The sequence below is a fragment of the Lissotriton helveticus genome, chromosome 2_2, assembly GCF_964261635.1.
Source record: "Lissotriton helveticus chromosome 2_2, aLisHel1.1, whole genome shotgun sequence".
NCBI classification, from domain to species: Eukaryota; Metazoa; Chordata; class Amphibia; order Caudata; family Salamandridae; genus Lissotriton; species Lissotriton helveticus.
In genome coordinates this window covers 447,868,242-447,940,330 of record NC_136060.1, presented here as the reverse complement: position 1 = coordinate 447,940,330, position 72,089 = coordinate 447,868,242, and positions in this window count along the sequence as shown.

Here is a 72,089-nt window from a genome sequence, read left to right as displayed (position 1 = left end):
AGAGTTTGATGTGCTCTCTCAACAATGTGGAGAGCAGATAGATAGCTACCAAACAGTTTGTGCAGCAAGTTTTTGATATAGTCTTTCATCCTGGAGATGGCTGGAGTTTCCGGAATACCAGTAATACGGATGTTATTTCTGCGAGAGCGTGATTCCAAGTCTTCATTTTTAGCCTTTATTATCTCCAGTACTTTGCCTATTTTTAAAAGTTTCTGTTTTTTCATCTGTTTGTTGATCATCTATGTCTGATTTTCCTGTTTCGATTTGTTTTATACATTTATCATGGGTATCAACCCATTGTTAAAACTGGTCCAGCCGAGCCTTGAGAATGTCTAACTTGTTATCAATAGTTTTTAGGCTTGTCTTAACATCCATAAATAGTGAGCGGATGTCTTCGTCAGGTGTTGTACCTGCTGCTTGCGTGTTCTGCCCCTCGACATCCTGAGAGGCCTCACCCAGCCATGCGTGGTGGCGTCCGTCGAATGGAAGTTTGAGCTGGTTAGTGTCAGGCTTGTCCATTTTTCCTCTTCTTGCATCTTGCACCCGCTACGTGTCCCTTTTTTGCCTTCTGTGTAAGTGCTGAACAAGGCAGTCACTGTGCCTCTAATGTTGTGAGTGGACTATCTCTGCATCCAGCTTGTTCGGGGGAGGAGGTTCCACCAGGTCATACAGCGTGCATCAGGCCTTTGCCCTAATAGCATCACCTGTGGGTCATGACGTCTTCACATTTAGTTGTTGTCACTGACCAGGATAGCCCAAGAGAGGGTCTAGGATGCTGTGAAGAAGTGGGGGGTGCCAGTTCTAGGTTGTCCTAGCCACCCTAGAACAGTCTTTTGCAGGGCACCAAGCACTCACAGAGCTCTCTTATCTTGCTGCATCGCAGGTGGGGTGGGGCAAGCAGGAAGTCCATCGCACTGCTGTGATAACTGGCTCCCTAAGCCCCTACATCTCAACAGCAGACCTCCTACCTTTGTGCAGATCTGTATCTGAGGCAGATACTAGTCTTCTCTATGCCACACTGTGCCGTCGCCTCCAGGTGTGGGATCACGGTGGCAGCAGCTCCTTCGCTTCACAGGTGTGCCTCATGCTCAGCCTAGTCTGGGGTCATTTGTCACTTGTATTGCTAGTAGCCTTATCTGGTGCAGGTAGGCTGTGCGAAGTTCTGGGTCCAAGTTTTGGGTCCCAGGCGCGCCTCAGTCCTCCGCCGATCTGCTCGACCCTCGGGCCTGCCCATAGGCATATTTTGTGCAGGCAGGGGGCCTCCTGTTTGGGACAAGCACCTGGCCTCCAACAGAGTGCCTCGTGGGTTGCCAAGTGCTCTTGGGGGATTTTCTTAGCTGCAATGGGGGGTGGGATGGGACCCAGGCAGAGTGTCACGGCGTGGGGCATCCACGTGCCGCTATAGTGTCTCACTTATCTCCCAGTATTAGCCTCCTCCACTTTCGTGCAATGCTGTCTATTCACCCACCTGTTTGGCCCCCTCTGTGCCATTCCACGCTGGCGCCATTGGATGTGTGGCCTCTTTTTCCCAGGCCGTGCCTTTTGCCTAGGCTGGTCTGTGGCCGCTTGCCCCTCTGGTCAATTTGCGGCCTTCTCTCTGCGTGGGCAGGTCTCTCAGAGTCTCAGCTCTCACTTGGACGGCTCTCACCCCTAGTGGTTCCATAGCCTATCTCGCTGTTTTTCTTCTTTTGATCAGGGCCGGACCGGCCGTAGCGGGCACCGGGAGTTTCCCCGGTGGGCCGCTAGGGTGGTGGCCGCTTTTGGGGCCCTGGGGGCAGTTTTTGTTACAGGGCCGTTTTTGCAGCATAGCTGCAAAATGGACCCGTTAAACAGCTCCCAGGGGGGCCATCTGAGCTCTTTGCCAGGGCCAGTTTTGGTTCCCAGTCCGGCCCAGCTTCAGATCCACTCGTCCCCTTGCAGCATCCTCCTTTCAGTCACGCGCTGTCCCCTGATCTGTTCATTTCTCAGGCAGGCCGCGTGGTAGGCTGCTTCTTCCCTTGGCCACAAGCAGCTTTGCCGCATATAGTGGCTCAAACCTTCAGCTCCAGCTTTGCACAGGAAGGGCTAATGTTCTTTATCAGCAAGTTTTGGTTGGTCAGACCACCGGATTATGTCAGATTTTGCTGCTCAGTACGCAGAAACCACTCAAGGTGCGGCCATCTTGCAGCCAGGCGAAGCCCGCCCCTCATAGCATTTTCCTTAACAAGATAGTCATCAATTAAAGATTACTGCCATTTAAACAGTTATGAAAGAACCATTTCTAATACATTCAATTTCGGTCGTATGAGAAAAAGTATAAAAACCGTTTCTTGACAGTAAATTCTGAAATTTAGAATCTCCACAATTTAAGTTCATGTATGTGGAAATGTAAGTATCCTTTGACGCCTTCCCTGTGATTTACAAAGGCCAGTTTTATTCTTTCTAGGAACCCCTTATTGTGTGTTGAAGAATTAAAATAATAAGTGCAAATGTGGAACTCCTTGAATTGGGGTACAAAGTGCAAGTGACTTGTGCAAACCAATGTTCTTAAGCCTAGTTCACTTTACTTTTCTTTCTCTGAGTGCAAAGTGATAGGAGTTTGTGAACACCAATCGCCATATAAAAAAAATAACCAGCAATATGCCAGAAGATATAGCCTGACATTTGACCTCTGTCTTTGAAATGCAGCAAATGTGACAAGATAAATGCAGAATTTAAAGACATCTTTATTTACTACCTGGATTTTTATGACCCGCCAAAAATGAGCTGCCCACTGACCCTGTAGTTTGGGAAACACTGGGTTTGACTATTGGGACTGCAATATTTCAAACCTTGCTTGAATCTCCTCCCTTATTTTTCACATGTTGCTAAAATGAAGTTAACTTCAAAATTCTATTACCATCTTAAGTTGCTGGAATGTAAGTGGAACAATTATTTTTGAGACATGTTCAGCTTCCTAGACTCACGTAAAGCTGACGGATACTTGCTGCACAGTTCCTTTCCTAGTATATTCTTTGGCACTGGAGGTAGGGGGACTGAGGTTCTATAGCTCATACTGTAGCATTTTTTAAAGAGACTTGACAAAATATAATTGCTGGAGAGAAGAAACTAACAGCACATGTTTTGGCATTGCCATTGTAGTCACAGTGGAACATTGTCAGAGAATATTCCACAGAGTGCTTCATTAACTGAGACATATCTTATGAGAGTGAGTATTAATGACTAAATCGCCTTCTTCACTTATTTTGATACATTTCCTTAACACTAACCCCTACATAAAGAAACTGGCTACTCGTTGGACTCGGTTGGGATAAATTATATCCTTTCCCAGGTTTCTCACAACTCTAATGCTGAGCAAAAAGTTTTGTATTATGTAATTACATAGTACTTCATATTTTATATAGTCCCTTCTGGTGCATGTGAGTTTGTGGCAACCCCACCTAATATGAATGGTTGTAAACATGTATATTCATAATGAGACCACTGCAGCAAACTGTTAGTGAAGGTGGTAGGAGTGCTCCAGTCCTAGTGCAGCAGAATGGGTGTATATTTAGCCATATCTGTGATGGAAAATATTACAAGGTTGGTAGGTTGCATATGTTGGTTCCTGGCCTACCAAAACTGATGGAAGTATGTGTATATGCGACCTGCGAGTTAAGCTTGAGTTTTGAGCATGAGGGCTGAGAGGTGCTCCCATTATTGGGCTCAGCCACTAGTAATTATTCTTGGAAGCATTCACACCCATTGTTTTTTACTCTCAGTGCCACTCCAGACAGGAACCAAAGTTGTCCAAATCAGCCATGGACCTGCCCTATAAGTAATAGCGTTGCATGAATTACTTGTCACTCTCTTGTAAATCCAAAAGTGCTAAAGTTATGCAAATCAGCCGTGGTTCTACCCTACATGGGACTAGAATACAGCACAGTCTCAATTACCTGGCAATGTCCCCTATGCAAGGAGCAAACAGCAACTCCAAGACTAGTTTCAGCCTTATTGGATGTCATCAGTGAGGAGCAACTTGAGCAATGCAGTAGTGGGTCGACTAGGCCAAGATTTAGGTATACCCTTCTTGCCCTCAGAAAAATAAAAAAGTAGTATGTGTGGCTCATGAATTACATTAAGCTACTGACAATTACTCTGACATGGATTTTGTTTTTGCTCAATGTGCCATTCCAGACAAGGAACAATATTATGCAAAACAGGCATGGTCCTCTTCATTAGGAATAGTTCAACACAAACTGCCAGTCTATGTCCTTTCTGAAACTGGACCAAAAAACCTGCCCCGTTTTACTGATTTTGGGCCTGGGGTTCTGGGTGATTCCTATTGTACAGCAAGTATTATATTTAGACAGGGCCACACCCTTCACACTTAAGGCATTTCACTTCAGCAAACAGAAAGTGGTGCCTAAAATGAGTTAATCTGAGCCACTGAAACTAATCCGGACTGTATGCCAGACTATTGCTTTATTGTTCAATGTGCTACTTTAGACAATGAGCAACCATACTGAAATAGCCAACAGGAACAGTGAATCTCCTTTGTTGTGAATTGCTGCTCTCACCATAGTGAATGTTAGAAATGGGGGTCTCTAATTGGCAGAGGTTTGTACCTTTGTCCAGGTAGGGAATCTTGCATCTAGTCAGGTAAGGGGGATACACACTTTATACAACCCCTGCTCACCTACTTGCTAGCTTGCATTAGCAGACAGGATCATCCCAAAGGCAATGTGTAGAGTATTTGAACTTAAAACAAGCAGTAATACTGTGAAAACACCACAAATATACACCACACCAGTTCAGAACATTAAAAAGTATCTTTATCTACGCGGCATTGGGCATGGAGTCACACTGACCACTAAACAACAGTACCTTGGAAAACAAATCTATGGACGATGCATGGCATCGGGGAAGTGAGGCATTGGTACCGAGGTCGAGGCCGGTTCCCTGGTTGCCACAAGAGAGGCAAGTCCTTGTGTCTGCGAGGAAACAATGTGTTGAGGCCAGGACAGGGGAAGACGGCGGGGTTTGGCGGTTAGGTGTTGGTTCTGGTGAGGCGGTACAAAGTTGAAGAGTTTGTGAAGTCACCCTCATCGGTTATCAGCTACACAATAACAGGATTCATGCGCTGTCGGTGATGGCGTAGGTACGAGCACCTGCATCATGGAGGCCGATAACTGCAGGTGGTGCAGGGCGTCGGAGCTGTGGTGCAGGCAGGGTGGTGCACCGCACACTTTAAGAGAGGTGCCCTTGGCCTCGGTGTAGGTTGCGGTGTCAATGGCGGCATAGCTGACGACGTCAGAGTTGTTTTTATTGCTTTCTTGAGGTTTCATCCAGCTCCCAACAGCAGGAACAACCTCCAGAGGCCTAAACATTGGAATAGGCACCTCCTGGCAAAGCAGAACTTCCAGCAATTGAGATCAGCGGAGCTGGTGGTGAAGTCTTTGTGTCCCTGAGACTTCAGAACAGGAGGTCAGCAGACACAAGTCCTTGGAGATTCTTCTTCAAACAAGTTCTCAGCAAAGTTCCAGTCTTTGTCCTCTTCCTTGGCAGAAGAAGCAACTGCAGGCCAACCCAGCAAAGCACACAGCAAATGAAGAGTAATCCTCCTTATAGCTCTCCAGCTCTTCTCCTTGGCAAAAGGTTCCTCTTGAGTCCAGAAGTGATCTAATTCTTTGGGGTTTAAGGTCCACTACTTATGCCCCATTTTGTTTCTGTTCTCTGTGGGGCAAGGGTCTCTGAGCCCAGTATAAACCAGTTTTGTACTCACTGGTGCATCATGACCACAGGGGATGGAAACAGCATTGTGCAAAGGAGACCGAGCCAGGTGCAAGGGAAACTCCTTTCACCACTCTAAATGCAGCCCAGCTCTAAGTCACCCGAAAAAGGCAGGAGGCACCTCAACACCCCCGGTAGCTGTCTACAGTGAATGTACATCCCCAGCCCCTGTCATTCCATAACCAGACAGTCAGTACACAAACCAGCAGAGGCACACAGAAAGGTAAAATAAGAAAATGCCTACTTACTTTCTAAAAGTGCAATTTTAAACACCTAAACTTAATTTCTCCAATAGAAAGTTATACTTATAAGATGTTACAAAGAAACTCCATGTTAGACTAATGGACAGATAGCCTTTCAATAGTGAAAAACGAAATTTACTGCATTTCACTATCAGGACATGTAAAACACACCAGGACATGTCCTACCTTTCACATACACTGCACCCTGCCCATGGGGGTACCGTGGGCCTACCATAGGAGTGACATACATGTAAGTAAAAGGAAGGTTCGGGCCTGGCAAGTGGGTGCACTTGCCAGGTCAACATGGCAGTTGACAAACTGTGTGCACTGGCACTGCAGTGGCAGGCCTTAGTTACATTTGGAAGGCTACTTGTGTGGGTGGCACAATCTTTGCAGTAGGCCCACTAGTAATATTTAATTTACAAGCCCTGGGCACACTCTGTGCATTTTACTAGGGAATTACCAGTACATCAAATATGCCAATCATGGATAACCAATCATGATAAAGATGTACACAGGGAGCACTTGCACTTTGACCCCGATCAGCAGGGGTAAAGGGCCCAAAGCATTTAAGCCAACAAAAACGAAATCCAGCACAGTATCAAAAATACAGGAGGCAGAGGCAAAACATCAGGGAAAACCATGCCAAGGATGCCAAGTCTAACAGTGAACAAGGAGTGTACAGCAAACTGATTATGCTGAGCCAACTCCAGGTAAGGAAAGTCTGGAAGTTATCACAAAATTTCAGGGACACTTGGTGAAAAGCTTCACAAGTCTGGAGGACACACTACGCGTTCAAGCACATACTGCATTCCCCATGACTAAAATTAAGTCTAAATTTGTTTGGAAATGGGGGCTACCTTTTTGAAAAGATGTGGTTATAGGTTTCTCGGTGGTTCATGGTGTCCCTTCTAGGCAATTGAGATACTTTGTTGTTCTTGTTGCTCCAGTTCTTGTAGATTCCTTAGAGACTTCTGTTTTTGTTCTTTGAAGAGAGTTCAAGAAAATAGATCCCGAGAGAAGTATTTCAAGGCTATATTTTTTTAGGAAACAATCTCTTGTAGTTTAAGATACTGACCTAGAACTAGAATTACTTGAAGAAGTAGAGAACTATATGAATGGATGAGCATTTTAAATTCTTTCACGGGAAGCAATGGAAGATAATAATCACAGCAGCAGAGAGCATGTACTCAAAAATAGAAGGATGTTGTCTAACTGCAGAAGGAGTTAATATTCAATCATGGAGATTATAAGATAGAATTAATTTTTAGAGATATTTTGAAAGTATTTAGCAGTTCTATAGGAAGTCATATGAGAATTTTTCTAAGGATTAAGTACTATGGGTTTGATTCACAAGGGGACTTATGACTCATAAAGTTACGAGTGTCGTGTCTCCACTCTACTGTTGGAGTCTCTGCATTCATGGCGAAATCACGACTATTGCAGAGATTCCGCCAAGAGTGTAGAGATTCCGCACTCATAACTTTACGAGTCGTAAGTCCCTTTGTGAATCAGGCCCTAATGTCCTTTTTGTCCTTAGCTATGCACTGTGATACCTAGACATAATATCCAGCAAAGTGACAATGCACAGTTACAATATTCAGTGTCTTTGTTTTCTTTCTTATCTCATTCCCTTTCACCTTGTCTACGATTAGCCTACCTATTTTAATTGGTTAGCTCTGAATTTGGGGAAGTGTAGAAACCTGCATCATTCCGTTTGGATCTGAACCCATGAACTTTCATCTCAAGTCTTATTTAACCAGAAGCCCAAGCAACCCCATATTGCTTTCAACCTTGGAGGGCCCCTCCAGTGATGTATGATGTATTCCAGAAGACAAGATCTTTTGATATGAGTAGTTTATTTGCAGGAGAACAGCTTGTACATCCACAAACATCAGAAGTCCAACTTCCAATGCCCAACTCCCACATACAGAACGTTAAACCCACAAGGTATCATAACAATTCTATTAGAACATTCCAAGTAGGAATACTACACACGTTCCCCCTTAAAAAATAAAAATAAAATAATGACTCAGAAAAAAAAAGAAAAAAAAATAGAAGCAAAAGAAGCAAACAACACAAAAAAATTGTAATGAACAAAGTCACACAATTTAACAGGAGTATGTTTAACATGAGAACTTTTCCTTAAAACAAACATCACTGGGTTGTATAACAACATTGCCTATATTTTCATTATCATTAGTTACACTAGGAACAGCATTTTGAATACTACTGTCACTTGTGGAAAGAGAAGTATCACCATTTGAACTTTGTAACTCACTCCCAAAAGTATCTAACATGGTGGAATAAGCTTCATCATTAGTCCTAATTGAACTTTGTAAATTGCTTCCAAAAGTGTATAACATGGCTGAATAAGCTGCATCATTGGACTCTGGTGATCTCAATTGTGAACTTACTTTTGAAAACACAGCTTTACATAGAGAAATTCTTCTAAAATTCCAAATCTTACCACCCTCCACTTTCACCGCCTTGCTAAAGACTTCTAACACCTTCCATGGATCAGACCATTTATTCCACCTATTACCACAAGACCTACCAAATTTGACTCGCACAAAATCACCTACCTTAATCTTCAAACCACTACTGCCCAATCGCAAAGAACTTCCTTTCATCTTCTCCTGATATTTTAAAACGTTGTCTCTAACCTTAGAAGAATCAAATGAAGACTCACAAGGAATTTTAGATTTCATCCACCAAGGTAAAAGTTTGGAACCTGGTTTCCTACCTCTCAGCATCTCAAACGGAGATAGAACAGTAACAGAATTTGGAGACGTGCGGTATGACAATAAAGATGCACGTAACGTTTTCCTCCAATCTAAATTACTTTTAACAGCCAGTTGAATAGATTCCTTAATAACTCTATTAAAGCGTTCTGTTTGACCATTTGCCTGGGGATTGTAATTAGACACTCTTTTATGTACAATACCACACCTTTCAAGAAATGAACCAAACTCATTGCTAATAAACTGAGGGCCATTGTCTGAATCAATCTCTGCAGGAATGCCCTCTCTGCAAAAAACTTCATCCAAAAATTCAACTACTTGTGTTGACCCAATCTTATCCACTACTTTCAACTCTGGCCATTTCGAAAAATAGTCAATCAACACCAAGACAAAGACAACCTTATTAGTAGATAAATCAAGAGGACCAATCATATCAATCCCTAGTTTCTTCCAAGGAGATGTAACAAACTCAATAGGAGAAATATCCACTGCTAAAGGCTTAACAGATTTGTCACTCTTTGAACAAGGGGAACATGAACTGACCCACTTATCAACCATTCTATCAACACCTGGCCACCAATAAAATTCACGAATACGCCTTTTAGTGCTAGACATTCCCATGTGACCTTCGTGAGCCATTGAAATACATTTTTTTCTCAACTCAAATGGAGGAACTATTTTATCTCCCCTGGTTATGAAACCATGATCAAACATGAGTTCATCTTTGATTTTACAAAAGGATAACATATCACCTGATAATTTCCTTTCTTCAAGCCACCCTTGTTGCATGCAGTTCATTACATTGGATAAGCTAGTATCTTTACACATTGCTGCTCTCCATTCAGTTTCTGAAATAACATCAGACAACTTTCCACATTTCCGCTATTAACATCATCAATCGTGAATGCCATGTAAAAATCACAACTAATATTGGCGATCCCTAGTGAGTCAACTAAAGGCAATCTAGACATGCAGTCGGCATGTACATTTAGATGACCAGGAACGTATTCAACTACACACTGGATTTCTTGCAATTTTGCAGCCAAACGTGCCAAATGCGCCGTTAAAGTTCTACCACCACCGGCTGCTAACATGTTAATCAAAGGCTTATGATCAGTTCGCAAACAAAATTTTGTCCCCCAAAGGAATTGTCTAAAATGTTCTACAGCCCAAGTGCAAGCTAATAATTCCTTCTCAATGGTGGAATAGTTGTATTCTGCACCATAAAGAGTTCTGGACGCATAAGAAACCACATATTCTTCACCCATTTTTTTTTTGCATTAGCACAGAGCCCAGACCAACATCACTCGCATCCACACACACTATACATTCTTTACCCATTTCAAAAGGTCTTAAAAAAGGAGCATAAACAATTTCCTTTTTGAGCAACTCGAAAGCCAACTGTTGTTCATTATTCCAAACATATTTGACATCTTTTTTTAAAAGCAATCTCAACGGATGTACTTTTGAAGAATAGTCTTGTACAAATTTACAGTAAAATTCAGTAAGTGCAAAAAATGACATAAGTTGTTATTTACTAGATGGTGCTGGTGCCTTGACTATGCTCTGAATATGATTAAACTTAAGTTTAATACCTTGAGAAGAAATCTCATGACCAAGATATTCCACCTTGCTCTGTCTGAATTTGCATTTTGTAAATTTCAAAGTCAAACCCTTTTCTTTTACACTTTTTAATACCCTATCAGGATTCCTATCATGGTCTTCAAAACTTCTCCCAAAAATTTAAATATCGTCCTGGAAGGCAATGGCTCCGTCACAACCCTCCAAAACCTCTTTCATAAGTCTCTGAAAGACAGATGCCGCACTAGCTAAACCAAATGGCATGCGTCGAAATTGGAACATGCCTTTTGGTGTTATAAAAGAAGTTACAAGTTTTGATTCTTCATGCAGGACTACTTGGTGATAGGCACTGGCTAGATCTATGGTAGTAAAAACACAAGCACCTGAGAGTGTGGAAATGAGTTTATGAATATGGGGTAAAGGATGTCTATCGGTTCAGTTTTCTTTATTCAAACTGCGGAGGTCCACACATGGACGAAGCTCGCCATTGCTCTTAAGAGATAAAACCACTGGCGAAACCCAGGGAGAAGATTCAGTAGGTTCTATAATTCTCCTAGCCACTAAATCTGACAAAATTTTTTTTAATTTGTCACGATACGCCAAAGGTACATTTCTGACCTTATGTCGAACAGGAGTTGCACCTTCCTTAAGAATAATCTTAAAATTTACAAACTCCCCTAGTTCATTAGTAAAAATAGCTGGAAATTTACTTTTTATTTGAACTGTAAACTTGTCATCCTCAGGAGATATTATGTACACAGATGGTGACGCATTAGGGTCAATTTGGATACCCAATTCTTGTTGGTGAGGCCAACCAAGAATTGATGCACCTTTAGTAGCAATGGAAACTTTTCCCATTATTCTCCTATCTTTAAACTTAATATCAGCCCACATAAAGCCATCAAGGTCAATCATATGACCTGAATATCCACCAGGTTGTACGTCTGGTGGTGATAATTTTGTGGAACTCAAATATTTGTTAAAAATACTCCTGCCTATTATGCTGTACCAGGCACATGAATCAATGAGCATAGACATTTCTTCACCATTTATCAAAATTGTATTACTGGGAAAACCTTTACACTTGGTGTCACTCACGCACAATAAACTATTGATTTCTGAAATTTCTTCTGGATTTTCACACTCTGTATATGTCATCAAGTTTACTTTATGTGAAGACCTGCACATTTTGCTAAAGTGACCCGGCCTTTTGCACTTTATACATATTTTATTCCATGCTGGACAGCCCTTGTAACTTCCTACATGATCATTGCCTGCACACCTGTAACAGATTACTTGAGTTTTCTTTCCCAAAAACGTATTATCTCTTCCCAAGTTTTCTTTTTTTGCATCAACAAAAGAGAACTTTTTTGAATTATGAACATCTTTTACTATTGCAACTTCAGGAATTACTACTCTGTTTTTAACTTCTTGACCTCTAATCTCACTCACAAATAGTTCAGATTGTTCAATCCCTTTAGCAATATTTAACACAGCATTAAGAGTAGACTCAGTTCCCATTCACAAACGTTCTTGAATTTTCTTGCTTTTCGTCTTCATCATAATTTGATCCCTTAAAACCTGTTCAAAATGTATTGTTTCAAAAGCACAAGAGCCAGCTAGGGTGCGTAATGCAGCCACATAGTTTTCAATGGATTCATCCTCTTTCTGTGCACAGGAATAACATGTAAATCTTTCCATTACAGTATTAATTTTTCTACCAAACCTAGTGCTCATTTGTTTGACAACCACTTCAAATACATTAAATTCACATGCACCCTCAATAGGAGGTACATTTTCTAATTCCTTAAGACCTGCGCCACCTAAACAGTTTTTTAAAAGTGCTAATTTCCTCTTGGGAGAACATCCATCTTCTTCTACTACATCTACGTAAGCTAAGAATGTTGGGTACCATAGATCCCATTCCATTTTGGGATCACCAGCTACTGGTAGGAAATGTGCAGGAGAAACAATATTGTTTGACATTTTAAACAATTTTGCAAAATGACTTTAATGATGTTATGACTTTTAAATAATAGTGAAACCCTCAAATGAAAAAGAACACACAAAATAAAAAAAACTAAGAAAATAAACGTTGTCACCGTAGTCTATTGCGTGTCAAATATTAATCTGCAATACAATTGATGTCCAGTCGAGATGCAGTTCTGTTCGTTGTTAAAGAAACACTGTGAAATTCGAAATAAAGAACAACATCTCGAAGAGAAAAAAAACAACAAAATGGCCGCTTCACGTAATGCGTCGTACTTTGACCTTTGCGTAGCGTGGAGACGCGATCTTACTGCATCATACAGAATTCTGGTAGCGAAGGAGTTCAGAGCTCGCTCTCAATGAAAGAAGACAATCTGAGCTCGTCATGGAACTTTGGTAAGTGTTTCAAAGATGAACCCAACTTTAGATGGTTCGTTGGTATATAAATATCTTCACTTTACTTTTCAAATCACTAAAACGTGAATTAAAATATTTCCTTGAAGATACAGCACACTTAGTTTCATTCGCATGTAGTAGAATTACTTCCATACGTAGAATTTCAATGTTCTGCTCATAATGTACGTAAAAATATGAGTTGGCTTAATAAATACTTTTTAATGAGAATATTAATAATCTGCCGCTGGTGCAATCAGGGCACATACTTTAAAACTGCCGCTGGTGCAATCAATATACACAAAGTCACATAAATACCTTTTGAAATGCGTGAACGCTGGCTCCAAAGTTCATTGAAGTAAAAAAAACGACTTCCCAAGATGAGTTCTTCTCCACAGATCCCGATTGTCGCCAAATCATGATGTATTCCAGAAGACAAAATCTTTTGATATGAGTAGTTTATTTGCAGGAGAACAGCTTGTACATCCACAAACATCAGAAGTCCAACTCCCAATGCCCAACTTCCACATACAAAACGTTAAACCCACAAGGTATCATAACAATTCTATTAGAACATTCCAAGTAGGAATACTACAATGTGCACCTGGAGTCATACAGAATTGCAATAAAGGGTGCTGCCCCACTTAGGATGTCTCTGTGAAAAAGCTAAACAAGCATTAAACAAGCATTGCCAGCACAAATACAACTATCTTGTAACAGAAAATGCAAGTAAGACCTGTCAGCTGTGCTGATGCTTGTTCCTAAAGATCACTCTAATCAGACATCAGTCCTTGTCAATGCAGGCTGCAGTACCTTAGGTAGTTACTAGAAGACCCTGGAGTCAGGCCGGCACAAACACGTTTCTATAGCAGGATGCAGTAGCTTCGGCCTTACAACTGAAGGTGTAAGGCCTATGCTGGAGTTAGAAACATGTTTGCTGAAGCAAGCTTTGCTTATAGGCCCATTGGAGTCAGATATAGGCCTTTGATATAATCAGGCTGCAGTACCTTAGGTCAATAAAAAGGTTCCAAGAGTCAGAAACAAATGCTTTTCAGAAGCAAGGTGCAGTACCTTAGGCTGCTTCTCATAATAATATTCTTATCTAACACCAGGCACTAGTATGAGCTCAATGCAGAGAAAGTAGGAAAGCAGAGTGCAAAGAATAAGGAAGTGGGATAGAACAATTATATACACTGACATCTAATATAAACAAAACAGGGTAGTAATTTGCAGTATAAGTAGTCAGCAGTAAAAGGATTTAGATCACCAAATCAAAACACTGTCCCTGTAGTCACATAAATCTTTGCTGGTGCAGGATAAAGTACTGTAAGTCATTACTAAAGGCCCCTGAGGCCAGAAACCGTTACTACCTTGAAGAATTTGAGGTCATCAATAGAGGTCCCTAGTGTCAGACATATGTCTTCACTTTAATTGGGCTGCAGTACCTTTGGCCATTATAAGAGGTCCCCTGAGTCAGAAACAAACATTTTTCTAGTAGGCTGCAGTATTTTAGGTAGCTCTTATAATCTGGATCCAGTGCCTATGTAATTCAATTTCTTGAGCTTCCACAGGTGGCCACTGCCACCCAATCAATCTTAGTGTACCTAAGAATTATGAATAGAGCAATGACCTTCAAAGTACTTTAATGAAAGAAACAATGGTAACAATTACTAGAGTTTTGTTTCCAGCAAGCCACATCACAGAGACGCCCTCTGTGATGTCGCCTGCTGGAAACAAAACTCTAGAATTTTGTGAATTCTAAATAAATGTGCATATTCCTCTTTCGAAATCTTTTTTAGTTTGGTTTCCTTTCTTACTAAATATGTAAGTGTTGGGTTTTGACTGTAATCGTAATCATGGCTTGTAATGCAATTGTGTGGGTTCTGGGAGAAGGATTAAACCCAGATCTTTTGACTGGGTGTGAGTGTTTGATTGGATCAGATGCTCTGTCCATCACCACCCCCTTTTGTACCGCTTTTGGCCGCCATAAGTGTGGCAGGGTATGCTCAGACGTGAGTCCCTTGCTCACTTTGCCACTGGATTCAAGCAAGCTGGGCTGAAGACGGCTGTAATGCCAGAAACCGGTCCTCGAAAGCTTGTTTCCGGTCCAAGGAAGGCATGGCTTGGCAGTTCGGGCTGGACTGTTCCCATGAGGCACAGGGTCAGACTGATTTGCATATAGCCATGTCTGAACTGGGGTGGCAGAGTGGGCTAAAGAACGGTGATGGATTAAACCCAGATCTTTTGACTGGGTGTGAGTCTTTGATCGGATCAGATGCTCCGTCCATCACCACCCCCTTTTGTACCGCTTTTGGCCGCCATAAGTGTGGCAGGGTATGCTCAGACGTGAGTCCCTTGCTCACTTTGCCACTGGATTCAAGCAAGCCGGGCTGAAGACGGCTGTAATGCCAGAAACCGGTCCTCGGAAACTTGTTTCCGGTCCAGGGAAGGCATGGCTTGGCATTTCGGGCTGGACTGTTCCCAGGAGGCACAGGGTCAGACTGATTTGCATATAGCCATGTCTGAACTGGGGTGGCAGAGTGGGCTAAAGAACGGTGATGGAATAAACCCAGATCTTTTGACTAGGTGTGAGTGTTTGATTGGATCAGATGCTCCGTCCATCACCACCCCCTTTTGTACCGCTTTTGGCAGCCATAAGTGTGGCAGAGTATGCTCAGACGTGAGTCCCTTGCTCACTTTGCCACTGGATTCAAGCAAGCCGGGCTGAAGACGGCTGTAATGCCAGAAACCGGTCCTCGGAAGCTTGTTTCCGGTCCAGGGAAGGCATGGCTTGGCAGTTCAGGCTGGACTGTTCCCATGAGGCACAGGGTCAGACTGATTTGCTTATAGCCATGTCTGAACTGGGGTGGCAGAGTGGGCTAAAGAACGGTGATGGATTAAACCCAGATCTTTTGACTGGGTGTGAGTGTTTGATTGGATCAGATGCTCCGTCCATCACCACCCCCTTTTGTACCCCCCAATACTCTAAGCAGCACAAAAACACTGTGGGCCTGATTCCCCAAAAAGTCATGAAAGTCAGCACAGGAGCCAAGAATGCTGCGCTGCGTTGTGTGACAGGAGGGAGAAGAAGATCACCATATCTACAGAGATATGACTCTCTCCTCCCCTCTTCCTAGCACCGGTGCTGATTTCAGCTGCCTTGCGGCAGTCATATGTCTTAGCACCATGGTGCTAGGGTGCGTGCCTGAGTCTACCATAGGTTTTGTAGTGGAAGGGTAGCTTTGCGTTACTTTACGGGAACTTTCCAGCGCAAATACAGTTTTGCACTGGAAAGTTCATTAGGAAAAAAACATTTTATGCAGGTTAGACTCACTTTTGTAACACTAGCCCAGCGCAAAATGTTAGTAAGTATACACATAAAAATGGTGAGAAGGTGATAGCGCAGAAAACTGGGTCGAAAACGAGTGTAATCAGTAACTAGTATTGTTCTCTTCCAAAAGCAAAATGATAAAGTCATTTGGGGAAAGAAAAATCGTTCTCTCATGTCAAGTTGAAGGAACATGTACATACATTGCTATCTTCTAAAAGTGAAACAAGGATTATTTGTGAAAAGAAAAACAAATGCTTAAATCAGGAAAAGGATATAATTCATCTAATCCAAATCCTGCCTTTGGAGAGATACACAGATATTTTTTGTTGCAAGTTGCAGTACCAGAGGTTGTTACAAAAGGTGCTTTGAGTCAGATATGAGTTACTCCTGTGATAGGATTTTAGTAGCATATGCACGTATTCAAAGTCCACCATTGCTCTTTCAATCTCAGGAAACTGGAGAATTCTGAAAAGAGCAGATGTTCTTGAATGTCTTTTGCTGAAAATAGGACGAACAAATGGCACTGAATTGACTGTGCTTTTTTTTCATTGGGATAGATCACATTTGCCAATGTGTGCTTATTTACTTCTGCAAGTCTATTGAGTTTATTCTTGCATTTCATGTCCTTACTAAAAAGGCAAATGCTGAGTTGTATTGATAATCTTTACCACTGTGACTCTAAATGCACTCCTTAATGTTGTGAAAAAAGTCACCCTACTATTTGAAGATAATTCCAGGCTCTTGTATGGCTGCAAAAGCAAATTATAAGTGAAAGGGCGATGAAAAACCCAGGCATTTCTATCTCCCGATAATAAAATGAAACAGTAATTTCCAAAACAAAAATAATTTTGGGATGTTAGTATCCGAAGCCAATCTAAACGTTGTCCTTGGAGTAACATCCAAATCGTTTTTCTGTAGCAGTTTTATCTTTTCTCTAAACGGGTTTCAGTAATTTTGCTGTTACTAAAAGTCCCTGGAGCCAGACATATATCCTTCCTGTAGTCAGGCTGCAGTACCATATGCAATTATTCAAGGTCACACAGGTGTCCACTAAGGCCCCTCAGGCTCAGGGTACCATAGAATTAAAAGCAGAGTAGATACTCTTGAACGCCTTTTCTTGAAAGTGGAAAAAAGTATGGTAAAACGTTGTGTCTACTTTTTTGTTCACTCGGCCAGATCAAGGAAGGATTGTTTGTGACTTTAATTTTTTTTAAATATACAGTTCCTTAATCTGTCGAATTTTCTCTTGCTTTTTCTTGGGCTAACTAAATATGTTAATAAGGTTTGTGATGATAATCATTGTAATCATGGCCTCACCTGCATTTCTATATGTTTTACAAGAAGTCACTCTGATATTGTAATGTATTTTAGGAACTTGATGTGCCCACAAATAAATTATGAATGGATAGAAAGTAAGAGAAGAAAACTGGAGGTATGAACTGTGAAGTAGCAAACCTGCATTGCTGCCTACTGAATGTACACTGGAATAGTAAAGTGAAAACCCAAAAAAATGGTTTCTAATTTCAGTAGTAGAAACTCATACAACCAAAATGTTGTTGCTGGAATCATACACAAATCCCTTTCCGTAGCAGGTTGTAGTATCTTAAGTCATATTTAGGGCTCTTGTAATCAGAATCAACTCTTTTTCTAGCAAGCTGTAGTGCACCTGCCCATTACCAGGAATCCCTATAGTCAGGCATATATTCGTTCTGTAATAACGCTGCCATACCTTGGATGAACTAGGGGACTCCAGATTGGGACATGCGATTCCTCTAATCATGCCACCTTAATTTATGCAATTTTCGAGGCCCAAGGTACTCAGAATTGCCAAGAATTAAGTAGAGCTTTATCCCTTATATATAGAAAGAAAGGATGTTTACATCCCAAAAGAGGCATGCGTGTCAAAATAATTTTGCATACTTAATTTCGTAAACCGGTCTATGTTTACTCATCTACTATGTCTTTAATAAAAAATTATAATGCTAGTTGACTCTAGTGCTTATCATGGCTTTATAAGCATTCCTATTTTTTCTGAGCGAAGTCACCCTAACAATATCAGTTAATACAAGGCACTTATATTTAGAAAGGTGCACAGGTGCTTCTCCACCAAAGTGATTTCTCTTATTATTATAAGGCGTTTACAATCTTTAACCATAGTGGAAGGATACACTGAATATTCCAATTCTAAATATTTTAAATGCAATTCACTAAGGCATTTATGAGTTGGCGAAAGAATACTACAGAAGTACTACTTCATGTACTCATGAATGCCTTTGTGAATTGGCAACTTTTTGCTAGTCAAATTTGAGGGCCCAATGCACTAAGGGCCACATATATTACCTTTGTTAAGGTTGCAAATGGCCGATTGGCAGAATCTGGCTGATTGAGACCAGAGAAATCTATTTTGCAATTTGGTAACCTATACCCAATTACAAAATAGGTTATTGATTCGCTATTAGGAATGGCCATGTTTGGGGTGAACCTTCCTAATACCGAATTGCATCGGCATGAGGAATGTTTTGTGACCGAAATGCGGTCCAACACATTTGGATTTTACCACCTACTTCAAGTTGGTGGTAACCCATTTGCAAATGGCAAGGTGTCCACTAGGGACCCCTATCCCTTTGTGAATGTATGCGAGCAGGCAGTGGTCCTGGGGACCACTGACAACACTTCAAAAATGAAAAGAAAACTTGTAATTTATTTTTCTAAATGCAATCTGTTTTACTTTAAGGAAAATGGGCTGCATTTAAAAAAAGAAAGATTGCTTTATTGAAAAGCAATCTCGGACATGGTGGTCTGTTGTCCCCAGCAGGTCACAATTCGGGAGGTTTTAGCGATTCCTAGGGGGTCGCAAATTGCTACCTAGTTCATTAATATTTTTTTTATTTATTTTGCAGAGTTTTATATAGCGTGAACTAGACCAGAACCGAATCAGGTATCAGAGCGCTTTACATAGCACCAGCTACGTTACATGAGGACGGACACACATTCATTTTAGGCACGGGTAGATTAAGTGATTTGCCCAGAATCACAGGAGGTTTTGGCGTCGTTACCGAGACTTGAACCCAGATCCCCAGGTCCGAGGTCGAGCACCCTAGCCGTTAGGCCAACTCCTCTCCCCTATATTAATATTAATAATAATTAATATTAATTAAGTAATTAATATTAATTAATTAATTAATATTAATTAATTAATATTAATATTAATGACGTAGGTCGATTTGTGACCCCTTACGAATCGCTATATGAAAATCTTGGAGTTTCATACAATTGTTATAGCGATTACATAACTGCGATTCGCAGAAATTCGCAATTAGGTATTCGTTATTACAAATGTTGATACATGTGACCCTAAATTTTTAAGAGTTCATAAATTCGAGATTCACAATATCACAATGTTTGCAAATGAAAAAATACTATGTGCAATGAAATAAATCCATTTTGTGAGTTGAAAAATTCTTTCTCAGACACAAAATAAGATTTGTGAGCCATTCCAATTTGTAATTAGGTAGGAGAATAAAAGGGACGTCTGCTCTTAATTACTAGTTACAAAGGTATATATCAATGGTTTGGGACAGAAACTGTGTTCCCTTTAGGGCCACAATATCTATGTTTGTAACCAAAGAGGGGGTCATTCCTAATGTTCTGGCAGGTCATTCTGTAACCTCCTGTAAATAGAGACTTTGCTTGATTTCCTACCACATATTGTGACCTGTCTCTTAGTGCATATTGCCCCTTAATTCATATTTTCTTGCCCCTCATTTTGTTTTATTTGCTCTGTTTTTGATCTCTGCTCTAGGTGCGGTAAAATGTACCATGTTTTTAGAATGTCCATGTTTTTGCAGGCTGGCTGCTGAACATATTTTCAATCAATAGAGTGGGTTATAAACATTATTTGATGTCCTTTGATAAGTAAATATGTAGTATGAAGGTCCACACAGGAGGTTGTAATTCACAATGTTTTATTCCTGAAGATAACAGGGGTGTAAAGTCCAGAACATCAAGTAGATATGTTGTAAATCAGAGCCCCACCAGGAGCGGCCTGTCAGCTGCTCAGCCCATGACCAACTGTCACTTCAACCTCCCTGAGTCCCAACATTCTGAGGCATCAGCAGACCCCAACATTCTAATAAGTCAGAGCACAGGCCCTGGCTCAGCAGAGGTGGTGAAATACCTTACAATATAAATGCAGGATACTACAAAGGGCTATCATTACGATATTTGCAGCACAGAGTAATTCAGTAAAGAATGCCCATTATTATGGTGGGTTTTCTATTAACTTTCTTAGTTATATAATTTATAATATTAAGTAAAGTCTTCCTGCAACACTCAACATAATTCAGGTTGAGCTTCTGTCATTTGCACCTTGATTGCCAGACACAGAAGACAACAGAACAAATAACCTAGATAACAGGGCAGATGAGATAAAAAAAAAATAGCCTGTTGACTTTCCCAAATCTTTTGCCCGAGAAAATCTGTTAATAGGCACTGGATCACATTGCTCTAAATTATGGGATTTGCACTATAGGAATATTAATCCTAATTTCCCTGGGGTTTCGGCAAAAGCCAACTGTTTTATCTTTAAAAATGCCCTGCATTAAAAACTTTCAGGAGAGATGAAAACAAGAAGACCTCATTGCAGCACAGTCACATTTCGGCATTCTGGTCTTTGTAATGCCCATCTCATTGTCAGTAAAAGTGAAAAGAAGGCACAGTTTGTACTATCTGTGCTAAATATTCACTTACTATTCCCATTTTAGATATTTTTGCCGCTAATCATCAACGTGGTACAAAAGGGGGTGGTGATGGACGGAGCATCTGAACCAATCAAACACTCACACCCAGTCAAAAGATCTGGGTTTGATCCATCACCGTTCTTTAGCCCACTCTGCCACCCCAGTTCAGACATGGCCATATGCAAATCACTCTGACCCTGTGCCTGATGGGAACAGTCCAGCCCGAACTGCCCAGCCAGTTGGCACAATGGGGAGTGTAAAATAGCTAATAAAGAAAGAGGAAGTGAGTGGCCTCTGGGTCTCAGATTTTACTCCTTTTCTATTTCTCTCGGGGCGAAAGACAGCCCCAAAAATTATGGCTTTATCACATTCATCCCCACTATGTTGTTCCATGCACCCATTTCTCGAGTCATTGCCAGGCGTGGCGATTGGGAGTAAAAGTTACTCACTTCATCTTCATGATAGCTATCTAAAGAGGGAACACCTGGGGCCTCAAAGTCTTGGTGGCCTGGGGAGATGGTAGGCGATTTACTGTTTAAATAACGTGACCGCAGATGTTCATGCACAGTACATTTCTTGGTCTGGGCAAGGGATTCCCCTGAACACTTAGGTAATACAGCCCTCAATTAAATAAATACCCTCTGAGAGTGCCTTGGTATTACAGTGAAAGTATGTTGTTTTTGACAATCATTTTAATGTGCTTCTTCTGTACTATATTTATATATAGTGATCACTCAAGAGGGCTAAAGTATCAAAAAAACTTGAATGCACTGAGCGACTAGCTAACAATGACTCCAGATAAGCACATTAGAACTGCTTTTGTCAAAGCTAATCAATTCAAGTTCAATTCAGTTCTAGTAGCTCCAAGAAGCAGAGGAGTAATGACTCTTTCCTCACCTCCACTTCCTCTGTACCACCAACCTCTTTGCCCTTCCTCCTGGTTCTATGACAGACCTCGTAGTGCACTGGCTCTGGTCGACCAGGGGTCTGGTGCCTGACTTCCACTCCAAGATTCCGCTCCCTTCAAAAGGAAAGTACTCCCACAGGTGACACAAATTTCTGCCTCCCCAACAGCACCAGAGGCCGCAAGCTGCATAGGACCTGCAGCAAAAGTGCCTGGTGTGCTCAACTGCAGCAGCCAGTAAATGGATAATCTAGAAGGATCCAGGAGAACGCAGCTGTCGGTCACCTCTCACCAAGCTCAACCCATTTGAGCCAGCAACTGGGAGGCGGGATGTCTATCCACGCTGCAAACTCACCTTCAACTGGCACACGTCATCCGGCATCAGCACCTCAGCTCCACACCAAGCCAGCCTCATCCATCCGACAAACATTCACAAAATATCTCACTTTAAAATATCATGCACCCTACCTTATGGTAAACAAGGCCTACCTAGATGTGACTTATTAATATGTCAAAGATGTCATATGTAAAAGAGATGTTGTTCCCATCCAAAACTGTTATTTAACAGGTTGCAGTGCAGGTTTAAACTGCAACATGAAGGCTATAATAGTATACCGGAAGTCATGTTTTTCTTGTCACCCTAGTGGATGTGGCAATAAGTGTTGCACTGCACAACTGACATTTAACTTACCATTCTATTGGTGCAATATCTGCACCATACATTATTGTCTTATAGGAGAGTTAAATTCTTCAATTAGACAATTTCTGTGGCCTAGATGTAGGTAATTTCATTTTACCACTTCTTAAATACCGAATTTTACCGATTCGGTATTTAAGAAGTGGTAAAATAGAGGGGGGGGATGTAGGTATAACAGAATCAGTAAATACCGAATCGTAAAGATTCGGTATTTACCGATTCTGTAAATTCCGATTCGGTAATGCCCATTGATTCCTATGGGCATTGAAGCCCATAGGAATCAATGGGCATTACCGAATCGGTATTTACCGATTCGGTAAATACCGATTCCAGCAAGGGTGCAGATGGTGTCACTTTGACACCCTCTAGCACCCCAAATACAGGCATGTGTGCACACAGACATGCACTAAGGGCATGTCTGTCTGTCACATGGCATAGGTGTGCATGCCATGTCTAATATGTTTTTAATGTACAGATAGAGTTACCTCTGCACACTGTTTCAGGATTATTCCTTAAGGAGGATTGTATTAGACTTCCCATGAAAGAACACAAAACAATTTCTTTTACCAAGGTGTACCTTGAAGAAAGCACAGAGCCTCGATATCACAGCCCCTGCATTTATAGAGAGTGGATTGAAATTCATGGGAGGATGCTGTCTGTGCAGTTTGTAATTCTGGAAGACCTGCTTAATAATAATTCTTTCCACGTAATGGGAAAAACAAATTGTCAAGCTATTCAGTGAGTAAAAGTTACTATCCTATTGTAGCAAGCCAAGGTCATCAGCACAAGAATGCAAGGTCCATATTTATTTCATGGTTTACACTTTATTACTATGCATGTGAATGCTTAATATTTTGATTCCATACAAAAGCATTGCTCTGACAACTTTCAAACTGGAAAACACTTTACATTTCGGGAAAACACCTTAATCAATGGATGTGAATTCCATGTCAATCAATCAAATATTCAACTAGTGTTTGTATAGCAGGGCTCATCACCCCAGGAGATATCCAGGTGCTGTGCTGCAGTTCTCAGTCAAAGAGCCAGGTCTTTAGTCCCTTCTTGAAGTGGTTCAGCGATGGGGAAGTATGGTGTGTTCCAGGCTTTGGCGGTGGAGTGGGAGAAAGAGCGTTCTCCAGTGTGGCTACAGTGTATGCATGGCATCTCAGCAAAGGCAAGGTGTGGGAGCAAAGGTTTCGGGAAGGTTGGTGGAAGGTCAGTCGGTGGTTCTTGTAGTGTGGTGGAGGGTTTCGTAGGTATGAACTGGAATCTTTTCTGGACAGGGGTGCAATGGAGGTCCTTTAGATGCTGTGTGATATGTGTTCTCTTGGGCTGGTTGAAATTGATGTAAGCGTTGCTTGTGACAAAACTACATGTAAGTATGCCGTAGAAACGGATAGAAGACAAAATTAGGATTACGTGTTTATTTTAGATTTACCTCTTTATATTACATATTACATAGTACATGCAGAAAATTCAATGTACCCAGTCACTGGGTTTAACAGTATCACAGTAAAGATGAGAAACAGCCCATCAATATTTCCCAAGTCAAAGGATAATATCCTAAGTGTTTCGACATGCAGGCTAAGTTTTGTTTTGGAAGGAAGGTCTTGCGATTTTGACATGGTTTTAGTTGGAATCTTGTTCTGCTAGCAAACTCTTTGATATCAAGATTGAAAAGGAGTGACCTGTTAAGCCTGAGGTCCTGGGAAGCTGAAGTGGTTCTCAACCTGTGTTCCAGGGGTTCCTTTAGAGCAAACCATCTATATATCCTAGTGCCTACCATCAGTATACGGGAGAAAATACATTTTGCTAAGGTATATTCCATGACAGGACACACAGATTAAGGAGAAGAGGTAAAGGATGAAATTTCGAGGGACCGGATGTGGGATATCAGTAGTTATGGAGAGGCAATTGTTATGGTATCTTGTTTGAGAAGGAGAGACTGAACCAGTTGACCTTCAACAATGATTCTGCCATTTAACACGTTTGGGAAAGGTCTGTATCATAGGAATCAAATACTGTTGATAAGTCAAGAAGGAAAAGGAAGAATCAGTTTACTATTTTGAGGAGGTTGGTGTTGGGGCCATTTAGAAAGAAAAACAGATTCAAAGTCTCATAGTAGACAATTCTTTCCAGGATGCTTCAAAGGAAACAGGGTCTGGGTGATGGACTTGTAATTGTCCAGCATTTCAGGTTTTAAATTAAGTTACTTTTGGAGAGGAACTTAAGTCAGTCAGTCAGTCAGTCAGTCAGTCAGATAATCTTTATTTCGATCGTAGACCATAAAAGATACATAGTAACCATCCATAACATTACTACAAAAGCGCAGACCAGGAAACGATAAATATATATACAAATATATACAAATTAAAAAACTGTACAGCATTAAAAATACACAAATATACAATTCATATGTGGTTTCTACAAAGTAAAAAGGTTTTCTGCAAGAAGGATCTTCTCCTACGCCACTTAGCATCAATGAAGCGGGAAAACTGAGAATACAACAGGGGTAGAAGTATTACTCTTAAGTATTCTGAGGGCCTCTTTATAATGTCTGAATCCCAGGTTTTTGCAAACTTGGATAAGCCAACGTTGCTGTATGGTTTTGTACGACGGGCAAAAGAAAAAAACATGGGACTCAGACTTTTCTTTGGCCCCTCCCGCCGGGCATTCTGGTGATTTAGTAGGCGGCCATTTATAGGAGAAGACCCTAAGCGGGAGTGTTCCATATCTAAATTGTAGATAGTATTTCCTCGCAGTGGTAGGTCAAATCTCATCTAGGAATGGCTCAACTATGTAATTATCTTTCATATTAAAAAACTGAACAGTTAGTAAACCCAGAGAAGAATTTCCAAGGGTAGCCGAAATTCTATACCTGCAGTCCAAGTTAACCAAATCAGCGCTCCACAACTGTGCGCAGACTACAGCAGGATTAGACCAAAGACCGGGTAGATCTAGTCTCACACTCTCCTTTTTTATAAAGGCAAACCAGGGCAATTTCTCAGACCCAGGGAGGGCCAGTACCTCTTCCATTGCAGATCTGAAGTGTATTAATTCAGGAGTTACCCAAAGTCTGCGCCAATAAGTTACAGGGCGTAGGGCAACTTCATCTTCTAAAGGTCTAATACAGATATCCATTCTCATTGGGGTAAGGGGTACTGGATGGTAGGGCCAATCCATTTTGTCAGTGAGAGTGATACCAAGATATAAAAAAACAGTGGCCCTGTCCAATGCTATGTCATTCAAGGAGGGATTGGGACATCTGGTCTTAGTTGGATTACAGACCATAAACTTGGTTTGTGTATTTACCTCTAACCCCCTTGTATGACAAAAATTTGCAAAGCTGTCCAGGGCACGTTGAATACCCATGGGTGATTTTGACAATAGAAGAGTGTTGTCGGCAAACATTAATGCCATCACCTGTTCATTTTTCAGTTTTGGGGCGTCAATGTCTTTAACCCCCATAAGGTGGGCAATCATTTTAGGTATGAGACTACCCCATTTACCACTCATGACATCAGAATGGAGTCTCCTGATGATGTTAAGGAGATATGTTGGAACCCCCATATCCTCCAGAACGACCCAGAGAGGTTTACGGGGCACCAGATCAAAGGCCGTTTTGAGATCGACAAAGATTAAGTAGATGCTGCCACCCTCTACTCTCACAGTCTTCCAGCAAAGAATTTGGAGCCTTATTAACTGGTCGACCGTGGAAGTCTTTTCTCTAAAACCGGCCTGAAAGGGGCTGAGAATCTGTCGTTCCTCCATCCGTCAGTCAGTTAGTCAGTCAAATTTGCTTTATTCGAGATAAAAACTCATAAAAGCATAGTACATTTAAAAACCGTTTTGATCCACAATAAAAAAGAATGTATTTACAACCTCCAGTGCATATGTGCTTTTTTCATAATACAAAAAAAAGAGACAATATTTGCACGAGATGATAAAAGAATAAAAGCGTCTTGACTTCAATAGTATTAAAAAGGGACAATAAAACCAATCAAAAAATTCATATAAGTATAAAACCAGTGAATACCCGTATAATATAATCGGGTCAGTCCAATTGTCTGGGGGGATAAAAACTAGGAAGCATAGATTATTCTCAACAGTCCTACATTCACAATAGGAATTTCTTTCTGATGGACCATGACCACCCCAAAAATTTAGCAACTGCCACAGAAATGATCGGTTCAGTGCTGGTGCAAATTATTCTTAGAGCCACCTTACTCTCCCTCGTGCCAAGCAATTTGCACATCGCTCTTAGCCAGACACGTCGGGGGATTGAGTAGGCCCCGCAGACAAAGAGGAAATGGGCAATGGTCTCAATTTCATTATTACAAGCCGGACAAACATTTGAATTAGCTTCAGCCCATCTCCCTGTTAACGATCTGATTGGAAGTGACCCCACTTTGAGCTGGAAATAAAGTTTCCTGTCCTCAGGCTTAGTTATAATGTCCCAATAGGGCTCTAGTGTCGGGGAGACTTTTGCCTCCAAAAAGCGACCTTCCAGGGAGGAGGGATCCGTATCGTTCCAGTTCCGGCTGGCTACCAATTACCAATACTTTGCTTTTAAGATGTCTTTGGATGTGAACTGGGCTAGCTCTGCGTTCTCCCACAACCCCTTAATGCCCATTTTCTCTAGTAGTCTGCACAATTCCTTTAGCCAGCCTATCTTATGGAATTTGTCAATTTTAATTATTTCCAAATAAAACCGCACATAGTGAACAAGATCAGGAATAACCCAAATACGACGCCAATATAAAATGGGTCGTAATCTAGCCATGTCTGATAGGGCTTTCCTGCCTAGTTCATAGCGCAGTGGCTTCATGGGCGTACTTTTAGGGAGGGCAGTAAGATTTCGCAGAAATTTATTTTCCGCGAGTGTTAGTGAGGCTAAGTTGTCATAACCCCAAAGTTCGGCACCATAAAGTGCAGAGCTAAGGGCTTTTGCCTCATACACTTGAAGTGCAGGCAGTATTGGCTCGGTCAAAGATTTACTATGTTCAACATTTTATAGCACCTGCATTTTGGCAGAGTTTAAGGGCCGCCATTTCAATATGCTTCCCCCATTTTACGCCCTTTGCTATATGGATACCCAGGTAGACGAAGACCGGTACCATCTCCACCTTCTGTCCATCCATGTAAAAATTCCCTTTGAAGCTGGCATGTGGGTTGAATACCATCAGCTTTGTCTTGGTTACATTGACTTCGAGCCCACGATCCACAAAAAAGCCCTCAAAAATCTTCAGGGCATGCTGGAGTCCACTAGGGGTTTTGGATATAATGAGCGTGTCGTCGGCAAATAATAAAATTGGCGTTTTCACACCGTCCAATATGGGAGCATCTACGGATCCAGACAACATACGCTCCACTACACCATTGATATACAACGAGAAGAGCGTGGGGGCCATGGCACAGCCTTGGCGCACTCCCCGCTCTACCGGGAACTCAGCTGTAACTTGCCCGTGCCTCCCCCACTGTATTTTGGCATAGTTTGACTCAAGCTGCCTCATTGCTAGTGAGAGGATTTCCAGCGGCATACCCATCTCTGCTAGCACTTTCCACAACTGGGACCGTGGGACTAAGTCGAAAGCTGCACGCAGGTTAATGAAAGCAGCTGCCTTTCCCTAGCTGTACTGTCTTCCAATGTAGTAAGGTAAACCAGAATATCTGGTCTACGGTGCTAGTTAGCTTACAAAAGCCAGCTTGGAAAGAAGGCGTGGCGGCAGGGTGACTCACTGGCCCCGAGGTCTGCTGGGCACTGTAGTTCCCGCGATGAAAGCTGCAGGGAGTCCCTGGCTGCGAGCGTTTCCCGCAGAGCGGGAAACGCAAGAAGTGTCCTGGCAGTCAGAGGGAGGATGATTCCTCCACAAGCAGAAAGCCCCTCTTGGCCTCTTTCAAACTCGGCAGAGTTTGTGGATGTTTCCCGCGGTGCGCAGGTGCGTGGGTGATTTATTCCACCTGGTCTGGGCGTGGCGGCAGGGTGACTCACTAGCCCCGAGGTCCGCTGGGCACTGTAGTTCCCTCGATGAAAGCTGCAGGGAGCCCCTGGCTGCGAGCGTTTCCCGCGGTGCGGGAAACGCAAGAAGTGTCCTGGCAGTCAGAGGGAGGATGATTCCCCCACAAGCAGAAAGCCCCTCTTGGCCTCTTTCAAACTCGGCAGAGTTTGTGGACGTTCCTTCATCCAATTCTGCAGCTGATCGAGAATAATACGTGAGAATTATTTTTGGCTTTCATCGATCAGGCTGATCGGACGGTAATTAGTCGGAAGAAGTGGAGAACCTTTTTTAAACACCGGTATGATCTCAGCTCCTACCCAGGTAGCAGGTGATTTAGAGCCCTGAAGTATAGCATTAAACAGCATATAGAAATAGAGACCCAGATCCAAGGTTGATCTTTAAAAAGGTCACCGGGGATTTTGTCAAGGCCAGGCGCCTTGCCAGCTGGGAGCCTATTTATAGCTAGTTCAAGCTCCTTTCATTGTTATTATTGTCGCTATGATTTCGTTGTTAGAAAAAACTATAGGGGGAACATCCGGATTGCTGATTGGAACCAAGTTCTGAAATGGTAGCTGATCAGGAGGATCAACTAGGAGAATTTCTTCAACCGGAGGGGCGTATAACTTCTGGTAATGATCAACCCACCTCTCCGGTGCGATATTTGAGACAATAGCATTTTGACCATCCTTGCTACCAGGACGGACTTGAGACCAAAATTCCCTTATATCCCTGCATCCAAGGGCATTTTTTATAGCAGCCCATTTAGTATTCTCCCAGATCTGTTTGGCCTCAGACTGCTCTTTCTTATACTCGAGCCTCTTGATTTTTATTAATGGTCTACTCGAGGCTTTAATTGCAGCCAAGAGTGCCCCCTTGGCTATCCTACAATTGGAATCATACCATGTAATGGCCTTCCTGTTATTCCTTGATTTGCCCATAGGTGGGTTAAGTATTAGAGTGAGGGCGGTCACTAGACCTGTATGAATATTAAAAATTTGGTTAGAAGACACTTCCTGCCCCTGTTCATGTAGACCACTTAGATCATCGAGTGCCCGTAGGACAACTTGGTAAAGGGAACTCATTAATTCAGGGGATCTTTTCACCATTGGCCATTTTAACTTTTGGAGAGTACCTTAAGAGAAAGTAGGAGAGAGTCCTGATTTAAGGACTAGTTTATTCTTTGTAACCATAGATTGGAGGGGAATTCCACATTTTCCTTACCAAGGTACGAAGAGAATAGATCTGATTAGAAATATGTTATTTTGGATTTGATATTGACTTTCTCTATTGTATCCTCAGTAAAGGAGGAGAAGACATTACATGCTACCAGGGGATAGTTATTGCTACATGTAATACTCCCTGTATCTTTAATGGTTGGAAATTGGAAACTGGCATTGCCATCATCTGAGCCTAAAACTTAGCATTTAGATACAATGATGGGCTTTGCACTAGTATCTGTGATGTGTGCCTGCATGACCTGGATAAGCATCCTGGTGCATTTTGGTGCCTGTGTAATTTACTATTGAAAAGAGTTTGTTTATATAATGTCTTCTATAATTATGCATGGAGGATTTCTTTCACTTTCTCCCCTGTTTCAAGATGACAAACCCCAGCTGCCCCCAGACAGGCCTGTCTTTAACTCCTATGCCACCCCATTATTTAGATTAGCTGTCCTCCCACTTGACTGAGGAAAAACTAATATTCTTTCCAGGGGCGACTATGGCCCGGCTATCCGGGAAGGTACCAGGAACCATAGGTAAGCCCTCCTTGCCTCATAAGAGGTTGCTCTAACACCGTTCTTTGTTGTGTTAATTGTTTCAGTCCACTTTCAGTTGGGTAATTCCTAGTAAGAGTACACAAATAACACCCGTTGACCCTTCCTGGGCCTAGAAGCAGGCCATTGTCGTCTGAGCCAAATATGTATAAACCAGCTCTGGAAGGGTGATCAGTAACAGAACTGATTTTAAGCCAGTTCTGCCTTTAGTACATTTTTATACAGTTAGTTTACTTTCACCATTACATTTGTATTCCCATTTAAATTTACATAGGGAAATGTCAGTGAGACCTACATGATGAAATAGATTTGACTTTTATTTTTTCACTCTGAGGACACACTAACTGCAATATCTAGTGCACATTATTTGATGTATATTCATATATTAGTACCCTGTCATGGGCTTAGAAAGCACACTTCAGGAGTGACTTATGATTAAATAAATATAGGCTTTTCTTACATTGCAGAAGTATGTATACCTGTCATATGACAATGCACTATATTTTAACTGCAGACCAGCCAGAACACATTATAAGTGCCTATGGTACTTTACGATTAACGATGGACATAAACAAGAAGGATTTTTACCTCTTGCCACAAAACTTTGATATTTCACATCTTTTGCCAGCTCCTGGCAGACATATATTATTTAATATATATGTGGGTAGTGTAAACACATTGCAGCCCACCAGTCCTTATTATAGGTGCACTTAAGCACCATTTACAATGAACCTAGATGGACCATTGGCCAAACAGAGAGAACAATTGTCCAACATATGATATGTTTTAGGGGGAAATATATGCACTGTGCTACTGTTTAATAGTTGTAAAGTTCATAGAGTTCTAAAGCCAGAAAAATCATATAGGCAAAATTGTAATTACTTACACATATTTTCTACTCCATTGTTGAAGCAATATTATGTTTGCTTGAATCTCACTGTAGAGATGATGATTACATTGAATCTAGAATACATGGAACTAGTGGGATGGAATGTTGTTATAGGAAAATCTAGGAATACTGCTGAAAAGTTGCTGCTGCTGGGTGTTTGCTGGACATATGCTCGAGGTACCTATTCGAAATAAATCAAAATGGAAAAAGGAGTTCTGCCTTGTGAGATTCTTGCGCTCACTTATTAAAAGGTTCTGGAAGCCAACTTGTCCATAATGCTGAAGGGCCCATTTGTATAATTCTCTAAATACATTTGGAGGGTTCGACTCTTAAATTATAGACAGGATCATGCAGCCAATGGTCAATTTCTTTGGAGTCAATTCATTTTAAAATGACAGTTTTGGGGTAAGAATGTACAGGGTGTATTATAGGCAGAATTATAACTTGAATAAGGGAGCAGTCTGATCAATTTGAGAGGGTTGGATATTTGCATGTGCTCCATCTTTGCAATAATCATGTGCAAGTTATACCTTTGAGTATGCTTTGAAGATGTGTAGTGTTGTAATTAATAATTGCAATATTTGGAGGATTGCAGATTGGATGTGTTGGTGTCTTTGTAGTTTTGAAAGAGGAGTTCGAAGTATCCCAAGAACATCTCGTCATAAAAGGAGATGAAATGGCCAGTGTGTTATAGTCAAACAAATAATCCACAAAGCTGTTTTTTGTCCTAAATATATGGTGTGAGATGCTTAGCCTCAGTGGTTTATATGCTAAGTTTGCAATCTTAATTTTTTTCATTTCTATCTAGGTGAATATGGTTGTAGTCTGAAAAATGATTAAATTAAAAAGTGGTATGGAAAAGGATACAAATATGGTTTTCTTGACTGCAACAGTGTCAAAAGGTTAACTGTAGATTAGAGTGGACATGGAAGTAGGATTGGAGCGTGTGTACTTCAAGTTAAAGGTGGCATGAATTATGTGATGTATGGAAAGTGGATTACTGCATTGAGAGGAGGCAATGCTTGGGTAAATAGATCTTTTTTTCAAATTTTGATTGGGAAATCTAGTTGTAGATTCTATGGATGTGCTACGGCATATGAGATGTTTGTGTGGATCGCATTGTTGGTGTGAGGCATATTGGCACTGCTGAACTGGAAAGTGAGACCAACTACTCAGAGGATCATTCCTGTCACAGAGAGTAGTAACAGGTGTGTCCTGGAGGTTTTGTGGCAACTCATGTAAGCAATGTAATTTCAGTATTATGTCATACAATTAGTTTTGGGGAGTAGATATGAAATTTGTGCTTTGATCAATATGAAGTGCATACTGAGTGTGGACATGTTGGAAGGTAGATTATTGGAAGGGGTAATTATGAACCTACCACCAGCAATAAGGCCACCAAGGCAATATAAGCTCCAGGCAAGGTCTCAATAAATGATTCCCTTGCTCAAACCTCGGAGGCTGGCAATGAGTAGTCAGCCTTAACTTAGGAAACAGGTGTGTGAAGCATTTAAAAACACCAACACATTAAATAAGTAAGACACAACGCACGATAAAAATATGCAACCAATTTATATAAATAGGTGTTATTACTTTGATTACAATGACACCAAATGACAAAAATTCAATATAGGGAACCAGAGATATTAATTATTAAATAATAAACACTTACTAGTGCTTAAAAACATATCGCACCAACTTGGAACACCTAGTCGCGCTTGACTGGAACAAAGTCATAGTTTGAAGCCGACCGCAATGGAGCCCTGGTCGAATACACTAAGCGGGAGGCCCCGGACAAAAGTTTAGCTTCGCACTTAGAAACTTTTCTTGCGGATTTTCTCTCGTCATCGAGCAAGGCTCCTCTTCAGGCAGGGATTTGCGTTGATGATGGTGGCTAGGCTTAGTGCTAGGCTTCAGTGAAATTCTGGAAGCCTTGAGCAACGTCGCTTTCAGCGGGAAGAATTTGGAATCCAGGCAGGTTCGGGGGTCGACGTTGGTGGCCTAACTCTTGTCGATGTGTCACTTACCTTATGGAGTTCTTTCCAAAAGTTGCCCAAACTGATGTAAACTTTTGAAACTTCTTCATAAAGTTCCTCTTGTGGGTTCAAAGTGTCCATAACATAAATCCAGGGGTCTAGAAGCTTTGAGATGTCCTTGGAAGTTTGGGCCTACAATTCCCACAATGCACCTGGCCAATTCCTTAAAAGTCAACTGGACCCACTACAAGCTGGGGACGTCTTGGGAAAGATGGTGCAGGTGAGCTCTGTTAACCTGTTGCATTCAGGGAGTCTACTCCATGGTCCATTTTAAGCAAGGCAAAGTCCAAAGGCTGTTGTTCCAAGCTGCAGACAGAGCAGTCCACCAGGGTTCCAGCAGGGTAGTCCTTCTTTTCTTTGTAGCTTCAGGCAGCAGATATGAGTTGCTATGAGACATTGACTGACCTGGGAGTGCGAGCTCTGCCCTGCGAGGTCCGTTCTGCTGGGATTGTTTGTTCTGCTGCTGTACCTCGCGGTACCCGCTCCGCGGGTCCCGCTTCGCCCGTGTGCTTGGGCGCACCATTGCTGCTTGTAGACAGGGGAGCTGCTGGAATCTCGGGGAGCAGGGCTGCGAGCGCCAGGTGAGGATCAGGGACTCCATTGCCCAGGAGTCCCTGTGCTGCCATCATTTCCTGCACCTGGACGCTCTCCCTGCTGGACACGCCCCATAAACACCCGCCCCCTATATTAGGTGCAGCTTCCTCCGCGGCGCGGGAGCGCGCGGGAGGGCGCCGGGAGAAGCCCGGGACAAGGGCGGGACCGTCTGTGGCCGTCCGGGGCCGAAGGAGGCCGGGCTGGGCCTACCCTCTTGGATTGTGCATTCGACCTCTGATCTCAACTACTGGTTAAGAACCCCCTGCGGAGTATAACCCACCACGAACACCATGCCGTCCCCGGCAAGAGAGAGTACCCCATTAAAACCGGGCGGAGTTAAAAATAGGGCTCTTGAAAATTATTTCTCCCGGGCAGTAGGGGAGGGGGACAAAGAGTGTAACCTGTCCAGGCTAAGGGCAGAACGGAGACGCTCAATAGACAACATGAAAAATACCCCCCTCGGAGACCAACTTATTACACCCAGGGAGGAGTTGTCTCGAATTGACGATGTCCCACTACTGCTGAGGGATTGCACTAATATTTCATCAGGTGCAGTCATGAGTATAGCTCCAGCCATTAGTCCTAGCCCAACTAGGGTGACCATTGATTTAGTGTCCCAACCCCCCCCAGCCCCCAAAACTAGGAAAGCTAAATCCAAGCCAACTAACACTCAAGTAGCTTTTAGACCCCCTCCCAATAAACGCAGGAGGAAATCTAAGGGAGTTCAAGGAAAGAGTAAACCCAAGGTTCCTCATTCGGATTTTGGCAAGTCCCTAAAAACCCCCACGTTAGTAGAAAACCCACTGCTCATAAGGACTCAGCTCCTGTTACGATAAAAGATACAGGAGCTGTTATTGCCAATATCCCTTTGTCTGTTGTCCCGCTTGGAAATTTAGAATTTTTGCTAAGGTCTCTGTTATTGCCGATCAGCGAGAGTATTAAAAAGATTGAGATCAGACTAACTATTCTGGAGGCCACATTAGGTAGTCTGAAAACTCCAGCTGGTCGACAGGGAAGGCAACCAGATCCCACTCTCCCTACCGTAGTCCTTCAACCGCTGGCAAATAGTGTTGTCAATCCAGTCCTTCTACAAGCCGCGAATGTGGCACCCTCACAACAACCCTTAAGGCCGAAGCCTGCAACATCTAAACCCCTTAATGCCAATATGCCCAACCATCCGCCAGGACCTGTACCTCCGGCACAGCCGGTAGATAACACCATCCCGACCCCTTTAATGAAGCTCACCCTGAGACCACGTAGACCTAATTTACCCCCAGAGACTAACGCTTTTACTGTAGTCATGGCGGGTGTCCCCCCACTCGAGGAAGGTGAAATGGAGGACTTTTGTGCCCTGAAAAGTAGGGTAATTAAGTGGTTAAACATAAACAGACCCCTCCCGACACATTTCAATAATGAAATTATAATGGTAAGAAGGGTACCATGGGTGGGGAGAACACAAAAATCCATTAAAGGGGACTGTATACTGGTGAGTTTTAGGGATACAGGTACGGTGTCCTATATATGTCAGGGGAAAAATAGATCTAGGGAATCCACCATCCAAACCCTCCATGTGTCGTTCTTTTTTCCCATTACCCCAGTCCCATTTCAGCAACCCCAAACTCATGATAGTTGGGAGAGGGTTGGGAGGAGGGGGAGACACCAGGCCTTATACCCCAGACCGATAGCTGGCCGACCAGAACAACCCTTTTATACCTACAACCGGTTCAACTGCCTGAATGGCCTAGAGGGGGTCGATTGACAAACAGATAATACCCCCCAGGGTTGTATAGAAAAGGGCGCTCTGGTAGAAACATTGGAGGAGCAAAGTTTCAAGGCTCAGCAAACCTCGGCGATTGGTGTGGGGGATCTAATGTGTGTTGAACTTGAGGTAATAGCTAAAAACAGTATAGGAGGGGGACATGAGCAGGCAATGCAAAGGCCAATGTTGGAAATAAGACCAAGGGACCAGGGGGGCGCAGAATGGAGTGGAGAGGGTGTGAGATTTATCTCATGGAACATAGCTGGCATAGCGGGCAAATTTTACAATAAGGAATGGGTTGACTACATTAGAAAATTTAATATCATATGTGTACAGGAGACATGGGCTGCGGAGAATAATTACCATCTGCAGGGGTACAAGTGCTTTTTTGTTCCCGCCCGAAAATCCAGTTCTGGGAGAGCAATGGGTGGTTTGTCCCTCTATGTAGATTTAGACCTCCCAGGCACCTGGTCCTTCCCAGACTGGTCCTCACACGGGATCCAGGTAGTTCGGTTCCATGGAAAGGGGTTACGATTCTCTGTTTTTAACTTGTATAACACCGAGATAGCAAATAACCATACCCCGGTATTGACTGAACTCGACCAAAGGTTAGGACAAGAAATCATATCCCAGAACAAGGGCCCATCACACGGGCTGCTTGTGGTGGGGGACTTTAATTGTCACCTCTGCCCGGCACTGATTAAAGCAAACACAGATTGGGCGCAATGCCCAATTGAGAAGGGGCCTCATTTTTCTCACTCGCCTACTGGGTCGGCTCTTAGGGTGCTTCGGCTTAAGTACGACCTAGAGCATACCATCAACATGATAGACCCACAGTCGGATGGCACACTCCCACCAACTTTTAAGGGCAGGGGCTGTTCATCTATTATAGATTACATTCTGGTTTCGAGATCCCTGGTTAACAAAGTAACTAGTGTAGGGATAGACTGGAACAGCTTCAGTGACCATAACCCGCTTGTCTTAATGCTTGTATATAGGGCGGGTTCTGGATCCAAGGTCCACCGTTTAATTGGGGAGAGGGTCACCGATCAAGGCAGGAGACTGAAATGGTCTAGAATAGATGGGGTAAAGTTTTATAAAAACTTGAGCAATAAGGGTTTGCGGGCCATAAACGACTGTTTGGATCTGGAAGTACAGGGCCCAAGATTACTAGAAACGTTCGACCATATTGCAAATCTGATAGACGGACTACTAAGTTCCAATGTGCCCACACGTAACCTGGTCAATCCCCGGTGGTTTGATCAGAATTGTTCTAAGGCACTGAGGGAACTGAAATGCTCTCTTAAGTCAAAACCACGGGATCCACAAAAAATTAGGGCAAGCAGAGAGAAATATAAAAAAGAGACCAAAAGGAGGAAACTCACCCTGCAGGCAGAAGCCTGGGCAGATCTGAGAGAGGCAGGGGAAAGAAGGGACCTAGCGGGGTTCTGGAGAATCATTAATAAACCGACCTTTCTAGAAAATGATTCTCCGGAAATAGGGGCCAATATCCTACCGGAGCAGTGGGTTACCCACTTTAGGAGTTTGTACAACCATGAACCGGGCACCCTTGTAGAGCCATCAGCAAACCCAAGTCAGGCTCCCCCTGTAGTATTTACTCTTAAGGAGATCGTGGCAGGGATGGAGAGTCTAACTAAGAACAAAGCCCTGAGTCCGGATGGAATTCCCCCTGACCTTTTTCTTAGCAATATAGACCTATGGGCCCCCCTGATGACTAGGGTCTTAAACACCGCTATCTCCTGTGGTCTCCCTCCATCATGGTCTAAAGCGATCATTGTGCCAATTTTTAAAAAGGGCAACAAGGACGACCCTAGGTGTTACCGGCCTATTTCCCTGATTGACGTTTCGGCTAAACTTTTGGGAAGGGCAATTCTGAACAGATTGTCCGAGTGGACCGAAGAGAATAACATCTTCTCGGACACTCAATATGGGTTCAGGTCAGGGAGGTCCACTAGCGATCAATGCCTGAACCTATATATGCTGACTGCCAAATACACTCTGGCCAGTGATGAACCCATTTATATGGGATTCATGGACCTGGCAGCAGCATTCGACCACGTCAATAGAGGGAAGTTGTGGGACATGATGGCAGGCTTGGGGATCGAGAATGGTTAATCACCATATTAAGAGAGCTGCATAGCGATACTACGGCTAAAGTAAGATTTAATAGGGAGGGTGGACTGTCTGACTCCTTTTCATGTAAAAGTGGAGTCAGACAAGGTTGTATTCTCGCCCCTTTTTTGTTCTCCCTCTACAATAATAATCTGGAGCAGTCTCTTTTGGGCTTAAAAGCAGATTCCCCAAGGGTTGGGACGCGGCATATCCCTGTCCTGCTTTATGCAGACGACGCGGTCTTGCTTGCGCGTACACCCCGAAGCCTACAAATTCTGATAGATGGGTTCGTCAAGTTTATGAGTGACCTGGACCTATCTGTCAACTTAGGCAAGTCATACGTGCTCCTGGCAGGCAAAAAACCTTCTTCTAAATTCTCTTACACAATAGGTACCCATTGTTTAGAGGAGGTTAAAACGTTCTCCTATCTCGGAGTAACCTTTGATGGTGCTCTCCAATTCAACTCCTTGGTGGCAGAACGCTGTAATAAAATGATTGCCTCTAATGGGGCAATAGCCGGTTATGGCAGGAGGCTGGGCAGATGGAGCCCGGAACAGGTGATGAACCTGTACGGCTCCATAACATGCTCTAAAGTAAGCTACGGGGCAGAAGTTTGGGGCTTTGTGAACACTGCTAGAATTGAACAGGAAGAAAACAGACACCTGAAATCTATCCTGAGGGTACCACCCAGTACTGCTGGATACATAGCTCATAGGGAGCTAGGGAGGCCATACCTGGTTGACTTGTTAAAACTTAGGCCAATTGTGGCGTGGCTAGAAATTTGGGCAAACCCAGATGCGCACTTAAGCAGAGAAATTTTATTGGACTGCTTGGGTAGGACTCACTGCATGCGCATCCCCTGGCTTAAATATGTGAGAAACACTCTTGAAGATCTAGGGTTCGGAAACCTCTTCAGGAACCCCACAACCATCTCAGCACAGCACAAGAAACAAGTAGGGGAAATTTTCCTAGAGCGGAAAACCCTATGCCGTGCTGAGGTTGAAGGAGAGAAAAAGTCTGTGAGGGCTTATAACTTGGTGAAGAGTGTGGAGGGTATGGAGCCCTATCTGTATCTTGTGTATAACACACAGGACAGATTTCTTATGTGTCGTTTTAGACTGAACTTACTTCCTTTTATGTTGGCTTCTCCAGCAGGTTTCACCACGCCAATTGAGCAGAAGGGACCCTGCGGCTGCGACAACCGGTCTCCGCAGGATTCCCTTCATTTTATCCTGCTTTGCCCCTATTTTTCTATGCCCAGGCGTAGATTCCTAGTAAACATCTTAAAAAAAGCCCAATTGGAACATGCCAGGGATGCTTTAGTCTATTTGCAAAAAGCTTCTGACCCGCTAACCTTATGTTGTGTTATGAATTTTATCAAGGTGGCGGTTCGACTAAGGATGACGAGGGGAGAGGAATGAAAGACCTGGGACTCTCTGTTTTAAATTTATGGCCCTGTATGTTGGTATTTTTACTGTATTATTTATGTACAAGGATCTTGACTAATATTTAATGTCTTTTTTATCTATGTATATGTATGTGTGCTTTTATGGTGTTTTTTAATCACCGAATAAAGATTCTTGACTATGACTATGACTATGAGTTGCTATGCAGCTTTCACATATTTATTCAGTGTTCTTGGGAGACAAGCAGGCAGGCACCCCTAACGAAAGGGGTACATGGTGCTATCCAAAAGCAAAACAGCTTCCTCCAAACTACGGCATATTCTTTTCCAACAAAACCCTACACTTAAAGGTGGATATCTACAAGGAAGTGCCGCAGTGTGGCAACGCAAGCCCTTTGGCTGCACCACGCTGCTGCACTTCCGAAGCACAGGAATGCGACATATTTACAATAATATTTCGCATTCCTGTGCTCTCCCCTGTGCTGCTGCAGAAACTGTAGCCATGCGCCGGAGCAGGCCTCCTTGCATCATGGTGCAAGGATGCCTGCGTCATGGGGAGATTGTTTTCGTGTAGGAAGGGGCACCTTCCACCACCGGCCTGGCGGGGGCGATCTGCCCGCCATTCGTGCCGGAATGACCCCCCACCATATTATCATTGCTGGGGGGTCCGCAGCGGGCGGAAAGACCGTCTGCCACTTTTCCGCCCCGGTTGCCTTGCGACCGGGCCGAAAAGGGTTCTAAATAGTGGTGGTGTCTATCAGACACCGCCAGCCATATTAGCATGGGCATATTTCAATGCCTTTTCGTGGCGGCATTGCCGCCACGGAAAGGCATGCGGAGTCTGCTTTGGGGGCCTGTTGCAGGTCCCCAGGTTCTCCGTGGGGGGGGTGTGCACTATGGTACCCCCAAGCATTTCAAAGAACAAAGTGGCAGGCACCGCGCGGTGCCTGTCACGTTGTGCTTTGAAATGCACTACATGTATTTTTACCATTGCTGAAAGCACCGCCCGCCACAATGTTAAAAATACAGGATGCGCCTGCCACCGTGGCAGGTGCATCCTAATTTCCCCCACGGGACCCCCGCCCTTATGGCAGGCGCTCCCTTTCCACAATGGGATGGCGGGTGGGCAAAGTCCGCCCGCCATCCTAATTGGCCCCTTAGTGTGGATATATTCCCTAATCACATACTGTATACAAACCCCACTTAAATCAGGTCTTGCTCATTCAAACCACTAAATTGATGTGTTGGAGCCAACAAAGGACCTAAATAAGCTGCAACCTATTCACCTCTTGACAGGCTATAGAGAAATAACTTTAAAAAGGATGGATTCCCATCACTCATCATTGGTGGCTAGCTACAACACTTTCAAAAGGTAAGGGGAGCTCACAGGTGTTTTTATGTTGTTCAGCTATGTATTATCCTACAGATGTGAGCAAACAGTTTGTTTAGGAGTGATAAGTGCAGTGCAAAGGAGTGAAAAGTAATGAGTTAAAATTGAACAGTGAGGGAAAAAACTTTAATTGGTATCTCTCATTGCTCAAGCTTAAAAACAGTGCAATGACAGTTTTCAACAAATAACTGTCTATGAGTGGAAACTAAGGGTCAACATGTTTCAGCCACAAAGGATTAGTTCATCCTAGGCCTTCTTCAGGAGCACATAAATGTAGCTACTGCATTGATGAAAGCAAACAATATGAATAAGAAAATAAAAGATTGGTAACAAATACAACCTTGTCACCTGTTAACAGGGATATACGAATTCTCTGCAAATGACGGTTAATTATGGATATCCGTTTTGCAAGAGAACAAAACCTAACCTCGGCCGGCAACGGCTCAGGAAAAGGAGGCGCCACTCTGTCCGTCGGTACCTCTGGCGGTTCATTAACCGCCAGAGGTACCGACTCATAGACAGTTATTTGTTGAAAACTAACATTGCACTCTACACAGAGCCAAACAGAACGACAGGACAGAATTGCTAAAACCCAAAATTTGTACAGAAAAAACATAAGAAGAGAATGGTTTGCGTGTCAAAATACTCAACAAGGAGCTTTAAAATCAAACAAATCATCCGGAAATATTGGCCTTTACTTCAGGCGGAAGTAAGGGTATATTTCAACAATTTCCCATCTTTGCTTATCAGCGAACAAAAAATGTGCAACAACTCTAGCAAAGAAACAATAACACATCGGATCAAATCCATACAGGAACTATCCCGTGTCATAATTGTGGGAGTTGCAACAACATAATAAGAGGCACCACCTTGATGCATCCTACACAAGGGACTCCAATTAAACTGCAGGTGACAGCTACCTGTGACACCAGCAATGTTGTATGCTTAAATGCCCGTGTGGGCTGCCCTACATGGGGAAGACAGAACACAAAATTAAAACTCGCCTTGTCGAACATAAAAGCAATATACGCATGAAGAATCTGAAATCGACAACTGCTACCCATTTTTCTGACATGAACCATAACATTAGCCAATTAAGAAACATGATTTTGGAACACAAACATAAAGGTACGGAGAGACAATAAGAAATTCCTTTAACAACATGAATTGTGCTGGATTCATAAACGTAATTCTTTGCACCCAAAGGGTCTAGATGAACGACTAGAATTCAGTTGCTATTTGTAAAGTTGTGGCATTGTAATGTGACAATACAGCGAGGACTTTTTCATTGATAGGATGAATTTATGTTTTTTGTTAGGATGATGAGAATTCCTTCTGTACTTTTTTTTATAACTTTGTGTATTATGGTAATGTCCAGATGTTTACAGAGGCTGTGGCATATTAATATTCATGAGACAAACTTTTTGACCCACAGCTCTGGCTGATTCCAGCGCATTAGTTCCTTCACTAATTTACTAGGGGACTTTACAGGCATTACACCTGGTAGTCTTTTTTTTTTCTTTTTTCTCTGTCTATTTCTTTGTTATTGATGTGTGGACCGATCTTTCACACCACATTTATTTTTTGGTAAATGTTATGATTTTATTCTTACACATGTGTTGTGGCTATCTGATAGCTTTGACTTGCACTTTTAAAATATTTTAGGCAGTAGATTTATTTTAGGGGCGGACTGGTTTAGCTCTGCACACAAGTGTTTTCACACGTTACCATGGAAACTACAACGGCACCATTTCACTCTTTCGCAACCACTGTGGTTCACTAACGGTCTCACACCAGATTTAAATCTGGTTTACCGCGACCATACAATCGCATGCATCACAGAAGCAGTTTATGTAGAATGCTCATTTCTAACTTTCACAGTTATGAGGCGATATAGAACTGCATGGACACACTTGCTGATACATTCCGTATCACTTGATTCATGAGCACCCGTGTTTATCGACTTCAGTTTATGTAGTGTAGTTTCACTGATAATTAATAAGGGTGTTATTTCACACGGCATCGCGCACACTGCTTTTTGTAAGTGATCATACAACCTTTTGTTTCTACAATTTTGTTTGACACTGTTAAAGGTCTTTCTCCCTTTTTCTTGCATAGTACTCACAGCTTTCCTTTATTTTTTGATGATCACAGTGTGAACAACTTTATTGACATGTGCGCCAACTCACAGCTTCCTTTATTTTTTTGAAGATTATATTGTGCACAGTTTCGTATCACTATCTTCTTTATGATCACAATCACGCATTACCATTGTATGTTCGCTGATGTCACTCCTTCTGCTCTAGGATTATTTAGTGTACTCTATTTTTCTTTATAGGGACTACCCACTGATAAAGGGCTAGACCCGAAATGCATTGGTTTTAACAATAAATTCCTGTGAAGTAAACAGTGGATTATTACACGTTATGATGCTAATTTGAAATGGAGAACATAATTATGGAATATTCTGTTGAATAAACTAAATGTTGAAAACAGCAAATGGAAAGTTGATTTGTAAAGAAAACTCTTTGGGTAAGAGTGCTTACATGAGTTCTTCCTTCCCGTGGTGAAGGACTTCCTATATCTGATTACGTTAACACATCTCATGATCAGGAGGTGACACTCTATAGCACCCATACACTTGTATACGTTGCTTTAATTTACAAACTGTTTTTGTTTTTTTAAAGGAGTCTGACGTTTCCTAACTCCTATTGACATGCTTTTGAATGTGCCATTAGAGGGCAAATCATTAAAAGAATGTCCAGGAAAAACTGTGAAATTAAGAGAACTCTTCAATCTCTTGGAGACGAAATCAGAAGGAAAGATGATCTGTATAGGCACTGTAAGAATAAGTCCCTTTTCAATGATATTAAACAGTTAAAAAACTCCTTTAACTCCATTGTCAGTAAGGGCGCATACCTTGGTGTCCATGTCCAAAAATCACAACAACTGCTACTATGCAAGAGAGGTGGTAAACTACTGGCTTCCACTCTTAAATTTATCAACCTCAATACCCAAATTACCCACATCACAGGCAAGGATGGCTCGCAAAAATGCCAGAACCAAGAGAAATGGTACACCCCACAATCGTTATGCTCGCTTCCTATGACCACAGTAGCTGAAATAGAAAGGATGTGATTGGATAAGCAAATAAAAGTAGAGGAGATTGTGAAAACAATAAAGGCTGTTCGCTCAGGCAAAGCTCCCAGCCTAGATTGCTACTCACTCGTCTTTTATAAAACCTTTACACCTTCAATCATGAAACACCTTAAAACTATCTTTGATCAATATGCCCTGTTGGGCAAGGTCTCAGGCACGGCTGCCGAGGCCACCATAGTGGTCATACGCAACGAGGGTAAGGATCATTATGATCCAAAAAATCTTTGGCCCATTTCTCCACTAAATATGGAAGCTAACATCTTTGCGAAAGTACTAGCTCATAGGCCGGAAAGTTACATACCAAAACTTATCCATAACTCCCAAACCGGTTTTGTCAAAGGACGTCTCTCACGAAATGATATTTGCACTTTTTGTCACATTCTAGAAAAAGCTTGACTCTCCACGCAGCCAACTGCGGTGATTGCTCTTGACGTGCAAAAGGTGTTTGACAAAGTATCTTGGCATTTTTTACATGTGGTACTGGAGTTCCACAAATTAGGTAACTCTTTCATTAACACAGTATTGGCCCTTTATGTGAATCCCAAAGCAAATATTAGGATTAATGGTTCTACCTCATCATACTTCGACCTCCACCAAGGAACAAGACATAGATGTCCCCTCTCTCCCTTGCTTTTTTACACTGAAGTCCCCTAACCTACTTAGATTACTTAATGCGAATCCAAAAATCAAAGAACTTAAATTTGGGCAAAACTGTTTTAAAACAGCTCCATACACAGATGACACCCTTATATTTTCTGAGGATATTGAATCGTCAATGTCTTCTATAATCAACATTTTATGCACGTTTTTGGAAGTTTCTGGTTATACCCTAAATAAAGACAAAATTGAGGTACTCCGCTGAAACCCACTGTGTCTCCTTTCTAACCTAGGTGACTCAAATCTTAAGGGGCAATCCACATGCTTTAGATATCTGGGAATCTGGCTCTTTAGAGATCTCACTAATACAGTAATTTTCAATGCATCTCACTCTATCGCCAAAGTTAGGCATCTCCTGAATGCCTGGTCACGCACATTTATCTCCTGGTGAAGTAGACTCCAAAAACTCAAAATGATGATCACCCGATAGTTAGTTTTTGATCATCCTTTCTCCCTCTAAAACTCTCGCCCTCTTTCTTCCTAGAACTAGACAAACTCACCTCGAAGTTCATTTGAAATGATAAGAGATCAGGAATTTCATACAACTCTCTCAGGAAGCCTGCTACATTAGGGGGTGCATTCTCCCGAATTCGAATCTAAGGCAACCTGATTTCTTCCAGACTGACAAAACACTCCCCATGGGTGTATATTGAATGTGAGCTTTGCTCCCCTTTTAGCACATCCTCCTTTATCACGATGTTGAAATTCATCATATCCCATTCTCTCCGTATTCTTTCAGATACTGCAAATGCGTTAAAAGTTTTAGACAAACCACTTCCTGGAGCGCATAAATAACTCTAGATGTTTCTAATTATAGTTCATTCCTTCCCCCCTCCCCTCTTTCTCCTCCCCCTCTTCCTTTGTTTGGAGACTCTTGATATACAGGTGATACAAATGAGTCTGATCCAGCGCTCCTATAGAAAATCTGTCTCAACTGTGCTACCCTACAATACTCACCATTAATCATAAATCACACTCTTAGGCCTATAAACTTAAGAGACAAGATTTTGAGCAACTGAATCATGTGACTTAATATATCAGAACTATTTAAAATATTATACACAACTGCAGTTTATCATTTCTTGCCATGGTTTTAATCATATAACATTTATATTAAGCCACTAAGGCAAATGGATCAGCTGATAGTAACTAGACCATGAATAAACAAGCCAGCTTGTCGTTTCAAAAATCTATTTATTAAACTTTACTATTCAAGAAAGAGCATTTTATTAAGACTTTTTATTATTAGCAATTTTAGCAAATTTTATTAAAATTAATGAATTACTGAACTGACATCTTTAAAGCAAAACAGCATGTATGAGTTAAAGGCAAAATAACAGATTTCATTCCCTAAACTTATTTCCCTGTCTAAAACTTACTTCAGCTAAAATTTAAAATCAATAAGCCTATTATCCTTACGTGCGCCAAAAGTCCATCAGCACGACACGCCCTTCAGGAATCGGAAAGCGAGAAGCGCCCTCTTGTCAAAGGGGCCAAGTTTTATACCTTTTCTGACTAACTAATCTCACTAAATGTATTCATTCTTTTGCCATCCAGAGTTTTTATTGGCTGACAGATGTCAGCCCATGTCAGCTCATCACATTTTTCAGTCCAAAACCGAGCCTTTTCTTTGGCTCCATTGTCCGACTAAATACATGTTTTTAGCTTCCTCGGAAATGCAACATTTCTCAAGATTCAGACCGTTACTTCCTCAGCTTGGCAGATTTGCCGCATCCTGTCCTTAATTTTGTCTCTCTCAGAGCACGTGCTGCACAAAAGTCATTCATCAGTATTTCTTTGACAACCATGGTAAAAGTTTCCACTTGTGAATACGTGCAGGGCTCCACTCTGGACAGGATTCTAAACACCATCTTTTAAAACGCTAGGCCTTAGGCCTCTCCCTTGGTAACTAGTATTCAAACAAACACAAGACATTAATTAATTAAAGAATTGAGATTCATTATGTTACCCGCCCCCTTTGCTAATTATTAACCCGTTAATTAATGTTACCTAGCTTAAGCACAAGCCACAGAATTCTTCACAAACTTATGCCACAAAAATGACGGAAAGACATAACATAAGCACACAAAATAAGCACATGCCATTAATTAAACAGCCGCATTTAATACTGACAAAAACAATAGACAAAGTTAATTTATTATTTTGCTGATGCAACATTAAGCACATGTGTTAATCCCGTGTGTCATGTAAATGCATTTTAAGCTAGGTTGATTAATAATTCACCACAAATCAGTTAATACGGTTATTTATTATGGAAGTTTAACTTTGCGAGGCAGAACAAAATATTATTCTGAATCTCGCTCCATCAACTCCCTAATCTGGTGATTTCAAAATCACCAAACTATACCCAAAAATGTAGCAAAATTTTAATCCTTGAACATGTTTTGAAAATCACAGTATTAGTATTTCTAAACTTTTGTATCAGCTATTTGTTTGAAACTCTCATATTGCGACCTACGAAGCTCTTCTCACTCAATCTCTTTCTCCTGTTCTTTTCTGACCTTGTAAATCCTCTTCTTTTCCCTCAGATACTTCTTTCTCTTGTGTAACATGCAACTAATTTTTAACAAAAGAACCACAAAAACTATAGCTAATAAAGGATACAGGATTTTGCCTAAAATTGAACTACCTATCTCTTGGAACACGTTTCTGATTGCTGTAAATCTTTTGCTCAAGCGTTCCGAAAAATCCTCATCTTCTAAGGGTACAATTTCTGAGTGTAACTCCGTAATGTTTTTAATGTACATTTCAATATTTTGGCTTTTATCAGGAATGTATGTGCAGCAATGCTAGACATGTAAAATCCCACAAACTCCTCCCTCTTTAGCTAGCAGAATGTCTAAAGCAAGACGGTTCTGCATAACCATCGTTCTCATAGAAATAAGTTCAGTATTGACTAATTGGAATCCACTAGCAGTATCAGTAGACAACCTGTCAACAATTGTAGACATTTTTCTAATTTTGACTGCATTCAGGGTTATACCTACAAAAGGTATGATTGCACCAAAAATATCTCCCATAATTTCTGAAAAACTTTCCCTTCTGAATCTATTCAGATGATTGTTAATTTCAAATGAACCTTCTGCATTTCTATCTACATGAAAAATCTTTGGGAAAACTAAACCAACATAACAGGTACCATACCAGTGATCTGGTAGGTTGTAATAGGCTTTGTCTCCGCACACAAAATAAATTCCAGGAAAAATTGGATCTTTACCACCTTTAAATCCCCATCCACCCATGATCTGATAAGTGTCTTTGCATTGACTGGCACCAACAAAATAATTATCAAATAATGTGTTATCTCTTCGAATACAAAGCTTGCCACTAACAGGTTTATCTATGTGAATTGCAGCATTTTCGATTTTACCATTTAGCTTTTCATCCTCAATTTGCCAAAACTTAGATTTGGTTTGTTTCAGCATCTCATTACGCTTATAAATTGCTCTTCTCTCTTCAACCAAGTCTAGGAAAGATTTCTCTTCATCTCTCAATTTACAAGTTAAATTATTTCTAAAAGCATACTCATAAGTAAGTTCATTAGTCACAATAAAGAATTCCCTCATCTGTTTAGCAAATTTATGCTTATTCAAGCTCTGATCAACTTTTAGGTTTGCAAAAATTTAGTCAAAGTTGGAATAATAATATTCCAGATGACCTGTTTGATAAAACAGACTAGCTATAACACTACAGGTTATTCCATAAGTAAGGGGAAGCATATTATATGTGACCCCCTCGGAAACAGAAGCAGGTAATTTTACACAAATATAGCAATCCTTAACATCCATTACTTTAACATATACAGATAAAAGCCTTGAAAAAGTATTACTAGAAAAATCACCAACAGATCTATCTTGGTGGATCTCTGGTTTATGCTCAATAACTCTGTTAGCTTTGCCTACTACATTATTGCTAACTTGTTTAGCCACAGCTTTACTTGTCATATTAGCTTTGTAATCTTCTTTGTCAATCCCTAAAGGAAAAATGACAGCTAAAATTAACCAAACCAAAACTATTAAAATCACACAAATAGAAGACATTTTGCAACATCTCCTTAAGATGGAACACCTTGAGTTGTTGTTAGTATAAGGCATCTCTACTTTGACACAAGAGCCTTACAGAAAAATTAAAATCAAAAATTAAAAATTAAAATATATACCAATATACCAATATTAAAATATACCAATATACCAATACCCCCGTTTTATTTTTTTTTAAAGAAAACCCTACTTTCTAACAGCTTTTCCTCGACCTTGCGTCTTACATCAATGTGTTTTTCCAGCTAACACAATTTCTTCGACCTTGTGTCACCTAACACAATTTCTTCAGCCTTATGCCAAGTACAAATTACACCTCAATTGAAAACAAAATCAGTCATTGTCACTTGTGTCATCTATGTCTTCCTGACTACTACTATTCACCTCCACCACAGGTGGGATGATGAAGTAAGTCCACTCAGGGGACTTATATTTCTGGTTAGGCTTTACTACCCTTTTTGCTCTGCTGCTAATCACTACTATTTTCTTTCCTGCTTGAATTTTCTTGTCAGAGTCTCCTTTTTGACTTGAGACCTCATTAACCTGCTCTTTTGATCTGTTTACTAATTTGAATTTCAGACCTTCATTTTCAGTTGGAACTGGCCAACTATCTCCTTTTCTCAATATCTTCTTTTTTGGTTCAGATTGATTACTCTCTGCTTTCCAAGCTCTTTTTCTAAAATTCCTTATCTCGGTTTCTTCATCACTTTCATCTGTATCACTTTCTGAAATTTGAATTCTAGATTCAGGTACTTCTTTACACGGCAATTTCACTCTGTTAGGAATATCATCCTTATAGCTGGTACTTGGTAACTCGTCTTCTTCTGGAATTACTTCTAACTTCCCAGTTTCAGAATTTTCATTCCTGCTTTCAGAGCTTCCAATCTGCTTTTCAATACTCTCCTGATCTTTGATTACCTCTTGATCAGACTCTTTTTCTGCTTCTTTTTCTAGAAGATCTTGATCATCTTCAGAGTCTTGTATCACAATTTCTTCAGTTTCTTCATTCAACGCCTCATTCGCGATTGAATTTTCCAGATGTCGATCTTAAGAATCTGGATCTCTTTCAGGTTCTTCTTCAGAATCTGAATCAGCAGTAGTGTCACCCTCGTTAGGATTTTCAGGTGGAAGTACACAAATGGTGTGACTTGCATGAATCCACCTCTTTAATCCTTTGCACTTTACTGCATTAGTTGTGACAAGTATCACCTGTCTTGCCTTTTGCCACCTCGGTACTAGGCAATTTCTTCTTCGGTGAACTTTTGTCCTGACCCAGTCACCTGGTAACAAATCATGAGCTTGTTCCTTTTCTCTCGTTAGCACTTCAGTTCCCACCTGATGGAACACAGAAATCACGACATCAGAAAGGTTTTTGCAATAGTCCAAAATGACGCTATCATTTATACTCATTATTTTGCCAACTGGTACAAAAGCTTGTCTCATGACTCTGCCCATGAGAATATCATGAGGACTTAACCCTGTCTTTTTATCTGGAGTACTTCTCAAACACATCAAAACAAGTGGAAGTGCATCAGTCCACTTCATTCCTGTAGCTTGACACATTTTGGCTAACCTATTTTTGATGGTGCCATTCACTTGCTCAACAACACCTGATGCTTCTGGCCTATATGCACAATGAAGCTTTTGCTTGATATTCAGTGCTTCACAAACCAACTTTAGCAATCTGTTTTCAAAATGTGTTCCACAATCAGTCTCGACCGTCACTGGAAAACCGTACCTTGGTATGATTTCCCTTAAAAGCAATTTAGCAACAGTAACTGAATCATTGTGACGTGTAGGGAACGCTTCTACCCATCTCAAAAACAGACAGATAATCACAAGGACGTATCTCAGACCATTGTGATGTGGCATTTCAATGAAATCCATTTGCAATCTGGTAAAAGGACCACCCTTCCGTCCTATGGTTCCCATGCTCACACCCGTTTTTCTGTTAGGGTTGAACTTTTGACAGATCAAACACCTCTGGCAAAAAGATTCTGCAATTAGTCTGAACTTTGGATTGTACCATGTTTGCCTAAACAACCTAATCATTGAGTCTCTTCCAATATGTCCTTGACCATGATACGTTCGGGCCATGTCAGCAATCATGCTATCCGGCATAACTGGTCTGTCATCTTTGTAAACCCAAATTTCATCTTCCTCTTGCTGTCTGCAACCTGCCTTTAACCATGTGTTTTTCTCCTCATCGTCTGCCTCATCTTGTAAATCTTTTAATCCTTGCCATGTCTCAACTACAGATGTTAGCATAAGTGAGTTCAAAACATGTTCATTGTCTTTTTCCCCATTGATTGACGTATTATTTTTCTCACAAAACCGTGCAATTTCGTCTGCATATGCGTTTCCCTTGGTCATAAAGTCTTCACCTTTTCATGTGCTGTACATTTCACAACAGCAATTTTTCTGGTAATTGAATGCCATCGATCAATCTCTTGAACAATTTTGCATTTCTGATTGGAGTTCCCGCAGAAGTTAAATAACCTCTTTGAGACCAAAGCTGACCATAGTCATGGACTACGCCATACCCATACTGACTATCAGTCACTATGGTAACTTTTAAGGTTTGACCTCTTTCACATGCACGAATCAAAGCAATCAATTCTGCTACTTGAGCTGAACGAATTCCTTCGAGACATGAAGCTTCAATTACTTCTGCAACTGTGCATGCAGACAGAATATGCTGCACTTAGAATACCTTCATCTGTTCTTAGGCATGAACCATCAACAAAATAAACAAAATCTGATTCAGCTAAAGGAATGTCTTTAATGTCCTGTCTAGGTTTAGTACAGTATTATAAAACATCCAAGCATTCATGATCAATGTCATTCTCATTTTTGATTTCAGTTACAGTACCATCAGGCAATAATGTAGAAGGATTTAAATTTACACATCTCGCTATCGAGACATTATCTGATCCCAAAATAATTTTCTCATATTTGGTTAACCGGTTACTTGTCAAATGCTGTGTTTTGCTTCTGGTAAGGAGAATTTCAACTGAATGAGGAACATATACTTTCACAGGAAATCCCATGATTATTCCCTCACTCTGCTCAAGATTTACACTTGTTGCAGCTACTGCTTTTAAGCAGCCTGGTAATGCTTTTGCAACAGGATCAAGAACTGCTTAGAAATAAGCTATTGGCTTTCTCAGTTTCCCATGCCTCTGTATTAGAACTGACAATGCACATCCTTCCCTCTCACTGCAGTACAGCTCAAATTATTTTTCATTATCTGGCATACCTAAAGCAGGTGCTTCACATAGACTTTTCTTTAACTGTTCAAATGCTTCTAACTCAGTATCTGTTAGAATAATCGGGTCTTTTACATATGCTTTTGTCAGTCTCTGCAGTGGTTTTGAAATTACTGAAAATCCACTAATCCATTGGCGACAATAACCAACCATTCCTAGAAACATTCTGACCTGTCTCTGTGTTTTTGGAGGTTGCATTCCCTGAATCATTTTAATTCTCTCAATTGTCACTTGCCTGATTCCTTTTGCAATCCTGTGACCAAGATATTTCACTTCTTGTTTGCAAAACTGTGATTTTGCAGGAGACACTTTATGTCCCTCATCTGCCAAATGATTTAAAAGAGTAATGGTATCTGTCACACAGTTATCTCGTGTTTTTGCTGCTACAAGTAGGTCATCTATGTATTGTACTAATGTTGATTTTCCAGGCAAATCTAGATTTTCCAAGGATTTCTTTAGCAATTGATTAAAGATCGATGGGCTCTCTGTATACCCTTGAGGGATACGACACCATGCTAAAATACGGTCCTGGAACCTGAACGCAAAATTTTGCTGGCTTTCTGGATGCAATGGAACAGTAAAGCATGCGTTACAAAGGTCAATAACTGTGTACCATTCTGCATCATGCAGAATCTGATAAAGAATTACCGCTGGGTTTGGAACAACTGGGCAACATGGAACAACTATCTGATTAACCTTTCTCAGATCTTGAACTATCCTGTAAGTACCGTTTGGCTTTTTGATACCCATAATGGGTGAATTACATGGGCTACTCTCAATTTCTTTCATAACACCTTGATTTATGAATTTGTCAATTACAGGAATAACACCTTCAATAGTTTCTGCCTTCATCTTATACTGAGGAATGTTTGGAAAATCTACTCCTTGCTTAACTGTAATTTTAACTGGGTCCGCATTTTTCATCAAACCCATTTCACTTCCTGTTAAACCCAAATTTCAGCTTTGACTGTCTCTTTTAATTCTGCAGGCAGATTATTTTTTATCAAATGCAAGAAATAATTTACTTTCCTCTGCCTCAACCATTAACATCGTTAATCTGCAAAGCCCATCTTCTTCTAGAGTTTGGAGCTCAATACCATCCGGTGAACAATACATTTTACAATACATTTTGCACAAAGTATCCCTTCCTAACAGGTTTACAGGACTGCTGTTACAAACTACAAATCTATGTTTGTCTTTAAATTTGCCAATTTCAACCTTCACTGGTTCTGTTAAATCTGTTTTAATTTGCTGATTAGCTACTCCAACTACCTGGATCTTGTCACCTGAGAGAGGAAGGTTTTCTAATTCCACTGATCTAACAGTAGAACGAGTAGCACCAGTGTCCACAAGGAAAGTGATTTCTACATCATTCACTTTCCCATTTACAAATGGATCAGCCTGATCTACATCAAGAGTGGCTCCAAGTACACACTCTTCCTCCTCTCTCAGGCACCGTCATAAGTAATCATCTGAATCACTTCCTACATTTTCATTCAACAAATACTGTTGAGAAACATTTGACACATTCACTCGTGGTGATCTGTTTACCTGCTCACCTCCGCAGAATCCCGTATCTGTATTGTACCTCTGCACATTTACACAGTTTGGCAATGGCAGTTGTGGAATCTGACTCTGCTGATTCACTACCTGTCGCTGTAGCTGTTGCTGTAGCTGTTGCTGTAGCTGTAGCTGTTGCTGCAGATTTATCTCATTCTGCATCTGCAGATTTAATGATGCATTTTTAAAATTTCTGGGCGGATTTTTACACTCACGCTTCCAGTGTCCAATTTCGCCGCAATTAAAACATGGGAGTTTCTGCTTTAACTCTTCAATATTTCCCATCAATTTTGGCTTATTAAAATTACCTTTGAATTTTCCCTGATTCTGATTAACATTTTTGTTTTCTAAAGTTGCTATTTGTTGTTCAGCCACTTTTACCTGAGCCCACATAGCTTTTTCTTTTAGCTTTTTCTGCTTCGCATCTATCTCGTCACTACAATATTTTACCTTTCTCAAAATGTCATCAACTGAAAGTGATTGCCAGTCATCTATTCCAGATCTAATCATCTCACCAATTTCAGGTCTTAAGCCATGTACAAATCTGTAAATGAAGTGGCTCATGTCCTTCTGACTCAATTTTTCATAACCACTGTATTGTTTAAATACCAGCAGTAATCTTTCATAAAATGAATGTACTGATTCTTTTGGTTCCTGATTTGTCCTGTCAATTTTAACCCAATCTACTTCTTTTGGGGGAATCTTATTTTTCAACCACACAATTACATTATTATACAAATCCATAACATCTTTCGAAGGAGCACCTGTTACTTTATCTCGAAGAGGCTCATCTTTTGGCCAACTTATAGAAATTATACATTCTGTCCAAAGATCCGATGGGACAAAATGTCAAAGAATCCATCAAGATCAATCCACAGAACTTTTGAAACCTTAATGAATCTGTCTACCTGTCGATACCATTCCACTGGTTTTTCTCTCAGCCAAGGAAAATCATTTGTAAACAGTAAAATGTCCTGTCTTGACCAAGGAACATGCACATAACCACCACCAGCAATCTCTCTCATTGGAAACTGACCAGCTACCTCTCCTCTTTCTCTCCTTTCTTCCTCTCTTTTCTTTGTCCATTTTACTCTCCATTTACTTAATTCACCTTTACACAATTAATTCTTTTATGTGAATAATTCTTCCAGTGGTATTCATGCTTTCAATGTCTTTTTCAGAGAAATCCATCCTGTAACTCTTTCCCAAATGTTTCTGTCTACTCAAATCAATTTCCAATTCAGTAGCTAAATCCTCTAATTGATCATACTTTGTTTTCGTTTTCCATTGTATGCTTTTGCAAATAAACAATAATTCATCATCCTGATATTGCTTCAAATTGTCAGGTCCAATTGTACCAATAATTAATTCCTCTAAATCTGCTTTTAGTTTTGCAACATCAAGTAATTTATATTCTGAGCTTTGTGGAGATTGCGTTAAATCTATTTTATTTATGCTCTTTTCCGGAGAACCAGAATCAGATTCTGCACCTGATGGGGTTTTATTCGACAAACTTTGATTAAAAGTTAAGTCAGGCATCATTGTTTTGTCTCGAGGAATTTCTGATAAATCTGAATAAATTTTTCAGCCACTTTCTGAATTTCTGCATTTAATGGAATAGTTAAATCTGAGTGTCTAACTTCTCTTTGATCAAATACTGCTTGAACAGGTCCAATCGTTACTGGTACTATTACTGCTTTCATGCTTTTAGTTAACTGCTGTATTAATTCATCTTTTGATCGGAAATATTCTGAAGTAGTTGGAATTTCCTCACATCTTTCTGTTCTCAATACATTTCTTGGAGTCTCATTTCTGTGAACTGGTGTTTCAACATAATTTCTATTTTCACCAGATATGCTAGAATTAGTTCTTGTTTCTACTCTTTCAGGAGTTTTTGCAATATTCGGATTTGATCTAGGTGATATCTCATTAACAATCTCTCTAGGAGGAGCACTTGGAGAAGTCCCTGAAGTAACCATTGGGGAAGACCAAGTACACTATTATACACAACTGCAGTTTATCATTTCTTGCCATGGTTTTAATCATATAACATTTATATTAAGCCACTAAGGCAAATGGATCAGCTGATGGTAACTAGACCATGAATAAACAAGATCAGCTTGTCGTTTCAAAAATCTATTTATTAAACTTTATTATTCAAGAAAGAGCATTTTATTAAGAATCTTTATTATTAGCAATTTTAGCAGCTTTTATTAAAATTAATGAATCATTGAACTGACATCTTTAAAGCAAAACAGCATGTATGAGTTAAAGCAAAATAACAGATTTCATCCCTAAACTTATTTCCCTGTCTAAAACTTACTTCAGCTAAAATTTAAAATCAATAAGCCTATTATCCTTACGTGCGGCAAAAGTCCATCAGCACGACACGCCCTTTAGGAATCGGAAAGCGAGAAGCGCCCTCCTGTCAAAGGGGCCATGTATTATACCTTTTCTGACTAACTAATCTCACTAAATGTATTCATTCTTTTGCCATCAAGAGTTTTTATTGGCTGACAGATGTCAGTCCATGTCAGCTCATCACATTTTTCAGTCCAAAACCGAGCCTTTTCTTTGGCTCCATTGTCCGACTGAATACATATCTTTAGCTTCCTCGGAAATGCAACATTTCTCAAGATTCAGACCGTTACTTCCTCAGCTTGGCTGATTTGCCGCATCCTGTCCTTGATTTTGTCTCTCTCAGAGCACGTCCTGCACAAAAGTCATTCATCAGTATTTCTTTGACAGCCATGGTAAAAGATTAAGGGTGGGCGGCCAGCTACGCTCCGTGCACGGAGTGCACGGAGTGCCGTCTCCTATGCATTTTGCGTAGCGGGCGTAGCCAGGCGGCACTCCGCGCGCTCCGCAGACGGTGCGTAGCTGGCCGCCACCCGCCTCCCTCCCGCCCTCCCTAAATACATAAATAAAAGTAAAAAAAGCTTTTAAAAACACTTGCCTTGTCTGCCTGCGTCCCCGGGGCTCCCTCTCGCCGTCCCGCGATTCGCGCCACCATTTCGGATCCTAATGCGCATGCGCGGGCGGCCGCGCATGCGCATTTCTCATGAGGAATGCGCATGCGCGGCCGCCCGCGCATGCGCATTAGGATCCGAATCGGTGGCGGCGCGAATCGCGGGACGGCGAGAGGGAGCCCCGGGGACGCGGCAGACAAGGTAAGTGTTTTTAAAAGCTTTTTTTACTTTTATTTATGTATTTAGGGAGGGCGGGAGGGAGGCGGGCAGCGCGGAGTGGGGCTACGCGGAGTGCGCGGGTGGGCGTAGTTGTGCGCCCACTTCGCGTAGCTCCGCGGAGCCCCACTCCGCACACTACGCCCAGGGTTATAAAAGATTCCATTTGTGAATATGTGCAGGGCTCCACTCTGGACAGAATTCTAAACACCATCTTTTAAAACGCTAGGCCTTAGGCCTCTCCCTTGGTAACTAGTATTCAAACAAACACAAGACATTAATTAATTAAAGAATTGAGATTCATTCTGTTACCCGCCCCCTTTGCTAATTATTAACCCGTTAATTAATGTTACCTAGCATAAGCACAAGCCACAGAATTCTTCACAAACTTATGCCACAAAAATGACGGAAAGACATAACATAAGCACACAAAATAAGCACATGCCATTAATTAAACAGCCGCATTTAATACTGACAAAGACAATAGATAAAGTTAATTTATTATTTTGCTGATGCAACATAAAGCACACGTGTTAATCCCTCGTGTCATGTAAATGCATTTTAATCTAGGTTGATTACTAATTCACCACAAATCAGTTAATACGGTTATTTATTATGGAAGTTTAACTTTGCGAGGCAGAACTAAATATTATTCTGAATCTCGCTCCATCAAGTCCACCCATCGAATTCAGCTCATGCAAGCTACAGTAACTTTTGTGCCTTTAGTTTGCATACCTTGTTCGTTATACTGAAGACATGGCCCACATTTGTGTCCTTTAACATCTGAACTGGTCTTAGATACTAAATAACTGCTATATGTAAATCATTGCTTTTTCATGAGCATCCTCTACCTTATTCCTTTTGTTTATATCACACTACCGTCTGATTGTAAGCCTTTTTTCTCAAACTAATAAAACAATTTAACACAAACAAGATTGACAAAACTTTACACATTACCAATCATAATAGGGGGTCGATGTGCCTGCTGTTACCATGGCACCATGTAGACTAATAGTCAGTTTCGCTGGAACATCAAGTACTCATCTCACAAAGGGTCTGAAAGATTTTATTTAATAGTTTTGAGGGGATAAAAGCTGTTGACGACACTCGATCTAATCATTGCTAAATGGGTCTTCTATTTTAAGCTTAACGAGATAGTGAGATTGATATGCGCATGAGATATAGAACCCTCTGCTGTACATTATATGGAAATTGCAAGTCACAGAGGAGTTTTCCATGCCGATATAGGGGAGCGAGGCTGAAGGTTGAGTACCTTTATAAGGTTATGGAACTCTGTGCCTGGTGCCCCAGATCTGAGGTCTGCTGCTCTATGAGCAAAGCCACATCTGCATCGACTCCCCATCGCTACATGGTTTCAGCACAGTGGGTTGAAGTAGCACCAGCTGATCCATCCCTCAAATCAACAGTGAGGGAGTACCGTGATTTCCTATAGACGCATCCTTGCCATCCAAGAGAAATAGTTCACCTGGACACTTTGCCAGACCATGTCTGGGGCTACTCTAAGCTAGCTCTTCAGCTCTGCTTGAGTCTCAGTTTACTTTTAAACATCATACAGTGAGTGTGGGTAGTTAAACACTGCTGTAGTGCACCGTGCTCCCCTTTGCTCAAACATTTGTTTATTCAGGGGGCGATTTACAAAACTCCTAAATTGAAAGTCGAAATACTTGTGCTCATTTTAAGCAAACCTTGATTTCCCAGGATTCCAGAATTCCATATGTACACCCAGGAGCCGGCTACTGTCCTAGATTTCCAAGCTCATGGGTGCCTCATTTATGAGGCTGTGCGTCACTTTTACGCCACCGATGCGTCACTTTTTGTGACTCACCATTGGCGTAAAAAATGCGCCTTGTTGCGCCATATTTACAAAGTGATGCATCTAGGTAGATGAGTTACTTTGTAAACCCTTGCGCTACATTATACCAGTGCCAGGTATAATGTATGCAAGGGGGGCATATTGACGCACGAAAGGGTCATGGAAGTGACGCAGTGAAATCTATGAGATTTCACTGCACCAATTCTAGGACTCAAATGCGTCACAATCTTATGCCTGCCTCACAGCAGGCATAAGACTGGCATAGGCCCTTTCACATGGGACGTACCCCATGTGAAAGGACACATTGCTGGAGTTGCGTCACTTTTGTGACACACTTCAGCAATGCGTCACTTTTGCGCCTACAGATACGTCAGAAATACTGACGTATCTGTAACTCCTTGCGACATGATGCGTCATACTGTATACTGTGCCTACCCATAAATCAGTGGGCATGTAAAGTTTACAAAACCTTTACTGACAGACCTCCTTTTAAAGTCAAGAAGTCTACCCTGTGAATAGATTTGTTCATACTAAATTACACCATACTGGCAAAATGTCCTTGAGAGAAGAACTATCATTTAGAAAGGTGAAATTCCACCTTTCCAGGTCTGTGAAGAATAGATGGGGTTCTGTCCTAGGACATGATGTTAGTTAGCAGCTCACCTAATCATCACGTGTAGCCTGGATACCCTCACAGGTGACACGTTTGGCGCTCTACAAATCCACGTTTCATTACATTAGGTATGAAAAAAGCTATTTGTGTTTTCCAATAGAAAGTCGATCGTTCTCAAATCATGGTGCTTTGGTGAAAACCCTTTCATCTTTAAATTCTCTTGTTGTGAAACATTACCCTTGCCGCTAGGCTGCACTGCCAGCACAGGCAAAGAACAGAGCGTTCTGTGTTATTAAATCTAGCTTTATTCCACAGCAGCTTATCCAACAACAACGGGTGCATTAATTATTGGACTGTCACAAAAGAGGACTGAAATGCTCAATCATGACATTGTTCAAAAGAACAGCTGTGGGAGGAAAACTCCAAATAAGCATATTCAGGCCAAAAATTGCTACTCTTTCGAGCTAAAGACCAGCCGTTCTCATCAGTGCGAAGGATGCAGGATTCTTATACATTGTTCAGGGCTGTCAAGCAGTCCTAAATTTGTAAAATAATAAGGGGCAGATTTATGTCGGACTTGCGCCATGTTTACGCTGCCGTTGCGTCACGCAACGACGGCGTAAATGTGGTGCATCCCTGCGACCCATTTACAACGTGATGCATCTAGGCAGATGCGTCGTGTTGTAAAGCCCTGCGTCACATGTGGGCGTTCCGGCGCAGAGTGGGCGTTCCGGGGCAGGTGCGCCTCGCAAAAGTGCCTGCGTGATATCTACAAGATTTCACGCAGGCACTTTTAGGCCAATACTGCATCAAAACCCTGCGTCTGCTTTAAGCAGGCGTAAGGCTTGACGCAGCATTGGACAGATAGGGCCCCCCAGAGCATTGCTGGAGCTGCGTCGCGCTTGCGACGCAACTCCAGCAATGCGCCATCTTTACGGCACAGATGCGTCATGCATCTGTGCCGTTTGTGCCCCATGGTGTGGCGCATTGTAAATGCGGCGCACCATGGGTGGCGGAGCTGCGGCGCACAATAACTAGCGCATCCCTGGGGATGCGCCAGTTAATGTAAATCTGCCCCTTAGTGCCGGTGCCCAAATCCCTGCTCAGAAGCCGGTGGCCGGTGCTATCAAGTGTCAGTGCAATGAATGCCAAGGCTGGTAGTCTTGAAGCCACCTCACCCTTCTTTAATGCAATCCCCGACACTCCCTTTCAATTCATGTCACTCCTGAAGGATCGATCCTGCTTTCTCCTTTTGTGACCATTTTTCTATCTTTCTCTTCCTCCTTCTTTTCCCTTTGTCTGTTTTTCACTCTCTAGCTCTCGGTCAATAGCTGATGACATAAAATAAGTACTGGTCCCCCAAATGAGTGCGAGTGATCGCCACCTGCAACCACCAACTCACATCAAGCGCTGGCAATGTGGGAACTCGTTTTTGTCATCAATTAATTTGAAATTACAATGCATGTTTAAATGATGTAATAAACCATTTGGGGTCCTATCTTGAACAGGTGGGCTTGACAAACTTAGAGCTGAGTGCCTGTCTCCTAGTGGGTCATATTTATGGGAGTCCTGCTTCACAATTGCTCCATATAAAGTGCTACATGGGTGACACAGGACTCTCATAAAGATTTAGGAAGCCATGCAGAGCCACCCTGTGTGGCCTTGAGTGGGCTCATAAGTCATGAGTAAGGTGACACAGCACAAAACACTAAGTCGCCTTACTCTGAACCCAGGAAGCATTCCATGGAAGTTGCCGTGAGTTGTCCTATGCAACACACAAGGAAATTGACGCTGCTCCAGATTTACATACTGATGGAAGGTATACAGCCATTACAACAAAACTTTTACAACGACATACCATTACAACGCAACTTTTACAACACAAATTATTACAACGCATTGCTCTAGGGGGCGCTCTAGGATAGGGAATAGGTTAATTTACTATCCAATAACCTTCCCTACTATCCACGGGGACTGGAGTTGGAATAGTAAATTAAACTATTCACTATCCAGCGCCTAAAAGCATTATGCGTTGTAAAAGTATGCGTTGTAAAAACTGCGTTGTAAAAGCATGCGTTGTCACGTCATACATCCCTGATGGAAACCTGGAGAAGCACTGAATCTCTGTGCCTCCCAAGGTGGGGCGTGACTAGGAGAAATATGCTTATTTCTCCTCATGTTTTTCTCTTTCCACCAGCACAGGCAGAAAGGACAGAAATGCACAGTATTGCTTAAATACAGTGAATTCTTGCATTTTCACTTTGTTGTAGGGCAGCGCAGCAAGGATCCTCACTGCACTGCCCCACACCAACATGCCAAAAATGAGGCCCCTAGTGTTTGCAGTGTCTAAAGAGCACACATGTATCAACTAGGATTTCTCTGTGCAGGTGCATGAACTGTAGATAGAACAAGTTGGAAACAGTGAGCTGTGATTGCTGTTGTGCTTTTTCAAAATCGCTGACTCAGTTGCTGCCGCTAACAAAGCTTGGAAACAAGGATGTATAATTGACTATTTCCGAGATATGCCATCTGCAGCTCTTGTATTACCTTGTTGATTTTCCCAAATAAATGTAAACAATGTAACCAGTGTCGGAAAAAGCAAACAGTTAGACCAATTCTGCATCTGCACAGCGCTTACAACGCAATCATAATACAACCCCTAGCACACAACCACTAGAGCGAGAAGGCACAGCACTGATGACTGACAGTCCTTAGTGTGGAAAAGGCTGCTTTATGGAAGCAGGTGCACAACACAAAGACACTCGCCCATGGCAAATCTGCCTTACAAAACTACCACCTCCCTAAACATCGCATTCACCTACATCGCCCACACCCCAGCCCTAAATGGTTCCCCCTACCACCTTTACCCGAAGCAGACTGCCTGTCACTCCCTCTACGTTATACTTTCATGACTTTACTTAATTCGTATACTTATAAACCTTGAACTTCGTGCGTTTGTTAATTGTCAACTTACTCCCCTCCCCTTTCTGAGATGCTTCTCCCAACTCAGCATTATTAAAATTGTCTGTAAATAGCCACTTAGAACAAGCCCCAAAATTATTTTTCCTGCCTCTCCAGGACCCTTAACCTGCATAGCTGTCCTTTAACTGGAGTACCTAAAAGCTCTGCCAGTGCCTCTGTCATCTGCATCAAATACAGCTTCATACCTATCTGAGACAAGTGTACTGCTTCACCACAAAAGAAACTGACCATCTCAAATTTCAAATCAGTGTGGACTACTGTGCCAATTCCCTCTTGTTAGAATTGGGGGTCTCTGGTTGGCGCAAGTATTCACTTGTGACAAGCAGGGACGCTCTCCTCTAAGTCAGGGCGAAGGATGACCCCTTAGAATTACCCTTGCTCACCCTCTAGGTGCGTGGCGTGAGCAGCCAAGGCTCTTCTCCAGGCGTTATTAAGTTAAGCATTTGTAATCACACACACAGTAAATACACCACCAATCCCCCCACAAATGGACACCAGGCTGTGGTTATGTAAAAATACGTCTTCTTTATGTAAAAATATATATATGCAGGCAAGTATTTATCACAAGACCATAAGTAACGCTTTTCTTAGCCACAAGGTTGTAAATAGGCAAATGTTCTCTTTGTATCGCAAGCTTTCTCTTACTTTAGTCTCTTTTAACAGTTCTTAGGTTCTTGAGTCCGTTCAGGACTCACTAGCTGCTTTGTTGCGCTCTGTGTGCTCCTCCTGGTGCGAACGGCGAACCCTACCGCGTCTCACGCATCGGGCGTGAGCACGGGTTTGGTTCGTACCGTGAGTGCTGTCTGTTGAAGTGCGGCTCAGGCGGGGAGACCGGTGCACAAAGGCGATCGCCGCACGCCGTGCTCTCGAGGGGAAAGAAGAACGTTGCGGGCCCCTTGCCCGTGGTGAGCACTGTGCGCCGGTGAGCGGCGTCTCTTGGAGGTTTCCGTGAAGGCGGGTGCGGGGCGCACGGCGGCTCTCAGCAGAGCGAGGCTGTCACCTGAGGCTCCCGAAGCTTCACGGAGTCTGTTCCATGGGTCTGTGGGGTCCGGTGGGGACATCAGGCGGGAGCGTGGGGGGGGGTGCACCAGCGAGCCTCCAACGGCAGTGATGCAGCGACTTCCCTCAGCCGGGGGAGAGAGGCTCGGCGGAGCGGGGCTCTCTCTTGGCGGGGACGGGGAAGCACAGTTCGATCACGGCCTCGAGGAGGGGCTGGGGGGCACCACAAAGGTCACGGCAGCGAGCCTCCAAGGCGAGGTGACACGGCGATTTTCCTCAGCGGGGGGAGAGCGGCTCGACGGAGCGGGACTCTTCCTCGGCGGGGTCGGGGAAACACAGTTGGTCACGGCCTCAAGTAGGGGCTGGGGGCACCAGGGTCACGGATCCGGCGGGGCAGACGTCCCCGTAAATACCAGCAGATGGGCAGAAAGCAGGTTGAGCAAGATGGTCCTGTGGCTCAGGTCAGGAGGCAAGCTCAGACAAGCCCTTGGAGAAAGTTTCAAGCACAAATCAGCAAAGTCTTTTCAGCAAGTCTTTTCCTCTCCTTCCTCAGCAAGGCAAGCAGCAGGCCAGTCCTTCCAGCGTCTCCTTCTCCTTCTAGTTGGGCAGAGGTTCTTTGTGGGAAACAGGATTCTGGTTTACAAGGAGCAGGGCTCCTACTTTTATACAGCCTTTTCTTTGTTCTTACAGGCCAGGGGGGTCTTTGCATAACTTCTTTCAGTCTCTGAGCACTTTGTTGGGTGTACTCTGGTGTCTCCTTTCAGTGTGAGGGGCAGGCACATCAGACGCTCCACAGGAGGTGGAGCCAGCATTGTGTGGACAGGGGCAGCCAGGAGTTCCTTGTTGACAGTGCTTCGCCCTTCCTGGGCCAGGTGTCGGCTGAGTCATCAGTTGCTCCCCAGGGGGCGGAGCCAGCATTGTGGTGGCAGAGCACAGCCCTATTCAGAGTCCAGGGGCACTCCCACCTCCCACTAAGGTGTAATCCTTGCATTCACCACCTGTCATCCCCCAGCCCTGTCACTCACATAACCCAGTCAGCCAGATACACATCCAAGCAGAGGCGGGCTGAAATGGTTGGGCAAGCAAATGCTACCTTTCTAAAGGTAGCATTTGCAAACACAGGATATTAAAATAAACTTTACTAAAAGAAGTATTTTATCATTCTGAGTTCAGGCATACTAAACTTTATTTTCTACCATGTTCCCTGAGCCTGCTGGGATTATAGAGTGTAATAATTCCAGCAGCCCATCTTGGCCTAAGAGAACAGGTAGCCTTACAATAGTGAAAAACGAATTTGGCTGTAATTCACTATTAGTACATGCCACACACTGTGATGTATTCTTATAGGTTCTGTATCGATCCCCCTATTCCTGACCCTGTTCTGGTTAACAAGTTAACTAGCAGCCATCCCATGATGCAGAAACCGTTATCTGATTAAGCCACACTACGGCACAGGAACATGTTATCTGATTAGGTCATAACGCTTGCCATCTAATTAGACAAGCGATATTCCTCCAGCCCCTGATAAGGCATACGGAGTTCTCAAAACAAATCAAACCTATGACAACCTGGGAAAAACCCTGTGGCCATTGTTTTGATTTCATCGAGAACTTCAGCAAAAGAATGTGCTAACGACCAAGTCGTATGACATCCTTATTGACGTATCTATGTCCATCCTTACGTCAATCTCGGCACCTTACAGGTATAAATATTACCGGTATTGCCTTAAGCAAACACACGCGGTGGTGATGAGATCGGAGCGGCCAGACTTGCCGAAGCCCAGAGCAGAGCAGACCCCGCTGGCGCAGCCCCGCCTTCCTGACGCGCTGAGAACGAGACGCTGCTTTCTCCTGCCGAGAAATCCAGCTCCGGCACTTCCGGGTAGCCCTCGCAGGCAGCCTGGAATATCGAGACCAGAGACGAGAGATACCATCCCTCATTCATCCTAGATTCAAGGTACAGAACTGAATAACCCCTTGCAGAGAATCCTTGAGTCAGTCACTTGGCAAAACAAACTTAACTTAAACTGCTACTTTCTATTCCCGCCCACGTATTAGGCTTAGGTCAGGTACACCGGGGTAGGCGTAGTTAGAAACACCAGTTGAGTACGATTAATCAAATGTATATGTGTATGTATCTATTTTATCCATTTTAAACCACCTTATGGCTTAGAAACCATATAAATGTTTTTACAGTATTATTTTATACTTCTGCTTTTATTGTATGCACTTTACTTAACCATAAGTATTGCGATAATATAGATCCATTTCTCTTGTATGAGAAAAGAGACTGATCAATAAATAACATCTTTTATTGAACACGCCCGTCTCTTCCTTTTCTCTACAATCTGGTGAGACTAAGAATGCACGTACTGACTGAGTAAAATAAGTTGTCTTTTGTTTTCACACGACTCTAGAGATACACTCTTGATTAGGGGAGAGCAAAGTTGTCATGTTCTATGGTTGTCAGAAACTAAATCCCTTCTTGTCTATCCAGGGAGGTTTAACTCCTTCTTGCCTATTCGAGAAAGTTTCTAGTGAACTCTGAGCTAGCTGGCAAACCCAAAACTTTAAGTCTAATATCGACAATAGAAGACCTAGTTAACGTCTGGTCTAGGCCTATACTATTGAAGGTATTATTTCAATGCGCAGAGCCTATTGGGATAATAGGAACTACACTACATGGCGCCCAACGTTTGGAAAGGCGATAAAACTAACGCAAGACATTAGAGTAACTCAGTCGTGCTTTTTCACTCAGACCCCTTTTTCCCATAATACTCCAAAGACGTCTGGAGTGGGTGAAAGGTCATATCCGCCAAACCTCGCAGGAGGAAACTCCTATGTATGGTTCTTGGTATAGTCAACGTTGAAGGATACACTGTTCCAAAATATTGTGCATCTAATCTTTGTTCCCATAAGAAACCTGATCGGCAAACAAACAAAATAACCTTCCTGACAGTAGAATGTCAGACACTGAAGAAGAAAGAGAGATAGCTAGAGTAGCAGCTGAACTCGTAGCAGCTGATAATACTATGCAAGAAGCAGACCCGGATTTAATACTCATCCCGGTCAACATAAGGAAATCTATAACTTTAAAACTTATAAAAAATGGACTGACACCTAGAGGTGGCACAGTCATATTCGTAATAGAGGCACACGAATATCGGCAGACAGAGGTATTCTATTCATGGATAAACTTTCCAGCAGCAAACGCTGTAACAAAGCACTTCCACCATTACAAAACAGAGGAACCTCCTGAAGAGTACACTCCTTTCGAGGAGGTGGAAGTACCACTTAAATTTCAAGAGCACCTGCTCTTGTTTAATGGCGCCCTAAAACACAACAATCACATCACCAGGCTCGGTCCATTAGGTAGACCAGGAGCAACGTGGCCGGTCCTAGCCGGATACACACCACATCCAGACATCGAAAGAATGTCTGCAGCAGATCTTCTAATACAACTAAAACAATTAATAAAAGTACATAGACAATTAGTCCAATATGTAATGCGGACTTCAACAATCCAACCAGCAATTAAAATTCCACAGCTGACCCCTCATCAGGGGAACACAAATAAAATTACACCACAGAACATACAGTCCTGCCTAGGTAAAGTACCAGCTAAAAGGGAACAAATACCATTCTGGTTAGCACAAAAAATCACCCAAATAGAGGCGGTGTTTCCAGACACCACCCCTGTGGATAAACACAGGATTCTGACTATCTGTCTTCCAATGGGAATCGCACCACACGTGGAGGACTGTGACACTTGGGGTACAGTCTTTGCTTCCATCTACACAAAAACGCATGGTGTTCCATCCATTTCGGTAATACCAGATGTGCTAAAACAAATTCAAGACGAATACGGTCCAGAACCCGCTTTAACTCTTGGTATGAAATTACTGAAAGACTTCAAGCAGGTCTCGGCTATATTACTAGCCAATATAAAGGGAGAAGCAGCAAACGTGGCGATCCGCCAAAGGTTAAAAGAAACAGATATAGCAGACCAACCAGCTGAAATTGCCAGAATTATAGAAAAATCCTATGAGGAACTAGGTAGAGATAGTTTAGGTGGAATACCAGTAAAACCCCAACTGATTGAAAGTCCTGAAAAAATATTTATTAAAAATCATCTAAACAGTCAAAAGAAGAACGGGGATGGAAACAAACAATCCAATCCAAAAGAAAAGAAATTCCAGTCCAGAGGAAGGTCTCCTCGGCGGAGAGAAAGATCTCCGGACCAAGGACCCAAGTCTCCCCAAAGTGAGCCCTCTGTGAAAAAATACAACCTTAGAAATAGGGATAATATAAAGAAACCGGATAGATATCAAGATTTTGATACACGTCCCTCTCAATCTTTTCAGACTTCCTCGCAGAAATCGGAAAGAAGAGGACGATCAGAACAAAGAGAAGAGCACGCCAAGTCCAAAGACAAGGAACCTGCTCATCTAAAAAAGAAATTACAATTTCCAAAAAAGAAGGTAGCCAGTATTAAAGTAGTTAACAATGCCAAGAATACTGAGGACACAACTGAAAAACGGAGAATGGGCTCAGACAATGCTAGACAGCGCAGCAGAAGTGAGCATAGCTCGCAAAGTCCTTATGAATCATCTGGAGACAGTGGACACGAATGAATATCTTCAAGTGGAAACTGCAGACACCAGAGTTAGCAAACCTCACAAAATATATGAAATAACTTTACGTATAGAAGGGGATAAGACTAGAAAAATAAGGGGACTATTTTGGGATAATCTCTCCAAGGGCTATGACATCCTTCTAGCTGAAAAAGACTGGCCACCAGAGTTTGTCAGGGACTGCCCTCATGGCGAAGAAATAATTATGCCTGCCTTCTCAAATCATATCCCAATTCATAAAAAATACACACTTGCCAGAAAGTGGGCAGTAGCTCAAGCTCCTGCTTTATATAAAAATCACGTAGGATGGGATGAGGACTCTCCTCCTCACAAAATCCAGTTAAAATCACAACCTACTGCACAAAGACAGTACCCAATTAAGCAAGAAGCTAAAAAACAGGTAAAAGAATTACTAGACCAATTAGAATACCAGGGGGTGATGGAAACTTGCACTTCACAAATGAACAACCCTTTGTTTCCTGTCTCCAAACCAGACAATTCATATCGTCTAGTTTTGGATTACAGACACCTTAACTCATGTTGCAAAACGTTTGCAGTGCAAAACTCGCATAGTGCTGCACTAATGAATAACATAGTGCGCAAAAAATACAAAACAACATTAGACATCTCTAATGGATTCTTTTGTCAAAACATAGCACCAGAGAGCAGATATTTGTCCGCGTTCTCAATAAATGGCGCTCAAAAACAATTCTGTCGGTTACCCCAGGGGTTTAAGAACAGCCCAGGATTATTCTCAGCGAGAGTAACAGAGTTACTACAAACATATGATGACGAAGCATTATCGTATGTCGACGACATATACCTAACAGATGATGACTTGGATACTCACTTGAAGAGAGTGAACACCATAATACTTGGGTTCGCAGCAGAGGGTTACAAATTCAACTTTAAAAAATCTAGAATTGCCCATCTAACAGTCCTGTTCTTAGGATATGAACTATCAAGTGAAGGCAAAAGCCTGGCTGACAATTTCCTAGAGAAATGTGCCGTACTCCAAGCACCTAGAACACTAAAAAACTTACAGTCAATTCTAGGCTTCCTAAATTTCGGAAGAACATACATTGCAAATTACGCAGAAAGGGTCAAGCCCCTTTATGATCTAATAAAACCAGATTTTAAAAGAACAAATTGGACTCAAAAACACACAGAAATTTTGAGATCCTTACAAACAGACATGTTAATAAAAACAAAATTAGAAACACGTGATAACACACGCAATCTTGTGATTCGAGTCATCGCAGGAAGATGCGGATTCACATACCTGACCTCTAACGAGGGAGAAAAGGTACCAATTGCATTCAAATCACACTTGTACACAGAAGCTGAAAAGAAATTCAGCATTAAAGAAAACATTGTTCATGCAGTTCAAACCGCAATAGCTAGAGAAAAAGATAAAGCTGACGGTAGACACATCACAGTCAGAACAGCAGAATCAGCCTTTGAGGCATTAACAACACCGTGTAATTTACCAACAACAGCATTGAATCTGGAATGGATACAATGGGTGAATTCAATTACAACGGACAAAGTAAAATACTACTTTGATCCAGAATTAAAAGAATTGAAAAATCTAGGATATGAAAGAACATTCCCTCTGCCAATCGACATTCTGCCCTTACGACAGTACGCTTGTGTAATCTATACAGACGGACATGCTCAACCCTCCGTTTGGGGAGAACAAGCATACAACCCCACATGTGAGATTACAAAAGAAGTGTGGCGCGGAGGTAAACTAAGACCTCTATTAACAAAAACACACTCAGTACAAACTAATTCAGAACAACAGACTGAAATAATAGCATTGAAAATGGCGCTAGATAATGCAGATCGCGAATTCCCGACACTTATAGTGTCCGATTCATATTACTGCGTCAAATCATATAACAACGATTTGCAGAAATGGATTCAAAATGGTTACAAAGATGACACAGGTGCAACAATAAAGCAAAAACTGCTTTGGGAACAAATAGTTCTGTTACAAAAATAACTACCAAAGACTCACGTGACACACTCACTGAGTCATCAGCGTGATGGCGTTCACGTTGCAGGGAATTCATTGGCTAAAACAGCCACAGCGGTAGCAACTAAATCGGCTTCCGTAGCTAGAAAAAAGCGTACAATGAAATACATTGACGGTGAAACAGTGCTGGCGGTAAAAACGTCATCAAAAGGTGACTGCTCAGCGCTACCGATCAACTATCCACTCAAGTATACATACATAATCGATGCAAACTCCGTCCCTTTTGCTCGAATCCCTGGAGTGGGGGATAGAGTAATTCCAAACATGGACAGCAGAACTTTGTTAATTGCAGACGCACATATGGGCGAGGGTCTCAGACACCTCAAACTAAAAGATTCTCTGGAAGAACTACAATCAGTGTACTGGTGGCCAGGCATAAGCCTGCAGCATCACATTTTTGTAAAAAAAATGCCCGGACTGCAACAGAAATCGCAGTGGCGAGAGAAACGGTATACTACCGTGGCGTTTCACTCCAGAAAGGATCAACAGTAAAAAGCAAAGCGTCCGATTAACATATACAGGCTAGTTTCCACTTATAATGTAGATCCCCAGCACTCGGCTGACGTCTGGACTGTTATACAAAGATTTGCGAGTCTAAATGGCATATACGCTAGGAGCATGCTACGTTTGACCAATGTTTTCACTTTAGCCCTCAAGCCTGTGGGGAAACATGGCTAAATGAGCATAGCACAGCGGGATTCTTCTCACTTCCTTCCTGAGGGATACGGGATGGTGTAAAGAAAAAACCAAGGCATAAAGCTATCTATAACGGAAAGGATATTAGGTTCAGGAGCTGGGTGGGTCAAACATCTAATAAGTGTCCAACGTAGTCTAAATAACCTGCCAAGAAATTCTCTGAAGGGATTCAGTCCGTACAAATTATTGTTTGGAACTAGGATGTTAATCTTAGATCTTGACAGTCAGACTTCAGTGGTAAAGGAAAAAAGCTTTGATATCAAAGATCGTTTGGCTATTTTGCAGGACTTAAACAAAACAAGAAAAGACCTGAGCAACATAAAGTTGAAACAGCAGCCAACAACCACTGAAGAACCACCACCTGTCCCAGCAAGACCTGTCTGGATTCCAAAAGTCGGGGATCTAGTCAGAGAAAAGATCGCGGTAAAGAAGGAATTTGGGCCTTCTTACAGAAAAGCAGTTCCTGTCTTGTCTATCAACGGGACAAGATCAGTTGTACTACCGCCGCTTGCTGGTAAAAAGGAGAACCGAGTTGTATCCATCGACCTGGTAAAACCACAATCATGTGGCCGATAACAAACAGTAGGCCAAGTGGACTCCCGATAAGTAGTAGAACACCAAGATTTGCTTCTAATACAGAGGTCCAAACTAAGAGGCTAATCACATTCGAAACGCCTAAAGAAGAACAACAAGGACTATGCAACAATGCATTGGAACTTAAACCTCTGAAAACCCAAATAAAAACATTTAGTAGAGACACACCAACCTACAATGAAGTAACAAACGAATATGCAAGAAACAGTAATCCTGAAGCAATTGGAACAATTGACAGAACTGCATCCGGCTACTTCATAAACTTCGATGATTCCTCTGAAGACCTAAGTGAATCAAAAACACAGCCATCAACAAAAACCTTTAAAGATAAAGCTAAAGAACTTTTGAAACAACTGAAAGAAACCTATCTGATTTCTCCATGGATTGAATTTTGGGTGGGCTTTGGTGCATTTATCCTCATACTTTGGCTCATCATGGTACTAACTTTGGGACGCTTCATTGAGGGAAAATATGCTAAAATGGACACAGCAAGTCAGAAAATCAACTTGATCCTCAAGCCACACACATGTTCACACGTCGAGAAAAGAGAACTTTCTTCAGTCAACTTCACAGCCAATCCTATACCGGGTGGGGTAGCATGGGACAATACTGACTACGAAATTTATGGTCCGGTTGAGATCCTGAAATATCCACACCAGATTAAGATCTCGTTGAGTGACTTTGTAAAACCAAGCTCATTTGCTGATGATTGGGACTTTGAAAGTATAAATAATATGATGTCTGACTTAGTGATGTCTGCTAAATTTACCAAACATGATTATTTGCAGGGTTCGACTAATTATGATAGTATGTACTGTTACAACCATTTTCTACATAAACCTGTACAACCTAGAAATGTTTTAAATTATAATCAATGGGAACATTGTGCAACCCCTCCAAAAGGAAGCTCAAGAACCTTTTACGACAAATATTCATACTTTTCAGGGTTCAACACAAGTAATGCTGAAACATTTTATTTCAAATTGTCAAATAAGACAGGGACAAAGACCATGCTAACAAACACGAAATTGATATATTCAGACTCATTTTTTGAACAAATGAATACTTTTGGTTTTTGATTATTGGGACAAAAATGTTGAAGTTAAAAGTGTTTGGGGTACAAAAGAATGGCAAGTACAAGGTATAGAATCATTGTTTAGAGCCTGCATGATCCCAGAACAAATTATATTTTTAAATGACACTGTTCAACAAACCACCTGTCTTGGCTTAGCCAAAATCAAAGACTTAAATAAACCGTCTATTCCAAAGCCAACAATGGACAGCAATAGCTCTACAGATGAAGAGATAGACGTAAACTATATATTAAACCAAAACAGAACACATCCTGATTGGAAACAGTGGTTGATCTGGCCCAAAGATACTAATAACTGTCAAGACAGATTCCTGAACAAAAAACAGGGGTTCAAATTGACCAGGCCAGACCCTAGATATTCCCAAA